This window comes from Schistocerca cancellata, chromosome 2 (genome assembly GCF_023864275.1).
Source record: "Schistocerca cancellata isolate TAMUIC-IGC-003103 chromosome 2, iqSchCanc2.1, whole genome shotgun sequence".
Lineage (NCBI taxonomy): Eukaryota > Metazoa > Arthropoda > Insecta > Orthoptera > Acrididae > Schistocerca > Schistocerca cancellata.
The window spans coordinates 838,578,984-838,651,072 of NC_064627.1; the positions used below are offsets into that span (position 1 = coordinate 838,578,984).

The 72,089-nt window shown below is 44.6% G+C and overlaps 1 non-coding gene across 1 annotated transcript; it reads left to right on the plus strand.

The window, feature by feature from the left end:
- The first annotated feature begins 31,395 nt into the window (after positions 1–31,395).
- Positions 31,396–31,469, plus strand: Trnat-ugu (transfer RNA threonine (anticodon UGU)). The gene has a single exon. It is a non-coding gene; the product is annotated as a tRNA-Thr (tRNA).
- The last annotated feature ends 40,620 nt before the right edge of the window (positions 31,470–72,089 follow it).

Consider the following 72,089-nt stretch of genomic DNA (forward strand, 5'->3'; position numbering starts at 1 on the left):
TCACTGATAGTGGCGACACGTGGGTCCGACATATACTAACGGACCGCGGCCGATTTAAAGGCTACCACCTAGCAAGTCTGGTGTCTGGCGGTGACACCACAGAGTACGCGGCCCCTCCCGCCGGAGGTTCGAGTCCTCCCTCAGGCATGGTTGTGTGTCTGTTGTTCGTAGCATAGGTTAGTTTAAGTTAGTTTAAGTAGTGTGTGAGTCTATGGAGCGATGAGCTCTGCAGTTTGGTCCCTAAGAACTCACACCCATTTGAACATTTTTTGAATATTTTCAGGAAAATCGTTGGCTCAAAGAGACGCCTACCTACCCAGAGCCGTTCCGATTCCACTTTGAAATGTTTTCATTTGAATTTGTAGGAAAACTGATAACATTAATAAGTACGTATTACATCACTGTACTCCTATCTTAAAGATAAACCGAATGGAGCTGGTAAAGTTACATAATTTCGTTTAAAACCGATATAGTGCTTCAATGCCACGATAAATACAAAAGATTAAGAGTTGTGACTATATTATGTACTTTGTATCCTTTTGTGTAGTACTACTTGTAACAAGCTGAGTTTTGATGTCCGAAACATAAAGCGGTCATCGAGCAAAAGGTCTGCTGAATCACAGCGGATCTCGACAGTAGTACCATTTAAATAATTTACATGTTGTGCTTCTCTTTCTTCTGGCGTTACTCAGAATAGGCTACGACGATAATACCATTGAACAAAAATAGTCTTCACGCTGAGTAATTTTGTAGTTTCATTATTATTTGATGATGAGTGCTACAGCTCGATATTCACCTTGTAAATATAACCCAAGGAAGCGACAAGAAAGTGATTAGTAACAATTACTGACAAAGGAACTTGTTATTTTATGTGTTAATGGCTTTAACTGACGCTTCAAACAAAACAAAAAATAGCAAAGTTGAAGCACCAGACGAAAATCAAGATGAAATTGCCATATTAGACAGCGATACAAATACAAATATTATAATAAGAAACTATCTCTAAAATAAGCAAACCATCTTCACACATTTGTGGTAAGTTTACATTCATTATTTTTACATCTGTTATAAGTAAATCGCTGTAAACATTTTGTTACGTGGTTTCTTCTAGCAACATCATAAAGAGATTGGGTATTCATTTCCATTTTGCTGGATTAAGATAATTTTATAGTTTCTTCGTTAGGATGTTAAACTCTGTGCAGATCAACTCCCTTGAAGATTTCGCTATAGGAGTCGGAAGAAAAGCATTGTTGTACATTTCACAGTTCCACAGCAATTATATGACGCCTGATATTCTAGTTAGCTATTGCTCACACTTTCCACAGAACAAAATACAGGTTGGGCACAAAAATCGTCCAGTTCGGATATAGCGAAACAGACTGAGGATGATATTGTAAAACATTCTCAACCACAGCAACGAATCCCTGTAGTATTGCCATTTCGTGCACGGTTCATGTTTTGAAAATGATGTCTTGTAAGCGGCCACCATAGTCACGTTGCGCTCTGACAAACTGCGATGTAAATTGTTATGGCACTTCCAACTATCATAAGTACAGAAACATTCTTGATTTCTGCACGAATGGTGTCTTACAGCTCCGCAATTTTGTATATCACATGCTCTGTGTTTCAGGAACCCCCAAAGAAAGTAATTACAGACCGGTAAGTCGGGAATCAGAGAGGTCACAAAATGTCCCTATTCCTTGAAACGGTGTAGTTACCAAACACTGCTGTCATTGAAATTTGAGCACAATGAGACGTAGTACCATCTTGCTGAAATCATTACTAATTTACAGGAAACTGTTCAAGATCAGGTGCGAGGAATGTGTGAGCCATAGCAGCACATTGCTGAAAATTGTCTGTGGTTTCTCGTCCACGTCTATCTTCAGAAAAGAAACGGCTGATTATGCCCATTGATGAGACAATACACCACATGGTGACTTTCTGGCTGTGTAAAAACCACTGGTGGGCTTTGTGAGGAGTATCTCGCACCAGTAACGGCGGTTTTATTTATTGATGTAACAACGAAGATGAAAATGTGCCTTGTCACTCATCAGCAGCAAATTTAGGAAGTGTTCACTGTCGCTAATTTTTGTCAACAGTTCAACAGACACGCCTTGGTTTATTATAATCACTTTCACTTAACTGTTACACAACTTTTATTTGGCATGGTTTGGAATATGTCAATAGGAAATCAACCGGGCCAAAACATAAATAAATCAAAGTAATAAACTGATGAAAAATATTTATAAGCTAAAAAATATGTAAATAACAATTATAGTGTGTAAGAAAAATGTTAAAAAATGTTTTGTAAAATTTATTCAAGTTCTTTGCATATGGATGGTAACAGTCAAGTATCTGCACCAAGCTCTTTGTTGGCGGGAGAGCCTGCGCATTGATACATAGGGAGCGCGGCAAGAAGTGCGCAGCATTGTCGATAGAACACTCTTAGTTCAACCTTTGTACAGTGAAGTTGAGTGTAGAGAAAGGGCGGTGTGCCTGTTCGCCACCAGCTATATATTACTTGAAGAATACTATAATCATATAATTGGTAATGGTTTATGAATTATTAAAAAACGACGTCATTAAGACAGCAAAGGTATTTAAGTGCTAACTACATATTGTAAGTTCGTTATTACCTTTTTAATCTTTTATGCAAACTAAAGCTTTATAAATTGAGTCATTATAAAGAGTTAAAAATTAACATTCAATCATTTTCGGAACAGATCAGTTTATCTCAGTCAATATCGTATTATTTTTTTATTGAACCCAGTAACCACAAGATTTAACTTTTGTTGAATTTTCTCAATTTTTTTATTTAATAATGACATTGAATTTTGTACCAGTAACTTCAATCACAAAAGCAAATGAATAATAAGTACAACTTTAGCTCACATATTTGCAATTCTAGTAAACGAATGCCAACCCAAATAATTATCAACAATAGATCAGAGTGAGTATATTCAGACATGCGGTCAGATGACTTTATCCAGAGGCATCTCAGTAAAATAAAAGATAAGGAAAATGTATATGTTGTTTCAGGTTCACTGCATAGACAACCAGTACTAAGGGCCACGGCGTAAGCTTATGTGTTCACGTCGGAATAATCTTCTTTTGATCAGTCACATTAATATTGCCACCAATAAAGGCAACAGGCGTACAACATTGTGTACACTAAAGAGTATCAGATCAGACACGTTGTCAAAAGCAATTCCAGACAGGAAAGCCGCAGGGCACAAAAAGTTCAATTCTCTTTCTTTCTTTCATTAGACGGAAAGTAAGTTAAATTATTTTTTCTAGACGGGAACGTTATCGTCTAAACTCATTAGGTTAAATCATTATTTATTTTATTTATCCGACGGGAATGATTCAGGTTGCAACATTAAATCATTATTGAAAATTCTGTGCTTACTAGGACTGGACATTCCAATTATTGCTGCAATTTGTCTCACAGAACACTTTGCACTGGCGGTTACAACATCTCGCACTTCCTCTATTCGTTCCTGTGAGAGACTACTTCTGGACCTTCCTTGTGATTTCATCTTAAGTGCACTTCCTGTTGGTTCATAGTTTTTCACCCCAAACCTGACTGAATGTGCCGATGGTACAGGATCATGCCGTCTAAGGCTGAAATGACGACGGTATTCCCGTCTAGGAGCAACACAGTCACCGTTTTTGTAGAAAGGGTTCTCAACCACAGCCCGTTCAGGCCCGCTACAGCGTTCCATCTCAGCAAATAGCGTACCTACTCGGAACATATGACACACATTCAGTGTTGATAATAATACCATTCCGCTTGTAGAGACTAACTAAAACAGCCTGATTTTTTGCAATACTCTGTATTTTGTCCGCTGTTTATCCGTATTGTGAGGAATTGTAAATACACTGTCCAGTCACATTACTGTGAGCACCTGTCAAAAACCTGAATAGCCACCTTTTGCAGAGTAGATTGCTAGAATACGTACAGAAAGAGATTCAGTAGGGTTCTGGAGGGGACCGACAGGCACGTGGAGGCTTGGCGACTCCAGTGCCGCCGCCAGCCGCGCTAGGTTTCTCTGTTGAGGATCCATGGCGCGTACAGTCCAAAGGGTAGTCCCAAAGATTCTCGATTGGTTTAAGTACGGGAAGATTAGTGGGCAAGGGAGTACAGTAAACTGATACTGGTGCTCTTTGAACCACGCATGCTGTGTGACATATTGTATTGTCCTGCTGGTAAATGCCATCGTTCCAAGAAAAAATAAACTGCTTCTACGGGTGGACATTGTCCCAAAAATAGATCTCTATTTGTGTTGATCCAGTGTGTCTTCCAGAAAATGCCACGAAAACATTCCGAAGATGAAATGCTCCCTCCTCCGGCGTGGATCCTTCGGACGACAGTTGCCGGCTGTTTGCTTTGACGCTTCAGGTGACGCCTGTATATAAGAATGGTAGAAGGATGGATCCTCAAAATTACAGACCAATATCTTTAACATCGGTTCGCTGCAGGATTCTCGAACATATTCTCAGCTCGAATATAATAAATTTCCTTGAGGCAGAGAAGTTGCTGTCCATGCATCAGCACGGCTTTAGAAAGCATCGCTCCTGCGAAACGCAACTCACCCTTTTTTCACATGATATGTGAACCATGGAGGAAGGGTATCAGACGGATGCCATATTCCTTGGCTTCCGGAAAGCGTCTGACTCGGTGCCCCACTGCAGATTCCTAACTAAGGTAGGAGCATATGGGATTGGTTCCCAAATATGTGAGTGGCTCGAAGACTTCTTAAGTAATAGGACCCAGTACGTTGTCCTCGATGGTGAGTGTTCATCGGAGGTGAGGGTATCATCTGGAGTGCCCAGGGAAGTGTGGTAGGTCCGCTGTTGTTTTCTATCTACATGAATGATCTTTTGGGTAGGGTGGATAGCAATGTGCGGCTGTTTGCTGATGATGATGTGGTGTACGGGAAGGTGTCGTTGTTGAGTGTCTGTAGGAGAATACAAGATGACTTGGACAGGATTTGTGATTGGTGTAAGGAATGGCGGCTAACTCTAAATATAGATAAATGTAAATTAATGCACATGAATAGGAAAAAGAATCCCGTAATGTTTGATTACTCCATTAGCAGTGTAGCGCTTGACACAGTCACGTCGATAAATATTTGGGCGTAGCATTGCAAAGCGATACGAAGTGGGACAAGCATGTAATGGCAATTGTGGGGAAGGCAGATAGTCGTCTTCGGTTCATTAGTAGAATTTTGGGAAGATGTGGTTCATCTATAAAGGAGACCGCTTATAAAACACTGATACGACCTATTCTTGAGTACTGCTCGAGCGTTTGGGATCCCTATCAGGTCGGATTGAGGGAGGACATAGAAGCAATTCAGAGGCGGGCTGCTAGATTTGTTACTGGTAGGTTTGATCATCACGCGAGTGTTACGGAAATGCTTCAGGAATTCGGGTGGGAGTCTCTAGAGGAAAGGAGGCGTTCTTTTCGTGAATTGCTACTAAGGAAATTTAGAGGTTCAAATGGTGCAAATGGCTCTGAGCACTATGGGACTTAACAGCTGTGGTCATCAGTCCCCTAGAACTTAGAACTACTTAAACCTAACTAACCTAAGGACATCACACACATCCATGCCCGAGGCAGGATTCGAACCTGCGACCGTAGCAGTCGCGCGGTTCCGGACTGCACGCCTAGAACGGAAATTTAGAGAACCAGCATTTGAGGCTGACTGCAGTACAGTTTTACTGCCGCCAACTTATATTTCGCGGAAAGACCACAAAGATAAGATAAGAGAGATTAGGGCTCGTACAGTGGCATATAGGCAGTCATTTTCCCTCGTTCTGTTTGGGAGTGGAACAGGGAGAGAAGATGATAGTTTTTGTACGAGGTACCCTCCGCCACGCAACGTGTGGTGGATTGCGGAGTATGTATGTAGATGTAGATGTAGATGATGGAGTATAAAACGTGAGTCACCTGTAAAGGTGGACGCCCGATTGCGGTAGTAGCCTACGAATGGCAGTCTCCGTCGCCGAAGAACAGCAGTCAGCATGGGTGCAGGAACCGGGCTCCAGCTGCAGATGCCCATACACAGCAATGTCTGCAGAACTCAGTACAGTGAAAACCAGTCCTAAATTGCAAATTTTACTTTAACAAAAAAATTGCAACTTGGGGCTGGTTTTTCTTTGTACTAATTAACAGAGGTTGCTGATCACAGCTATTCCGGCGTGCTGGAAGTTCGTATGCTGAGCTGTCGAAGAGACGCCGTGGTAGCCCCTAGGTTAAAATGAGCAGTCCATTGCCCAACAGTTGTACGACTGTTCATCCGTACACATCTGTGCAGTCGTCGTTCACCCCTGTCATCTATGGCTCGTGGTGCACCATAGTTGCCTCAACATCGGTTTCATTTCGCCATGCACGACATACAGGGTGAGCACAAAGTCTTGCCCTGATTATAAAAATTTATAACAGAATAGCCGTTTGACATAATGAGCTACACTTGATGCGTTACACAGGTTAGTGTTACTAGCTTTTTTTAAGATCACTTACGTTAGGAAACCTCAACGCGTGCTCTCTTGGTAGCTTGGGGAATGTCGAGGCGGTATTTCAGTTCCCTCCAGGTGTTTCGTAACATGTGTTCTGTCACAGTACCCACAGCAGCTTGTGTCCTAGCCTGCAGTTCGTCGATGTCAGCAACTGGTGTGACGAAGACTCTGTCCTTGATATAGCCCCAGGAAAAAGGTCAAGGGCCTTAATGTCTGGAGAGCGAGATGGCCAGGGTGTTGGACCGTTCCTTCCAATCCACCGATCCGGGCATTACTCCCCTCTCCAGACATTACGCCCCTTGGCCTTTTTTTCTGGGGCTATATCAAGGACAGAGTCTTCGTCACACCAGTTGCTGACATCGACGAACTGCAGGCTAGGACACAAGCTGCTGTGGGTACTGTGACAGAACACATGTTACGAAACACCTGGAGGGAACTAGAATACCGCCTCGACATTCTCCGAGCTACCAAGGGAGCACGCGATGAGGTTTACTAACTAAGAGTTCTTAAAAAAACTAGTGACACTAAACTATGTAACGGCGTCAAATGTAAATTATTATGTCAAACGGTTATTCTGTAATAAATTGTTATAATCAAGGCAAGACTTTGTGCTCAACCTGTACTTTAATCTCGGCGAATAGATTACAGACTTATCCGTTTCAGATAGGCTTCCATCTTTGGTCTGAAAACAAATGATCAGGCCCTTTTTGACGTCAGATAAATTGCTCTGTTTTCGCATCACGACAATGACTGCACTGTTGTGCGAGTCCCCACGACACGCTTTATATACCATCTACTGTGACGATTAGTTTCAAAAACATTTCACCTTCATTAGCCTCATGGTGTAGAACACGGATTGGCAACAGGCGGCTTGAATCCAGCTCGCAGTTGGTTGCAGTCCAGAACGCTGCAGAAACTCGTAATAGAGAGAAGGAAAGATTGTACTCCACCAGACACATTTTCAGATATTTCCGCCGACGCTCGGCTCGCCACTGGTTTCTTCCTCGTATCAACATTAGTATACGACTCTTGTTCTTTATGGACGTACTTTTTGGTATCATCAGTCTTCTGACTGGTTTGATGCGGCCCGCCACGAATTCCTCTCCTGTTCCAACCTTTTCATCTCAGAGTAGCAGATCCAACCTACGTCCTCAATTACTTGCTGCATATATTCCTGTCTCTGTCTTCCTGTACAGTTTTACCCTCTACAGCCCCCTTTAGTACCATGGAAGTCATTCCCTGATGCCGGCCGCGGTGACCGAGCGTTTCTAGGCGCTTCAGTCCGGAACCACGCGACTGCTACAGTCGCAGATTCGAATCCTTCCTTGGGTATGGATATGTGTGATGTCCTTAGGTTGGTTAGGTTTAAGTAGTTCTAAGTTCTAGGGGACTGATTACGTCAAATGTTACGTCCCATAGTACTCAGAACCATGTGTACTATTATTCCCTGATTTCTTAAGAGATGTACTATTATCCTGTCTCTTCTTTTTGTCAGTGTTTCCCACTTATTCCTCTCCTCACCAATTCTGCGGAGAACCTCCTCTTTCCTTACCTTATCGGGGCACCTAATTTTCAACATTATTCTGTAGCACCACATCTCAGAGGCTTCGATTCTCTTTTTTTTCCGGTTTTCCCATAGTCAATGATTCACTACCAAACAATGCTGTGCTCCAAACGCACAGTCTTCCTCAAATTAAAACCTAGTTTCATACTAACTGATTTCTCATGGCCAATAACGCTGTTTTTGCCAGTGCTAGTCTACTTTTTACACCCTCCTTGCTCCGTCCATCATGGATTACTTTGCTGCCTAGGTAGCAGAATTCCTTAACTTCGTCTGCTTCGTAATCCTCAGTTCTAATGTTAAGTTTCTCGCTGCTCTCATTTCTGCAACTTCTCGTTACTCTCGTCGTTATTACGTATTAGAAAAGTGCAACTGCTGAAACTGAAGGTAATTTATAATGAGTTAGCTCCAAACAGTCTCTATTACAGGCGTAGACGTTGGAATGCGGTTGTGGTTTCCACTGAGTTGTTTTGGGTCCCAGCTTGCACAGACTTTAAGAAAGTTAAGCCTGTTAAGGATGATGTCATTTGCAGAACTGTGATTAATGTGAATTTTGTTTGTCATTTCATCAAGAGTCACTCGTCCGTTTCCTAAATCAGGTCACCGATTTGCTCGTTGTTGGCATCAGTACTGGATGTGGCTTGACGACCTACACTTTTCTCGTGTGTCACGCTTGCTCGGCCGCTTTTGAATTGTTCAGTCCCCTAGTAAACACTCTCTCATGCTAAAGCAGTGTCCTGATATTCTGTTGAAAATCTTCCAAGAATTTCAGTTTCTGCTACCTCTTTAGAACACAAAAATGAGGATAGAGAACGCTATTCTTCATTGGTGCAAACAGATGATGGCGCAGCCATGTTTACTTTGGTAGAGCGCAAAGCAAACTTAATGCGGCAGCGCTGAATCCCGCCACAAACGAAGAGAATGGTGCCATCTAGCGGCAGCAAGCAAACTTTGCCGTACTGCTGTATTGCCGTGACAATTGCAACGAATTTGGATATGCTTATTGACTTACCGTCGCAGAACGCTTACACACTTTACCGTTAATGGAAAAAATATTGTGATATATTATGAGTAGCATTTTCTTTAAAGAAATGCATTATATGCCTCTTTTTTCATAATACAACAATTGAGAGTGATATGATATTCGTGACACTAATGTAGTCAAAGAACTATGATTAAATGAAACTATTAAATATGCCTGAGCCTTATAGGCAAACCTTGACCTTTTTGCTGCATGGTGCAACCAGTGACTCCTGAAAATAAGTCCTTCCAAGACCCAGGCAATCATCGTAGGTTGTACCACTCGCTCCTTCCGGCTCCTTGATTTCTCCCATATCATCTGCACCTCTCCAGTCCCCCTCTCCCCCACCCTCACCTACCTTGGCCTCACCATTGACCGTCACCTCACCAGGATCCCTCATCTCCACTCTATCCAATCCAAAGCCCACAACTGCCTCTGACTCCTCTCTGGCCGGACATTGAGGTTGGACCCCTCTACCATCCTCCACACCTACAAATCCTTAATTCGTCCCATTCTCTGTTATGCCAGTCCCACCTGGATATCCCCTCCCCCCTCCAGATCCTTGAGCGCCATGCCCTCTGCCTCACCTTACATATACGCCTCCCATCCCCCATGCAGATCCTCTATGATCTGATTCCTTTCTCCCATCTGCTCCTCTTCATCGAACATATCCACAGCATCTACATCTCCTGTCACCTTGATCCCCCTCATCCCAGTGTTGCCCCTCTCCTCTCCAACCCCCGCCCTCTGCCACATCTTCACTGTTGTGTCCCTGCTACCCTTCAACTCTACACCCTTCATCTCCTTTCCCAAGATGGCTTCCGTTGACTCCCCCACCATTTATCACTCCTGTCAACTCTGATCCTTACCTCCCCCTCCCTTCCTCTGTTCTTCCCCAAGCTCTCTCTCCCCCCTTCCATCCTGTTTTTTCCCCACCTACCTTCTCTCTGCCTCCCTTCTCTCCCCCAAGTCCTTTTTGCTCTCCTCTCGGCTGCCTTTCCCCCTCCTTCTTGCATCCACCCAACCCCTCTTCTATGTCTACTCCCTCCATCAGCTCCCCTTTTTTTTATTTTCCTCTCCTTCCCCCTTTTCCCCCACATAGGTCCGAGTCTTCCCCCCCCCCCCCCCAATCTGCCGCCTTGTCTGCTGTGTAGTGCTGTTATAAGTGAGTGTTAAGTGTTGTGCATTCCCTGATAGTGTTGCGAACAGCCACCATACTGTCGCTAGTTGTGTTTTTATCTCGCGTGAACAGAAACCAGCCTGTCGCCGTGTTTTTTCAATTGTGCATGTCTCCTTCCTGTGTGTCTTCATCTGCATCGTCAACGCCGTGTTTGTATTTTAAGTTCCGCAACTTTCCGCCATTTTACTGTTATTAACAACGTCACCATTTTATCGCCTTTTTTATATTGTTTGTTTTCTCCCCATTGTTTTGTTTAACTTTCTCTCGGCTGTAGAGCAGCGTATTAAGCTGCTGTCAGCCCGCCCCTCCTCAGGGGCAAAGATTGTGACGGTGATTTGACCAAGTCTTCGGTGAATGGTGTATGTAGATCACTCATATTGCGAAAAAAATTTGCATGCTAGAAGAATGCTGTAACTCGTAGGATCAAAGCGTATAGAGTCGATAGTGCAGTTCATATTTGCACCAAAACATTTACAAAAAAGAATTCATCGTTGAGTTATTCTGTAGCTGTCTTAAAGAGTCCGCTGGAAGCAACTGAAATATTATCAAACAAGATTTCGACACGCAGTTCAACAGTTCATTGCCTTGTCTGCTACAGATCACTAATACAGCAATATAACGGAAAAACTGCGTAAAGTAAAAAACTTTTGAAATTTCACAAGTAAAGTAGTGCCTGTATTCAGTAAATAAAATTATTATAAAAGTTGTCTAGATCATTCTTATTGCTCACAGGTTTCACTTTGGGTTATGAAATGAGGTTCTTTAAAATACTGTACCAAGAATTCCGTTTCTCTGTTTTATCAGAATGTGCTTCAGTCATGATATCCCGAACTGGGGTTTTCTTTCCAGCACAGCCATTAAGTCATCCGTATTCATTATTCTTTCGAAAATTTCACTTCCCATCTTATCTCCGTCGTTTGTAACGCTACCTTATTTCATATGCTCGCGTGTGCGTTAAAGACAGTCTAGAACATCGAAAGTATACACTACACGCAAAGTAAACTCAAAATGGTGCTTTATAGAGTCATGCGCAGAGTGAACAGCCATAAAATAATTCTGCACGCTGCTTGTAGAGACTTGAGCACTGTCGTACAAGAACATAGGAAAAAAGAATGTTGTAGCGCGTTGTTACAGATTTCTGCAACACAATGTACACTACTGGCCATTAAAATTGTTACACCACGAAGATGACGTGTTACAGACGCGAAATTTAACCGACAGGAAGAAGATGCTGTGATATGCAAATGATTAGCTTTTCAGAGCATTCACACAAGGTTGGCGCCGGTGGCGACACCTACAACGTGCTGACATGAGGAAAGTTTCCAACCGATTTCTCATACACAAACAGCAGTTGACCAACGTTGCCTGGTGAAACGTTGTTGTGATGCCTCATGTAAGGAGGAGAAATGCGTACCATCACGTTCCAGACTTTTATAAAGTCGGATTGTAGCATATCGCGATTGCAGTTTATCGTATCGCGACATTGCTGCTCGCGTTGGTTGAGATCCAATGACTGTTAGCAGAATATGGAATCGGTGGGTTCAGGAGGGTAATACGGAACGCCGTGCTGGATCCCAACGGCCTCGTATCACTAGCAGTCGAGATGACAGGCATTTTATCCGCATGGCTGTAACGGATCGTGCAGCCACGTCTCGATCCCTGAGTCAACAGATTGGGACCTTTGCGAGACAACAACCATCTGTACAAACAGTTCGACGACGTCTGCAACAGCATGGACTATCAGCTCGGAGACCATGGCCGCGGTTACCCTTGACGTTGCATCACAGACATGAGCGTCTGCGATGGTGTACTCAACGACGAACCTGGGTGCACGAATGGCAAAACGTCATTTTTTCGGATGAATCCAGGTTCTGTTTACAGCATCATGATGGCCGCATCCGTGTTTGGCGACATCGCAGTGAACGCACACTGGAAGCGTCTATTCGTCATCGCCATACTAGCGTACCACGCGTCGCGATGGTATGGGGTGCCATTAGTTACACGTCTCGGTCACCTCTTGTTAGCATTGACGGCACTTTGAACAGTTGACGTTACATTTCAGATGTGTTACGACCCGTGGCTCTACCCTTCATTCGATCCCTGCGAAACCCTACATTTCAGCAGGATGATGCACGACCGCATGTTGCAGGTCCTGTCTGGCCTTTCTGGATACAGAAAATGTTCGACAGCTGCCCTGGCCAGCACATTCTCCAGATCTCTCACCAATTGTAAACGTCTGGTCAATGGTGGTCGAACAACTGGCTCGTCACAATACGCCAGTCACTACTCTTGATGAACTGTGGTATCGTGTTGCAGCTGCAAGGGCAGCTGTACCTGTACACGCCATCCAAACTCTGTTTGACTCAATGCCCAGGCGTATCAAGGCCGTTATTACGGCCAGAGGTGGTAGTTGTGGGTACTGATTTCTCAGGATCTATGCACCCAAATTGCGTGAAAATGTAATCACATGTCATTCTAGTATAATGTATTTGTCCAATTTCTTCTTGGTGTAGCACTTATAATGGCCAGTAGTGTATGTGAGCTGACCGCTGTGACCTTACTTGTTAGAAGAGAAAACGAGCCTGTTGACGGGAAAACCGGAGACAGATGGCGGCCGCGGTGAGCGAACAGGTGCGCTCCAGCATTCCCGGTCCAAATGTCAGCCGGCACGAGACCAGCAGCGCAGAGACAATGCGACACTTGCGTCGCCAATTACAGCAGCAGCAGCACCGTCCAAGGTGACTGAGCAGCCGAGCCGCGATCAAGTGGCGGGGAGCACCGTGCTCCCTGCCATGACCTGTCTTCTAGCCAAAGACGTACTGAACACCACAGAGAGGCAACATCGCAACGACAATGGAGCAAACTGTACAACCTTCTGCCATGTTTTATGCCGCCATAAGAAATGGGCGTGGTATGGGATTGTGGTAGATAATGTGTCAAGTAACTACGAAATAAGAACCAACTTTTAATGCTCAGCATTTACAACCAGACGCGTAATTACCATTGTTTATGAGGGGTGAGCGCTTGATACTCATCGTCATTCAGCGATGATTGTAATACATACATAAAAATGCTGCAGTCCCTGACGCTCTGTCGCATGACATTCAGAATAAGAGACATCGGCTGGAAAATTCGGTTTAGAATTAATCCTCGTATAGTTTAATACTCGTTTACTAGAGGTATTATACATTCAACGCAGACCAATTCAAAAGATTTAAGAAAAAAATATGTTCGAGTTAAACCGAACAGCCAAGGAAACTGATACATCTGCCTAATATCGTGCAGGGGCCCCGCAAGCACGCAGAGGAACCGCGACACAACGTTGGCATGAACTCGACTAATCTCTGACGTAGTGCATGGGGGAATTGACGCCATGAATCCTGCAGGGCTGTCGAGAGTACGAGGGCGTGGAGGTCTCTTCTGAACAGCACGTTGCGAGGCATTCCAGATATGCTCAATAATGTTCATGTCTGTGGAGTCTGGTGGCCAGTGGATGGGTTTAATGTCAGAAGAGTGTTCCTGAAGCCACTCTGTTCCAATTCTGGACGTTTAGGGTGTCAGATTGTCCTGCTGTAATTTTCCAAGTCCGTCGGAATGCACAAAGGACGTGAATGGATGCAGGTGATCAGACGCACCTGTCACCTATCAGAGTCGTATCTAGACGTGTCAGGGGTCCCATATCACTCCAAATGCACACGCGCCACACCATCACAGAGCCCCAACCAGTTTGAACAGTCCCCTGCTGACATGTAGGGTCCATGGATTCGTAAGGTTGTCTCCATACCCACATACGTCCATCCGCTCAGTACAATTTGAAACGAGAGTCGTCCCACCAAGCAACATTGGATAGGAAATTTGTCGTAAGGTCTTTTGAGACCAAACTGCTGAGGTCATTGGTTCCTAAGCTTACGCACTACTTAATCTAACTTACACTAGGGACAACACACACACCCATACACCCATGACCGAGGAAGGACTCGAACCTCCGACGGGGGGAGCCGCACGGACCGTGACAAGGCGCCCTTAGACCGCGCGGCTACCCCGCGCGGCAACCAATATTGTCTCCAGTCATCAACAGTTCAATGTCAGTCCCCAGGAGAGGTGTTAAGCTGTGTGTCCGAAAGGCCATATCAATTTGGAACGAGACTCGTCCGACCAGCCATATTTCCAATCATCAAAAGTCCAATGTCGGTTTTGACGGGGCCAGGCGAGGCCTAATACTTTGTGTTGTGCAGTCATCAAGAATACATGAGTGAGCATTCTGCTCCGAAAGCCCATATCGATGATATTTCGTTGCATGGTTCGCGCGCTGACACTTGTTGAAGACCCAGCACTGAAATCTCCAGCAATTTGCGGAAGGGTTGCACTTCTGCCACGTTGAACGATTCTCTTCAGTCGTCGTTGGTCCCGTTCCTGCAGGATCTTTTTCCGGCCGCAGAGATGCCGGAGATTTGATGTTTTACCGGATTCCTGATATTCACAGTACACTCGTGAAATGATCTACCGAGAACATCCCCACTTCATCGCTACCTCGGAGGTGCTGTGTCCCATCGCTCGTGCGCCGCCCGTAACACCACGTTCGAACTTGGTAAGCTGCCATTGTAGCAGCAGTAACTGATCTAACAACTGCGCCAGACACTTTTTGTCTTATATAGGCGTTGCCGACCGCAGCGCCGTATTCTGCGTGTTTACATATCTCTGTATGTGAATACCCACGACAATTCCAGTTTACTTGGTGCTTCAGTGTATATAAATTTTATGTAGCATAAGATTAAATTTTTATTTGAATTTCAAATAAGTGAACTAAAATGTGTGTTATGTTTATCAAATACAGAAGCTCCGAGTTAAGGATAAGGTACATTACGACCTAAATCACCCAGCCAGTCGAATATACAGGGCGTGGCAGAGTGAATAAGAGAATTCATGAAGCACAGAACTTCAAAACAAATTGCCACGTTTACTGAAACTAACATTGTAACCGAAGGAAGAAAAATATATGCTATTACATATTATATGTGCCCTTAGTTCTTTTTGCATATAACTCTGTACAAGTGGTTACAATAACGTTCTGTGAATTCCTCCAGGTGGCGAACGAAACCTTAAATTACTCAACTCAGCATGTTCAATGGGCTCTCCTCCACAGCTGTAGATACCGATTCCTTATATTCAGCCACAGTGCGAGGCGGTGTAACTAAAATTCTGGCTTGCTGTGTTTGGTGTTAAAGTGTTAAGCGTGAAAGTAAAATAAAACGAAGGGTGTCACCATTTCACAGTCGACAGCAATCGGATGATCAATGCTCATGAAAATAAGTAATTCAGGTTAACTTACTTTATCTTTAAATAAAAATTTTCCCCTACAGCTCTCCTGAGTCTACGGTATGGAATACATTTTTTACCATGCTGACGGATAGTTCAGTGTCAGAACTCATCGTTGTTAAGCGGGGAACTTGGTGAAACAAATTCGTGTTACTGTTAAGTTTCAGTTCAATGGAATGATTTGCATGAGGATAAAAATTTTAATTGGACGTCCTTAAAGGCATTGGATTGTAGGCTTGACTTGCAGATGTTGAAATACGTAAACAATAGAGCGCCGATGGCGGGCAATAGTTGCTTCACCAAACCGACTATTTTCGGCGTATGTAACAAGCTGAAAAATATACAAAAGGTGGCATCATTAGTAATAAGCACGGAAAAAATGAAATCAAATGACCTTATGGCATTGAAGGTCGGCATTCCCCACCTGGGGAAGTTCAGCCGCCGAGTTGCAACTCTTTTCAGGTGACACCACATTCGGCGGCTTGTGTCCCGATGATGATGAAGACAACACAACACCTAGTCCTCGAGCGGAGAAATTGTCAGACCAGCCCGGGAATCAAACCTGCGCGCGTCGCTCGGAAGTCAGAATCGTTTACCTCTGAACTAAGGGGGCGGACAGCAAGCACAAATTTAATACTACTGAATAAGAACAAAAATTCCGTCCAAGATATTATTATTCAGAATTAAATTAGAATTACATAAGATACAGATCCTTTCAAAACGACGGTCAGAGCAAGAAGAAGGAAGAAGACGACGCAGCGTGCTTCATCTTTTACAAAAAAGTGGACAATCAAAAATTACAGAGAGATATTAATGGTAACATAAGAGTAAGCTTTGCATTTCGCAAAAGATTACTTCGCTGACTTTAGTGAAACCTGGCGGCTCGCTCTACATAGCGTACACTTAACTGTCCTAGTATCCCCATAAGAAGAAGCCAAAGGCAGACAAACCGGTATCTGACAAATGTCTACAAATCTGGAAACTATTCGAACAGGAAAATGACGCTGTAAGACATTCATGGCCTGGCGGGCGGTATGAACAGTTGCTCCATCCTGTTGGAACTATATGTCACTGTTCAACCTTGGAAGGAGGAAGATATTTAACATTAGGACACTGTCATTGCTAGTAACACCTACTGCGCACGCGTGAATATTCTAAAGAAAAAAAAATGGACCGATAATATCAAACAAAGCCAAGCCACACCACATATTCATACGTTCGCAGTGCCGGGATTTCTCATGGAGCCGACAAGGATAACCCGGGTTACATAGCGCTCCTAGTACTTGTAATTCTACTTATTTACACCTACGTCTAGATTAAAATGGGCTCATCTGATATTAGTATGTCATTTCTGCATCTGAAGGTTGACTGCTAAAAGTTCCAGGAAGCGCAAGCGCTGGTTCGTGGGGCAACTTTATCTTGTTCGTTTGGTTTCTGTACGATCTGCAATCTGAATGAGTGTAAGTTTAGGATAATGCACCCACCGTATGGAACGTTCTACCATTGGTTAATGCCAAGACATGTCTGGCAGCAGCATGGTGATGACTTCGAATGAGTGCTTGACTCGCCTTCGCCAATCGCTCTGCTTTCTGCTGTGTCCTTTGTCATCTTGGACTCTTATTGTTTGCGCCAGATGCTGTAGTCCTGAATTTTTTCACTCGCCGTACAATGATCTGATGGTCCGGGACTTTATCATGTAGTTTCAACTATCAATGTCAACGACAGAGTCGCTGAACTGTGACGGGAGATATATTGTGTTTCAAGTACGCCTCAGCCGCAAATGCTTGATGCTTTGAGCTCCACAACGCCATAATGAGAAACGTCCATCCTTCCTCAATACAAGGCACATATACTCATTTCGTACAAGGGCAACAGCGACGCCATATTACATGAGTGGAATCCTACTATGCATTCTGCAGAACCCGGTACACTGAAGCAGCTGGATGATAGTAAGTTTATGAAATTAATACTTAAGGAACTACGTAGCTAAAACAACTTTTTCTTGAATTATTTTATAATCTGCTCCAGACTTCGCAAGATAACTACCCATCTACAAAAGGACACACAAAGGACACCTATTATAATTTGAAGTTATGATTTGAAACAAGTAACTATTTGATCACAGAAAATTATAGCCCTTTCTGTCTGTAATCCATATCTTCTAGTGTGAAAGCATATTTCAGTTAACATTTCCACCACGGAAAAAAACATTTATTAGAGTAATGGCTACTGCAGCTGTCAAAAATTGAATCAATTACTTTGTAGTGCATATACAAAAGGAAGTAATTCACGATACCTACCATCCACCAACTGAGTTTTCAGTCACCAAAACATCTTACAATCTTATGCTCCTGACGTTTCGGAAATGTTACAAAGCATGATACAGTCCTTTGTCAGGATTTTCCGTCTTTAAAAATTAATTGGAGTTTCATATGGCATATGGCATAAGATATACGGCAACAACTTGAATGAAACAAGCTTTATTACACATGAAATCAAATACATCAATGTACACAGTATAGTCACAGAACATATGGAAAAAATATACACAAATCTTCAACATCTTTTTCCGAACATGTGCGTGCAATTGTATTTTGAGCACATGGTGGCTGCGATCCCTAAATGAAAATCAGCAACTGTGTAACTTACAAAACCACATACCAATTCTCTGACTTTCGTACAATTGCAGAATGACCACGCGAAGTATAGCGGCTAATAGAACCGAGTGGCGCCTTAGGCACAGCTTAGCCATAGCCTAACCGTGTATTCTCTGTCTGCTGCTAGCTGCCAAGAAAATGGCTTCACTGTGCCATCTTTCCCAGCATCCAGTCTGGAAAGCGTTCCTCGCTAAGATACTGCTCGCATTCTGATTGTACAAACAACCTTCCAAGTGTCAAGAGCTATGGGAATATTAATTCCCGTTAACGGCCTTCAATAGATGGAAAGGATGTAGAGCTCGGCCCCCTTCGTCGTCGAGTTCATGTACTGACACAGTAAGAAGTGAGAGACTACTATTCGGGAGGACAGCACTTCAAATCGCCGAATTGCCATCAATATTTAGGTGCCCAGGCATGAAATCCTCAAAATATCGAGCAAAGCTCCTTTGGCCGGCCGGGGTGGCCGAGCAGTTACAGGCGCTACAGTCTGGAACCGCGCGACCGCTACGGTCGCAGGTTCGAAACCTGCCTCGGGCATGGATGTGTGCGATGTCCTTGGGTTGGTTAGGTTTAAGTAGATCTAAGTTCTAGTTGACTGATGACCTTAGAAGTTAAGTCCCATAGTGCTCAGAGCCATTTGAACCAAAGCTCCTTAAATATCCGTATCCGAGTTCCACAACTTGTCTTTCTGTTAAAAAAAAGCGCTTTATCGACCAAAGAGAAACGACTTGTGACATTACCTTAGGGCAGACACAGACAAGCAAAGTAGTGATGAACTTAGTGCCTAAAAAGTCAATTACCGAAAAGTGGTGTTAGATATGCAGGATAGTTATACTGAAAGTGGAGAACAGTATAAAAGTAAGGTGTACTGAAAGGGGTCTGACACTCCTACTTTATATAAACTTTATGTTCCACATTATAGGAAAGTCAATCTACTAGTGAACAAGGTTGGCGATCCTCAGACAAGAAGAACTATAATGTCAAAATTTTTACAGTAACAAGTGATAATTTTTTTGTCTAGGAATTACTCATGATAGTCGTACGTATTCAATACAAGGAACAGGAAATCGATAACAAATGCAATAAAAACGACAGGCAAACGAATGTGAAAAAGAGATGTCCTGTCACTACCGATTCTCCTTAGCTTACGGTGCTTGAAGCATGTAAAAGTCGGAGATGAGTTGTGTGAAGTAAAGAGCATCATACCAGAAGTTCCATTATTCGCATTGACTACTTTATAGAAGACTATGTAGATGAGGAAAATGCACTTTTCTCACTTCACATTTGGGCATACGAGTCGTCCGCAATTATCAGAACTACAAATACGTAGGAAAGCCGTCATTCTCTTTTTAACTCTCTGCTTCAGTCGGCTCATCCCAGTATTTACATTTGAGGAAACTACAGACTCTTACATTCGGCTAAATTAGGTCTGCTCTGCTTCTGTAGCAAAAAAAAAAAAAAAGACAAGAAAACCAGTGACTGCTATTCATTCAGAAATAAAATTATCAATGGCAAAATGGACAGATTCCCCTTTTAAAGTGTGTTACCATTAGATTAAAAATGTCTTCTGAATAAAAGTACTTCTATCTCAATACGGTACACAACTATAATCACGCAAGGTGCCACCAGCGCTCACTGTCCAGATCAGTTGAAAACAAGTGGCGCATTATAGGAACCTTATTACGCTTAAGACTCACGTCACTTCCGTGTAAACCGAGCATGTGAATAACTTCTGCCTCTGCCACAGGACTTACAAATAGTACTCTGCATCCGCCGATAGTTCTGTCAGCTACCGCAAAGGACGCTGACGCGAGGGACTGATTCCTACATTCACAAATCATATTACAGGTGGACGATGTTCCACCATGCATGGATAAAAGAGACACATCTTCACTTGGCCGCAGCTCCAGTTGTCGCAGGTCATCGCTTGCCAAACGCTCCAGTTGTCGACTGTTCCAGTTGTCGACCAGCTCCAGCTGCTGACCAGCTCCAGTTAATGACTGGCTCCAGTTACCGACCAGCTCCAGGTGCCGACCAGTTGCAGTTGTTGACCACCTCCAGTTGCTAACCGCTCCAGGAACCAACTAGTGCCAGTTGTCAACCAGCTCCAGTTGTCGAACAGTTCCAGTTGCCAGCCAGCTTCAGTTGCTTACCAGTTCCAGCTGTTGATCAGTTCCATTTGCCATCCAGCTCTGTTTGTTGCCGAGTTCCAGTTGTGGACCAGCTCCAGTTGCTGACCAGGTTCCAACTACTACATAGTTACAGTTGCCAAAAAGCTCCAGTCGCCAATAACTTCCACGCTTTGACCAGTTTCAATTGCTGATTAGTCGCAGCTGCTGACCAGCTCCAGATCCTAACCCATTCCAGTTACTGATCAGCTCCAGTTGCCGACCAGCTCTAGTTACTGTCTAATTTCAGTTGCTGAACAGATCCAGTTGCCAAGCAGTTCCAGTTGCTGACTGCTCCTGGAGCCAACTAGTGCCAGTTGTCGGCCAGCTCCAGTTGCCGAACAGTTCCAGTTACCAACCAACTCCAGTTGCCAATAAACTTAAGCTGCCAACCAGTTCCAGTTGCCAACCAGCTCTGGTAACTGAACAGCTCCAGTTGCCATCCAGCTCCACTTGCCAGCCAGCTGGAGGTGACAGTCAGATCCACTTGCTTCATCTGCTGGCCAGTTCCAGCTGCCAAAGAATTCAAGTTGCCAACCAGCTCCAGTTATCAACAGCTCCCGGTGCTGACCAGTTCCTGTTTCAAGCTAGCTCAAGTTACTGACCAGTTCTGGTTGCTGTCCAGTTCCATGTGTCAACTAGTTCCAGTTGCTGACCTGCTCCAGTTGCCAACCAGCCCCAGGTGCTGACCAGGTCCAGTTGGCAACCATCTCCAGTAGCCAATCAGTCCCATTTGCCAAACAGCTGTGGTTGTCAAATAGCTCCAGTTGCCAACCAGTTCCAGTTGCTGACTGTTTCCAGCTGCTGACCACCAGGCAGTGATAAGCAGCATGTGCTGATCAGCTACAGTTGCCAATAACCTCCAACTGCTCATCAACTTCAGTTGCAAATTACTTCCAGATGGAGACAAACTGTGGTTGCCAAATAGCTCCAGTTGCAGGCCACCTCAGGCAACTGACCAGATCTAGTAGCCAACCGTTATAGGTGCCAACCAGTCCCAATTGCTGGTCAGCTACAGTTGCTTATCAGCTCCAGTTGCTAACCAATTCCACTTGCGAACCAGTTCCAGATGCCAGCCAGCTTCAGATGCCTGCCAGCTATAATTTCCCATCAGCTCAAGCTGCTGAACAGTTCCAGTTGCGCCGGCCGGTGTGGCCGAGCGGTTCTAGGCGCCTCAGTCTGGAACCACGCGACCGATACGGTTGCAGGTTCGAATTCTGCCTCAGGCATGGTTGTGTGTGATGTACTTAGGTTAGTTAGATTTAAGTAGTTCTAAGTTCTAGGGGACTCATGACCTCAGATATTAAATCCCATAGTGCTCGCAGTCATTTGAACCATTTTTGAAGTTCCAGTTGCTGAATAGTTATTTACAGCTGCCACAGTTACAGCCCAGCCGCTATCAACAAGTTATCATCGAACAGCTAATGCAGGGTGCTAAGTGTTTCTCGTTATTTTAGTTTGAACTATAAACTATCTGAGAGCAGTCCAGACTGTACAGCTGTTAGATTAGTTAGCCAGTGTTTGATGAGCAGGTTAAATCACTATTCATTACTTTTACTTCAGTGTCATACCAAATCATCAAAGAAAAGATGAGTGTTTGTGTTTTTATTATTCTAATAAATGATTATTGATTATTATTTAATGTGTTGCCAAATTTGTGTTTTAGTGAACTACTGCCTTGTGTTGAGTTTAGTTGCAAGGTTTAAAGTGCGCCACCTATATAGCAACTACCTTTCTGTGGTAGGGGTTTTTATGTTGGACGCCAATTTTATTTGATGCGTACAGACTGTTACTATATACTTCGTTACCCGTAAATACTTTTCCGCGATTCTTCTGACAGTGTCGGTATTTTAGTTACTAACTTACGTTTTTGTAAAAATCGACATAAAAATGTAATAGTACTTAACATTGCTACACATCTTCAGTGTGCTTCACTGACACTTTGCAGAGAGTTCTTAAGAGAAAATCATAGATCTAGTGTTAGTAATCGAGCTCAGGTAACAGCAGAAGGAACAGTTTTGGGCAATTTGCACGGTTCGTGTGATCAGACTTTACTTTTCTGGGCTTACCGCAACTACTTACGGCTAATACCGGCATGGCGCTTTCAAAAGGGGAAGGTCGATTTCCTTTCACATCCTTCCCCATCTTGATCGTGTCCGATCTCTAATGACGTCAGTGTCGACGGGACGTTAAACCTTTACCTTCCTTTCGAGACCATTAGATGAGAACTACTAACAGGGACGAGAAAAGGAGGGAGAGGATTGAAAGTAAACTGGCTGCAGCGAATTCAAATAAACTGTTCTCTCATTTACCTGAACGGTTCAAGGAAAATGTGAAAATTCAAATCTCACTGGTCACATGGAGATCTGACAACCGCTCATCCATAATGCGAGTCACAGACATTGTAGAGTTTCATTATGGTTATTGAGTATAAGATTGAAGTTTTCACTTTTCCTTACTCCAGTTGCCGACCAGCTCCAATTGTTGAATAGTTTCAGTTGCCGAACAATTATCTACAGCAGCTGTAATTACATTCCAGCTAATATCATCGAGTGATCTTGCAGTCTAAAATTGCCATTCGAACAAGTAACTTTTACTTCCGAAGCCATTGCTGTTCTCGACTAAGGTAAGAAAGCGCGTTACTCATTCCGAACTCGAGCACTTATTAATCGCACAATTTTAGCCTTTCAGACAGTTTCCTTACAATACTCACTCCACTGCAGAGCGAAGGATTCTCACTAGAAGAAAAGTAGGAAGAACGATTTTGGCACAAGGCTCAATAATTTTGTGTCGCGTGAGCGAAATGGAAATATCAGTTACATCTGTCCAAAATTATAATCTGCATTGTTTCGCTTGAATGCTTAAACAGAGGTATATCGAAAGTCATCACATTTCAAACAAAATTGTAGAAAGACCGAATTCGATCCAACAAAAAGAGAGATGCAGAACAAAGTTCTAGGTTTTATAATGACGGAGAATCAGGTGCCTAAAACGTAGATCGAATGCACAAGTCAGAATGACATAACTGTACTAATACCTACTTCCAACTGTTTTTTAAAAAAATGCCTGTAGGTTACACTGACCACAGCACTGTTATTACGGTGACATCGTCTTTGTGATTTTAATCGTGTTGGAAAGCGCTCCAAAGCGTGGTAAAGTGAGAAGATGCCACATTCATTTCTTCTGGTTAATGACGACTGACCCACTGGGCAACGAGTAGCAAAGCTATCTGGGAAAGCAGCCATTGCCTACCAGTTCCTGTATTGACTTCTTATTCATAGGTAGCCCTTCTTGCATCTCTGTTCTCTCTAGAAATGGAACCGTGTAACAGGCAGTAAAGCTCGGGAGAAAGTTGGACGGCTGGACGCAGATTCTGTTCCGGCTGCGGCGTTTGCGGTGTAGGTACTGCATACAACATAACGACAAAGCAAGCCGAAGAATATGTCGACAAATAACCAAAGATGTGAAGGAAGCCGACTAACAAGGAAACTCTATATAGCCAGCCTTCAGCTCTGGTTTTGTGAGTGGAATACTCGACAGCGATTTTTTGTATAGGAAATATAAAACAAGGCGAATAAAGAAGAGACAATAAAAAGCCTAGGGTGTCGCTCGAGGAAACCTCTGCCGGGAGTCCTGGGCTTTAGTGAAGTCAGGCAAGGACGGAGGGATTTAGATCATACTGTCATTTGAAATAAGCTCATGCTTTTGGGTATCTGTCATTGAAACGAAGAGGATTTTCATTGTGACAGAATCTTCTCACGATATTTCAATCACCAACTTTCTCCTCAGAATGGGGAACTATTTTGTTGGCACATCCCAACATAGGGAGCAAACACTATTGTAAAAAAATAAAAGGAATCAGAGCTCACACAGAAAGATTTAGGTGTTCGATTTTCCGCTCTGTTCGAGAGTGGAACGGTAGAAAAATAGCACGAAGATGGTTCGTTGAACCCTCTACTAGGCACTTAATTTGAATTCCAGAGTTGTCACTTAACTGCAGATGTACATATTGAGCAAGTATCGAGAGCTGTAGTTTTGTTCTAGTCCACTAGATTCGACATATTAATTTGGCAAGTCTTGTATATGAACCACCAGCACACCAGACAGACATTCTCCCAAATGTGTCGTCCAATTCGTCTTGTATTAAGCAGCTGATACAGTCTACACCGAGGAATCAAAACTGATGACATGTGCATAAAATATAGAAAGAGTTTATTTTTTAAAATATTTATGGTTGTATTATGAAGCAACGAGATTATGACCGTTAACCGACGTTAAGAGGTTAAATATCCACGAACATCCGGATGAATACTGCTCGGCCAGTGTCAGATGGTGAGAGTAATCTCTCGACAATGGCCAAGCAGCGTTCGTCCGAAAGCTTCTGCGATCTTTAGATGCTACTGGATGCTCAAGAAAATTTTATTAGTTTATATTATTCCGCTTGCGTGTAAGCTAAATTAAATTTCCTGTGGCTTTTCGAAACTATATCCAGATAGTACTAGGATTATTCTTGCAGAAAAGTGGACGTCAAACACTTGCCGTCATTCCTTGTACGAAAAAGGATAGCTCCTCGTTAACAAATAACATGAAACATTTCCTGGAATGGGCTACATCCGTTACGATGTTTTGCCTATGATGAAGAATGATGGCGTTAGCTAGAACCACGTTAGGTTCAGTTAACAGTATACGGCAAAATTTATTTGCCACCTCCATACGCTTACGTCACCTATTTTAAAGGCAGCCTTCATAATTCAGGTTGAAAGAAGATGGAGATAAGTTTAATTTTTCATTTCTTTACCTTGTTTCAGTGGATGTTCTAAAACGGTTACAGTTGACAGAGACCTCCGAACTGATGTGGATTTTGTCCATCTTCTCCGAAAATTAGTAGCACAACGCGAATAAGTTCTTATCGTTAGAAAAACGATATGTCATGTCGCTTTGTTTGAGAATAAGTTCTATGAACATAAAAATAGTTGCCCATGCTGTTAGCAACTGGATGCGCCTGTAGCACACGATGCTTAATGACGTCGTCTTTATATTGCTCATTCCTATATCTCTGTGGTGAGTGATTTATTATAAATTGTGTTGTAGAGACTTTCCTTTGTCATCGGTCTTCCGACTGCTAAGATTTGGCCCTCTAAGATTTCCTCTCCTATGCCGATTTCTTCTTCTCACACAGAGCAGTGCCTCACTTAATGTCTTTAATTTCAATTATTATCGCTTTTTCTGTTTTAAGCTTACTGCAATTAATTAAAAAGTAATTTACACCAGACACGTTTCACTTTTATTTAATGAAGCATTTTCTGTTACCATTCTGGAAATATGATTACATAATAATTAATCATAGCTAACACTTGGTTCAAGAATCATGAAAGAAGGTTGTATACATGGAAGAACCCTGGAGATACTAAAAGGTATCAGATAGATTATAGAATGGTAAGACAGAGATTTAGGAAGCAGGTTTTAAATTGTAAGACATTTCCAGGAGCAGATGTGGACTCTGACCACAATCTATTGATTATGAACTGTAGATTAAAACTGAAGAAACTGCAAAAAGGTGAGAATTTAAGGAGATGGGACCTGGATAAACTGAAAGAACCAGAGGTTGTACAGTGTTTCAGGGAGAGCATAAGGGAACAATTGACAGGAATGGGGCAAACAAATACAGTAGAAGAAGAATGGGTAGCTTTGAGGGATGAAGTAGTGAAGGAGGCAGAGGATCAAGTAGGTAAAAAGACGAGGGCTAGTAGAAATCCTTGGGTAACAGAAGAAATATTGAATTTAATTGATGAAAGGAGAAAATATAAAAATGCAGTAAATGAATCAGGCAAAAAGGATACAAACGTCTCAAAAATGAGATCGGCAGGAAGTACAAAATGGCTAAGCAGGGATGGCTAGAGGACAAATGTAAGGATGTAGAGGCTTATCTCACTAGGGGTAAGATAGATACTGCCTACAGGAAAATTAAAGAGTCCTTTGGAGAAAAGAGAACCACTTGTATGAATATCAAGAGCTCAGAAGGAAACCCAGTTCTAAGCAAAGAAGGGAAAGCAGAAAGGTGGAAGGAGTATATAGAGAGTCTATACAAGGGCAATGTACTTGAGGACAATATTATGGAAATGGAAGAGGATGTAGATGAGGATGAAATCGGAGATACAATACTGCATGAAGAGTTTGACAGAGCACTGAAAGGCCTGAGTCGAAACAAGGCCCCGGGAGTACATAACATTCCATTAGAACTACTGACGGCCTTGTGAGAGCCAGTTATGACAAAACTCTACCATCTGGTGAGCAAGATGTATGAGACAGGCGATATACACTCAGACTTCAAGAAGAATATAATACTTCCAATCCCAAGGAAGGCAGGTGTTGACAGATGTGAAAATTACCGAACTATCAGTTTAATAAGTCACAGCTGCAAAATACTAACGCGAATTCTTTACAGACGAATGGAAAAACTGGTAGAAGCCGACCTCGGGGAAGGTCAGTTTGGATTCCGTAGAAATGTTGGAACACGTGAGGCAATACTGACCTTACGCCTTATCTTAGAAGAAAGATTACGGAAAGGCAAACCTACGTTTCTAGCATTTGTAGACTTAGAGAAAGCTTTTGACAATGTTGACTGGAATACTCTCTATCAAATTCTAAGGGTGTCAGGGATAAAATAAAGGGAACGAAAGGAAAGGCTATTTACAATTTGTACAGAAACCAGATGGCAGTTATAAGAGTCGAGGGCATGAAAGGGAAGCAGTGGTGGGGAAGGGAGTGAGACAGGGGAGTAGCCTTTCCCCGACGTTATTCAATCTGTATATTGAGCAAGCAGTAAATGAAACAAAAGAAAAATTCGGAGGAGGTATTAAAATCCATGGAGAAGAAATAAAAACTTTGAGGTTCGCCGATGACATTGTAATTATGTCAGAGACAGCAAAGGACTTGGAAGAGCAGTTGAACGGGTGGTCAATGTCTTGAAAGGAGGATATAAGATGAACATCAACAAAAGCAAAACGAGGATAAAGGAATGTAGTCAATTAATTCAGGTGATGCTGAGGGAATTAGATTAGGAAATGAGACACTTAAAGTAGTAAAAGAGTTTTGCTATTTGGGGAGCAAAATAACTGATGATGGTCGAAGCAGAGAGGATATAAAATGTAGACTGGCAATGGCAAGGAAAACGTTTCTGAAGAAGAGGAATTTGTTAACATCGAGTATAGATTTAAGTGTCAGGAAAACGTTTCTGAAAGTATTTGTATGGAGTGTAGCCATGTATGGAAGTGAAACATGGACGATAAATAGTCTGGACAAGAAGAGAATAGAAGCTTTCGAAATGTGATGCTACAGAAGAACGCTGAAGATTAGATGGATAGATCACGTAACTAATGAGGAGGAATTGAATAGAATAGGGGAGAAGAGGAGTTTGTGGCACAATTTGAAAAGAATAAGGGACCAGTTGGTAGGGCATGTTCTGAGGCGTCAAGGGATCACCAATTTAGTATTGGAGGGCAGCGTGGAGGGTAAAAATCGTAGAGGGAGACCAAGAGATGAATACACTAGGCAGATTCAGAAGGATGTAGGTTGCAGTAGGTACTGGGAGATGAAGAAGCTTGCACTGGATAGAGTGGCATGGTGAGCTATATCAAACCAGTCTCAGGACTGAAGACCACAACAAAAACAACAATGTTTGTACATTTTGGTATTTATAGATTAAAATATTATTTATTTGTAAAGTTGATGTGCAATTTAGTTACAGTTTTTCTGCCTCTCGTTTACATATTCTGTAAACTGCTGCCTATTCCTTCGTTGCTACTGGAGGCTACAATTGAAAGAAACTTGGTTGTAAATTCACGCATGTCAGTTTTTCATCTCTTTGGAAACCACTTCACCTCACTTTTTAGAATGTGTTCACTACTCAGCACAACGTTTGTGTTTCTTTACTTGTTTTCTGTGTGGTTTGTGAGCGTTGCCAATTGTAATTCTTTTTGAAGTCATGTGTGTGTGAGTGTGTGTGTGTGTGTGTGTGTGTGTGTGTGTGTGTGTGTGTGTGTAGGTATGTATGTATGTACGTGTGTGTGCGTGTGGGTGTAAATGAGTAAGTATTCACTAGTGATGATGCCTTATATGATCAGCAAAGATGTGAGTGGAGGGGGGCCGAAAGTAACGGTTCGACTTCGAGTTCTTTCTGGGTGGGGTGGGGGTGGGGATGGGGGGTAGGGATTGGGGGGGGCGGTGGTATAGTGTTTGTAGGGAAAGCAACTGGGAGGATGCAGCAGTGGTAAATGGGATTGACTGTGGTGGTGGTGGTGGTGGTGGTGGTGGTGGGTGGTGGTGGGGGGGATTCTGTGGTAGTAAGTGGGTGACACATGTAGGAGTATAGTGCCTGCTGTATTAACGTACAATGACCACAGCCCTATATATGCCACCAACTTACTACAATCCTCTCCCCACCCCAGTCAGTTCTCATTCACCAACATCATCTTCCCCAATTGCTTTCCTTATAAGCACTATCCTACCCCCCACCCCAAATCTCAACCCATTATTCTCACCCCCCCCCCCTCCCTTCCACTCACACCTTTGCTGAACACATAAGACACCATATTACCACACATACACATGTACACACACAAACAAGTACACACAGGAATAAAAGAAATGCATTCATAGCTTTGTAACACTCACAGTCTTCACAGAAAACAAATGAATACTAAGCAGCGTCCAGATCACAAGTGCAGTTCTAATTATATTAAGAAGTTCTACCAAGTGAGGGCCAGAGTGGCCGAGCTGTTCCAGGCGCTACAGTCTGGAACCGCGAGACCGCTACAGTCGCAGGTTCGAATCCTGCCTCGGGCATGGATGTGTGTGATGTCGTTAGGTTAGTTAGGTTTAAGTAGTTCTAAGTTCTAGGGGACTGATGACCTCAGAAGTTGAGTCCCATAGTGCTCAGAGCCATTTGAACCATTTTTCTATCAAGTCCTGGAAATAACGCCAACGTAGTGTAAAAGAAAATGGTTTCAAAAAAGGCGAAAAAATCCCAAAATTGAATGCACAAACAAGATTTTTCCGACCTCAGCGTCAGCTAACAACAAAGATAAAACTCAGTGCTTTGCAGAATATGCAATCAAGAGACAGAAAAACAGTAAGTAAATTGCACGCCAACTGTAAAGAGAAATACTGTTTTTAATCTACAAAGACCAAAATGTACAACCATGTTATGTGAACGTATTTCCAGAACAATCACAGAAGATGATTTGAAAATAAAAACAAAATGCGTCTAGTGTAAAATGCTCTATAATGTCAGTAAGCGTAAGACGTGAAAAACAATAATAATAGATTATGTAGCTGCTGCGGAAGATGGCCAGATAAATAAAAAAATATATCCTGAAGTATCTGTTGCATGCATTTCTATCTCTGTCTTCCCGTACTTTTTTTCCCCTCTTTGGCCTTTCCAGTTCGATGGAAGTTGTTCTCTGGTGTCTTCACTCACGTCCTACCATCGTTCACCTTCTGCTAATTAGTGTTTTCGAAGCTTTCCTTTCATCACTCAGTCTACGGTGAAATTCTTGTAGCTCGGTTGCTCAGTGGGGAAGTGCCAGATTACAATCCAGAGTTTCGGGATATTGTCCCAAGTCGGTGTTAGGGATTGGTTTTCCTCACTTATTGCTTCTTTTACCTATGCCAAAGATTCGTTAATATTAAAAGCGCCAAGTCGCACCGGGCTCGGGAAGCCCCTCTAATTGGTTTGGCAGTTCAAAGGTCGGAGGAAGGCTAGGCCAAAGCACCTCTCATGAGGATCGTACCTAGCACATCGACTAACAAAATGAAATTTGGGCCACGCGTTGCTATGGCATGTTTTAATCACGAATATTATTTCTGAATCCAAATTGATTTTTTGCATCAGAAGTCTTCTTTTGAACATGTAGAATTAAGTTGCTTGACAAAATATCAATTTATGACTGATCCAGACGGATAACAGGCGTGAGCCTTATATGGTTCACGTGGCTCAACGACAACATTTTAACACAATTATAATCTGTGGCCACATGAGCCACATGTGGCTCACATGATTTAAAACCACAATAGGCATAAAAATCGTTTTTCAAGAAATGATTGAAACATTTAGTTTATCTGATTATATTCGCTACATAGGCTTATAATATTATTTACAATTTCTTTTACTTGGTCTGACAATAATGGTCATGAATAAAGATCTTATAATATGCTGCTTTTTCAATACAGCATTGTGAATGTCACTAAAACACTTGTTGCGCATAAAACTGTCACATTTATTGCATTTTTTGCACATCCTCTTCACTTTCTTAGCCGTATCCTTTCTTCCTTCTGTTTTTCGCAGGCGCTTATAACAGCCCGAACATCTTCTTCGACTACCCTGCTTTGGTCCCTCTCGTGGTTGTGGATCTTTGCCACTCAATAGCAGTAAAGCGCTCCCTGAAAAGAATTATTTGTATGCGACACTTGGATCCTTTGTTTGCCAAGTTGTCAACACTTGAGCATACACAACAGATGTTCCACAAAGGATTTCAAAAATGATCTTTCTGTAACATTTAACCGTAAGCCGAAGTGTCGTTCAGTAGAGCACATCTGATCGGATACATCAATAAACGACTTGGCGGCATTGTAGACCACGACTGCTTTGGGTTTCAAAACTGCCACAGCATGTTTACGTTTTACAGGCACCATACCATCGTTATATTTGGTAGAAATCACCAAAACATCCCATTTATCTATGTATACGAAGACAGTAACTGTTCTCGAAAGAACAGAATACTGTTGATGACCGTGCAGCTTTTCCCTGGAATAAATGATAAATGATGACTAACTGAAACCCACAGCTGCCGACAGGTGTTGTTGATTTACCTCGACGTGGACAGCTGAAAATGTGTGCCCCTACCGGGACTCGAACCCGGGATCTCCTGCTTACAAGGGATAAGTCCCTGCAGTCGCGCTAATCATCTGTGTCCTCGGTGGCTCAGATGGATAGAGCGTCTGCTATGTAAGCAGGAGATCCCGGGTTCGAGTCCCGGTCGGGGCACACGTTTTCAGCTGTCCACATCTAGGTAAATCAACAACACCTGTCGGCAGCTGAGGGTTTCAGTTAGTCATCATTTATCCCATTTATCTTTCCATTTGATCACGGAGGTTTTTGGATTGGTCTGTGAACATACTGTTTGCCCTTTTTTCAGTTTTGCCGACATTACAGTTTGTGGGTTACCTTTTCTGTTAGTCCTAAGAGTATCATCGAGGTGGGTAGAAGTATTCATTAGTTCTGTAGCCAACAGTACAGTACTATACCAAATGTCACAATACAGTGTGCTCCCATTGTTCAACAAAGGGTCTAGTAACTCCATAACTACTTTTTGTGGAACACAAACACCTGTAGTTGCTTCCTTACCAGCTTAGTCTTTGAGATTCCATGTATAGCTAGATGGAAGGCAAAGTTTGAAGACTTTCACCCCATACTTATGCATTTTGTTGCGTACAAATTGTCGAAAAGACAGATCCTCTAAACGGGATAATTGTCTCATTAATATAAATTTCCTCTTGAGGACAAATCGTGTCCTTGAATTTTGGTACTATCAGATCTAAGAGAGGTTGGACTTTGTGGAGTCTATCCCCTTCAAGTCCAGTTTCATTACTAAAAGCATGAAATAGTCTGAAGAGTATTTCAAACCGATTACGCGACGTAATGGAGCTAACCTTGTTAGAGTAATGCATCGACTTGACCCAACAGCAAACTAAATTTGGCATTTTTACCAAGTCCATCCACATTATAACGCCACAGAAACGTTTCAGCTCTGATACGTGAACCAAATATAGCTTTCGTGGTGTCACATCCCGTGTAACTGTGAGACAACACTGGCTCACGTGACAGTCAATATGCTACTAAAGCACGGTGGTGTTCTAACAAACTTTTGAGTTGATGACAGTTTAACATTTATATTTCATCTCGTATGGGCTAACTAACGACCACATGCCAAATTCAGTTTCTTATTTGTCGTTCTTTCCTTTTCTTCCAGTACTCTTGCACCTGCTCACTATGCTTCTTCTCCCTGTTGTCTGGACACTTCTGTCCAGCTGTTTCGTTTTTCACTCATCTACACGGGAATACATCCATGTTCAATACTTTTTTTATACACACCTCTTTCAGTTTTTTCTTTATCTTTTATTTTTAACCGATCCTTTTTTACATCATGGATCAATTTCTTTTTGGCTAATCTAAGCACTTGAATTCGGTATAGATATCCAAAAATTCCCGTCTTCTTTATCTAATTACTTCTGATATGCTTTCTGTGTTCTGATAAATTTTATCATCACTTCGTAATTTCAAACCTCCCATATCTTTTCGTGTACCTTTTTCTCCCCCTTTTATTCTCCTTCTAGTACTTCTAATTTATCTGTATTAGAGTTTAATGCTAGGCATTCGCTTCCATATAGTCGCTCTGGCTTCACTACTTTATCGTAATGCTCTATTTTTGCATCCCTAGACAGTCATTTTTATTGTAAAGGTCTTTCGTTATATCGTATAACTTTCCCATTTTGTGTATCCTTTCCTCAATAGCGGCTTTCTCCAAGTCATTTTTTTTTATTATGTCGTTCAGATACTTAAATTATTTAACCTCCTCTATTTGACCAATATCTCTCTCCAGAAATTTGTTAACAATCTTTTTTTTTCTTTTTTTCTTATAAAAATTATTAAGCCATTCTACTGGCTACTTTTTCTAAAAGACGGATTTGTATTACACCAGAGGTTACATTTTTGGGAAGTATAGCAAAGTCATATGCAAAAGAGAGACAATTTATTCCAATATTTTTTCCCTCTTCCCGATATTATTGAGGAACTTTTTTATATTCAGTCAATTTTTCGCCCCAAACTCTCACTGTTTTTCTAGGACACAATCAAAAATAATCTTGAGTAGGCCATCACCTTGCTATATATCTTGTTTTTATTTCGAAGGGGTAAGATCTCGCTTCCATAAATTTCGCTTTAGGTACTGTGTAAGTATTTCAGGAATTATCTTTCTTAATTTAGACTGTAAACCAAATTCTCTGATTATTTTATCTTTAGTTTTTCTCTCAAGGGAATCAAAGGCATTTCTGAAACAAACTACAATATCTTTTGAATTCCGTAATCTATGGTGAATGATTGACTTCACGTTAAATATTTATTCAGAACATTGTCTGCCTTTCCTAAAACTATATTGATATTCACTTAAATGATTGTCCAGTGTTGTTTCTGCTCTGTTCAGTAGAAATTCGGACAATATTTTGCATGCAACTGGTAGGAAAGAAATTCCTCTATAGTTGTTAACTTCCTGTTTATTGCCTTTCTTTTGTAGTGCATGTAACTTTTTTTGGATTCTTCTGCTATAAGTTCCACCTCCGTATTCACCTAGTGAGATGTGGAAAACAGCATAAAATCACATCCAAGCCGCACGATACCCCGACGCTCGTCATTAATCTGACGGGCCTCCCCCTCGTGCAAGTGTCGCTTAACACGCATGGCTATTACTACGGTTTTTTGCTGCTTCAAGTTTCTTACTGTTAAATTTTGTTTTCACCCAGTTAATGGACTCCACGTGGTACCAGGGACTGATTGTGTGCTTCTATGTCAGCTGTTACTCGTCTTACATATGTCCTCTGTAGGGGAGCGTTAAGTAGGGCCTTTGTGGAGGACTCTTTTTGGTTTTTGCGATTTATTATATTTCTTTCATCGATTGTCTACCAATCAGAATTATTCGGTTAATCAACCAATCCTACGACACTCGAAAAGACGCTGTTTACGGCAGGCGCTCGACGTTCCTTTTCAGCCGTACTTATTCATACAACTGAACAGCATTTCATTCTGGGTGGTATGATTTTGTTTTCTTTTAGATGAGAGAAGCTTCCTAGTATTCTTGCAGTTAATCGTAGCTCCCCATTTGTTTAAAACGGTTTCGTTTTGACAATCACTGTGATTAATTAATCGTGTTGTGAATGAGTACCACAACTTAAGAAATAGCTTCAATTATTTGCACCAGTTTGATATTTAATCAAGTTATAATGAATATCAGTACAATTTTTATCGTTTAAAACTTCCTCGTGTATCAGTGCGTCTTCTGAGAACTGTAACGTATTACACATACGCTTTGTTGTATACGAGAAATAAAGTCGCCACAACTACAAAGAAATATATAAATCTTATGTTACGAAAATGCTTTTCTGTATCTCGCGGAATTCTTTTCGCTATCTACATCTACAAAACAACTTTTCAACTCACACGTAAGTGGCTGATAGAGGGTTTATCGAACCAATCTCACGCCGTTTCTCTACTGTTCCACTCTCTAACAGCGAGAAGTGAAAAACAAACGCTTAAATCTTTCCGTACGAACTCTAATTTTTCTTATTTTATTACAATAATCATTTCTACCTATACTGGTGGGCGTCAACAGAGCATTTTCGTATTCGAGGAGAAAGTTGGAACGAGATTTCGTGAAAATGTCTCGGAGCAGCACCTTTGTTTTAATGACTGCCATCCGACCTATTATCATATACTTGACACTTTCTCCTTTATTTCACAATAATACAATACCAGCTGCTCTTCTTTGAACTACTTCTATGTCTTTCGTCAGTCCTATCTGGTAAGGATCCCATACCGCGTAGCAGTACTCTGGCAGAGGAGAGACAATCGTAATGCAGGCACTCTCTTCAGTGAATTTGTTGCATCTTCTAAGCGTTCATCAAAAATAAGTCTTTGGTTCCCCGAATACAGCGTTATCTAGGAGATCGTTCCAGTTTGAATTGTTCGGAATTTTAATTTCAAGGTATTAAGTTGAATTAGTAGTCTTTAGAATCCTGGGATTTGACGGATTCGTTTTATTTCTCATGTGGATGACCTCACACGTTTTGTTATTTAAGGTCACTTGCAGCTTCTCGCACCATACAAATTTCTTGTCAAAATCATTTTGCAGTTGGTTCTGATCTTTTGACGACATTTGTAGCGTAATCTGCAAACAATCTAAGACGGCTACTCATAGAGTCTCCTAAATCATTTATATGGATCAGGAACAGCCAGAGGGCCGTAGCAGTTTCTTGGGGAACGCCAGATAACACTTCTGTTTCACTCGATGGGTTTCCGTCAATTACAACTAAATGTGACCTGTCTGACAGTAAATCAGCACTAAGGTGATATTTCATAGGCACTCAATTTGATTACGAACCACTTGTACGGAAAGGTCACAAAAGCCTTCTGGAAACTAGAAATATGAAATCAGTTTCAGAAGCCATGTCGACTGCATTCATAACTTTCACAAAAACGATTTTTTAAATCCTTGGTGACTATGCGATAACAGATCCTTTTATTCGAGGTAATACATAATGTTCGAACACAGGGTGTGTCCCAAATTTCTACTGCAAATTGACGTCAGTGATATAGGTCTGTAATTCAGTGGATTACGTCTATTCCATTTCTCGTATATTGATGAGACCGATGGAGCTTTTCAATGTTTTGGTACGGATTTTTGTTCGATCATGCAGCTGTATATAATCGCTGAGTATGAAGCTATTGTATCAGCATACTCTGATACTCTGAAAGAAACCTAACTGGTATATAATCTGGACCGGAAGATCTGGCTTTGTAAAATGATTTAAACTGCTTCGATGCACCGAGGGCCGCCGCAGTGGCCACGCGGTTCTAGGCGCTTCAGTCTGGAACCGCGCGACCGCTACGGTCGCAGGTTCGAATCCCGCCTCGGGCATGGATGTGTGTGATGTCCCTAGGTTCATTAGTTTTAAGCAGTTCTAAGTTCTAGGGGACTGATGACCTCTGCTGTTAAGTCCCATAGTGCTCAGAGCCATTTGAACCATTTTGAACCATACACCGAGGATATCTACTTCTAAGTTACTCATCTAGGCAGGTGTTCTTGATTCGAATTCTGTTACGTTGTGCAAGGTGTAACACTATCACTTCGGATGGCCAGAAACCATAGTTTTGTATTACAAGAAGTTAAATGGAAATTTCCCCCCAAACACGGCTCGATCCAAAGTGCAGGTTGCAGCCGCAAATCCGCTTTCCAATGATCCTTCCGACCAGTAAACTGAATAATGTTATGAAGATGGGTCAAGATAATCATAATCGGAAGTCGCCGAAAATACGCTATCACCTTTGAAGTTTATTGCTGAGAAAATATAGTATGCTATTCCCTCGCCTAATGTTGTTATGACTATTATTACTACCGTCTACAATCCAGACAGTTTAAAATAATTACAACTCATTTTATGTAGTATTGCAAAAGAGATTTTATTCCGTCTATGTCGCACGATGGCTAACAATTCCTCTGTATCCGAAAAGTTACGCCATAAAAGAATACCAGCAGATCTCCGAACTCCTTGCACATTGCATCCTCGCAGGCAGGAAATGAATATTATCTTTGGCGCACAACTTTCGGATGCTCAGCAAAATATAGGAAGATACACTACTTGACCATATCTCTAACTACTACAATGAGATCATCTGCTGGGATAGATTGCTCTCATAGGCCAATCATCGTTGCGACCGTAGCCAGCTTGTCAACTTCCTCATTATCCACAATCATGGCATGGCCCTTTGTTCAACACAAATGAAAGGCTACCTCCATATTGGTGTTGTGCATGTATGATACAGCAGCAGCAATTTGGTATGTTAATAACAACTCCCTTAGTCCTTATCAATTGAAGATAATATTTGCACCTCGGCGAGCGAGACAGTAAGTATTTCGACAGGGGTAGATGCTATGGTCCTGCCGTATCTTAGGTTGGTTGGTTGGTTGGTTTGTTTAAAGATTAAAGGGACCAAACTGCAAAGGACATCGGTCTCTTGTTTCATAAACACACAGAGCACAGTGAAACCATCCATTAGTCATTCGAAGCACTAAAAGAAAAATTCCAGGGGAAGAAAAGCACCAAGGTCAATAATAAAGCAACATGGAAAACGCAGCACAGCAACAAAAACAACATAGAGAAGAAAGGTAGAAAGAATTAAAACTGTACAGCAGAGGATCGTGGCTGGCTGATCACGAAAATAAAAGGATGAGCCAGCCACTCTGCAACACGTTAAAACCTCCAGCCTAAAAGATTAGGGTGGAGTCGAATTACAACACATAACTAATTAAACGATACAGCACAAAAGAGGGTGACGCAATAAAATTATATGGATCTATCAAAGCCGCTTGCGCGAATAAAACTTAAAACCCGATCAGCCATAGAGACATTGTCACCTAAAAGGGATGATAAATCACCCTGGAGATTAAAAGTTCACCTGGGGCCGGCTAAAATAGGACATTCCAACAACATATGGGCCACCGTCATGTTTACACCACAGCGACAATGAGGGGGTCCTCTCGACGCAGCAGATGACCATGCGTCAGCCAAGAGTGACCAATGCGGAACCTACAGAGAACAAAAGAATCCCTGCGAGAGGCCCGCATGGAGGAACCCCACACAGTCGTGGTCTCCTTTACTCGCTGCAGCTTGTTGGGTGCAGACAGAGTGCGCCATTCGTCTCCCCACATCCCAAAGACCTGACGGCGCAACACTGATCAGAGATCAATTGCCGGGAGGCCGATCTCCAACGTCAGTTTGCGGGTAGCTTCTTTGGCTAACTTGTCGGTGAGTTCGTCTCCCGCTATCCCAACGTGTTCCGGAGTCCATATGAACACCACCGAGCGTCCACGCTGTTCAAGAGCGTGAACGGATTCCTGGATGGCAACAACAATGGGATGGTGTGGGTAGCACTGGTCAAGAGCCTGTAGGCTACTGAGAGAGTCACTGCAAATGACGAAGGACTCTCCAGTGCTGGTACGAATATGCCCAAGGGCACGAAAAATGGCTGTGAGCTATGCGGTGTAAACACTGCAGCCTTCTGGCGAGGAGCGCTGGTCTACATAGTCCGCATGAGCATAAGCATACCCCACATGGCCATCAACCATCGAGCCATCGGTATAGATAGCCTCCGAGTCACGGGATGCGTCTAGGAGAGCAAGAAATTGGCGACGCAAGACTGCAGGAGGATCTGAATCTTTTTGCCATCGTGAGAGGTCCAGCTGAAGCAGCGGCCGACGAATACACCAAGGTGGTGTATGTGGGCGGACCTAGAGAGCAGATGGATGAGGCAAAGACTCGAGTTCACCAAGGAGGGACCAAACACGGAACCCAATTGTATGTCCTGATAGCGGCCGCCGGTGTGGGATATGGACTGCCGCATCAGCGAAAAGGAGACGATAGTTTGGGTGACGGGGCGAACAACGGACGTGTGCAGCATAGTTGGCTAAGAGTTGTTGACGCCGGATGCGAAGTGGAGGAACCCTAGCCTCAGAAAGTAGGCTATTAACAGGGCTGGTGCGGAATGGTCCTGTCGCCTGTCGAACCCCACAATGGTGAACGGGGTCCAGCAGTTGCAACGCTGAGGGTGACGCTGAGCCATACGCCTCACACCCATAATCGAGCCGGGACAGCAAGAGGGTTTTGTAGAGCCGCAGCAGCGTATTACGATCTGCACCCCAAGTTGTGTTGCTGAGGCAGCGAAGGGCATTCAGATGCTGCCAGCACTGACGCTTGAGCTGACGAAGATGTGGAAGCCATGTAAGCCGGGCATCAAACAGCAATCTACATCTACATATACATCTACATCCATACTCCGCAAGCCACCTGACGGTGTGTGGCGGAGGGTATACTGAGTACCTCTATCGGTTCTCCCTTCTATTCCAGTCTCGTATTGTTCGTGGAAAGAAGGATTGTCGGTATGCTTCTGAGTGGGCTCTAATCTCTCTGATTTTATCCTCATGGTCTCTTCGCGAGATATACGTAGGAGGGAGCAATATACTGCTTGACTCTTCGGTGAAGGTATGTTCTCGAAACTTTAACAAAAGCCCGTACCGAGCTACTGAGCGTCTCCCCTGCAGAGTCTTCCAATGGAGTTTATCTATCATCTCCGTAATGCTTTCGCTATTACTAAATGATCCTGTAACGAAGCGCGCTGCTCTCCGTTGGATCCTCTCTATCTCTTCTATCAACCCTATCTGGTACGGATCCCACACTGCTGAGCAGTATTCAAGCAGTGGGCGAACAAGCGTACTGTAACCTACTTCCTTTGTTTTCGGATTGCATTTCCTTAGGATTCTTCCAATGAATCTCAGTCTGGCATCTGCTTTACCGACGATCAACTTTATATGATCATTCCATTTTAAATCACTCCTAATGCGTACTCCCAGATAATTTATGGAATTAACTGCTTCCAGTTGCCGACCTGCTATTTTGTAGCTAAATGATAAGGGATCTATCTTTCTATGTATTCGCAGCGCATTACACTTTTCTACATTGAGATTGAATTGCCATTCACTGCACCATGCGTCAATTCGCTGCAGATCCTCCTGCATTTCAGTACAATTTTCCATTGTTACAACCTCTCGATACACCACAGCATCATCTGCAAAAAGCCTCAGTGAACTTCCGATGTCATCCACAAGGTCATTTACGTATATTGTGAACAGCAACGGTCCTATGACATCCCCTGCTGCGCACCTGAACGGTAAGTGTCAACAACCCTGAGCATGGCATCCTGAAGATAGACCTCAGGGTGGGGATGGACAGTTCGATGCCGACAAAAGTGCATAACACAAGTCTTCGCAGGAGAAAAGTGAAACCCATGGGCGAGGGCCCACGCCTGCGCTTTGCATATGGCTCCCTGCAACCTACGTTCTGCAACACTAATGGTGGAGGAACTGAAAAAGATGCAGAAATCGTCAGCATATGACGTGGGTGAGACAGACGACCCTACTGCTGCTGCAAGGCCTTTAATGGCCACAAGGAAAAGGGGCACGCTCAATACACAGCCCTTTGGAACGCCGTTCTCCTGGATATGAAGTGAACTATGGGATGTGCCAAGTAAAACACGGAATGTCCGAACAGATAAAAAATTCTGAATAAAAGTGGGGAGAGAGACCCGGAGACCCCACCCGTGCAACGTGGCGAGAATATGGTGCTGCCACGTCGTGTCATACGCTCTGGAGAGGTCGAAAAAGACGGAGACGAGGTGTTCGCCCCTGGAAAAAGCAGTGCGGATTGCAGACTCAAGGAAGACCAAAATATCGGCGGTGGAACGGTCCTGACAGAAGCCGCTCTAGCACGGAGCCAGAAGACCCCGAGACTCGAGCAGCCAGCACAGCCGTCGACTCACCATACGTTCCAGTAGCTTCCACAGAGTGTTTGTTAAGCTGATGGGCCGATAGCTATCCACATTAAGCGGGTCCTTACCAGGCTTCAGCACCGGAATGATGGTACTTTCCCGCCACTGCGACGGAAAGACACCATCGCCTCATATGCGGTTGAAGATGGCAAGAACGCATCGCTGACAGTCTGGGGACAGGTGTTTGAGCATCTGATTGTGGATGCCATCTGGCCCAGAGGCTGTATCGGGGCACTGTGCCAGGGCTCTTTGGAGTTCCCACGAACTACGTTCTACGCCTCTGGGTGGCGAGAAGCAAAAGAAAATCGTTTGCCTTCCTTCCGGCGTTTTAGCGCACGAAACGCAGTCGAGTAATTCCCTGACGCAGAGGCCCGAACATAATGCTGAGCGAAATTCTCGGCGATTGAATCGGCATCGGTGCATAGCGCCCCGTTGATGGAAAGCCCTGGGACACCTGTCTGCAGCAATTGTCTGGAGGTCGTGCCCTACACCATGCAGGTATAACCAAGGTGAGTGCGCGGCAGTGCACAGTACTTGTGTAGAGCTGTTACAGGATCCGTACTGTGTGTTTCCCATCACGGCACGAAGTATATTCATAGCTTTTTCACATTTACCTTCGACGTCAGTTGTATAGTGGAACCACTGAAGTTTGTTGTCTGTATCAAAGCCTAAGGTATCTGGCACATCCTTTCAAAGTAATCCGGAACGCATCTAGTCGTATGTCTTCAGTCGATTTAAATCTGTGTCATAAGTGTATACTAGCTACCGAGTTACTGAACTAATTGTAATAGCAACTCTCTTCTCCCGAAACCAGCGTCTTAAATGATGTATTGTGTCGCTCAAGTTATCTTTAACAGCCTCCAGGTGAGCATCAGTTGCAGAAATTCACAGGTCATTGAGATACTGGAGTACGCTAATTCTAGCTGACAAGAAGTTGCGTCGGAGGTCACTGGTATACATGTTAAAGAAGTTGGTAGAGACATCTTTTCAACTGGAGAAAACATTCTGCCAGCCAGGTGCTTGTCGTCCGCGGTACTATAGTGCCCTCATCCGAAAACATTATTAACCGCTTTTCGTGAAAGAGGGAAAAAAAGCTGCAGACGAAACTTCGTGATACCTGCAAGTTTATCAGTTTTTGAGCAAGAATAGGCAGCACGACCTTCGTACGAAAGACTCAAGTTCTTATAAAATGCTATTAAATATTCATTGATTAACACAAATGGATGTCCACTGTTGTTGTTGTTGTCTTCAGTCCTGAGACTGGTTTGATGCAGCTCTCCATGATAATCTATCCTGCGCAAGCTTCTTCATCTCCCAGTACCTACTGCAACCTACATCCTTCTGAATCTGCTTAGTATATTCATCTCTTGGTCTCCCCCTGCGATTTTTACCCTCCACGCTGCCTTCCAAGGATGTCCACTATCAGATACGATAACAATAACATATCTAACGCGCCATGTCCATGCTGGAAACGTAGCTGAATATTAGATAGTAGTTCAAAATACTCTACGTACTTTGAGCATGTTATTTTAAATTGTGGCAACCAAATTTCCACGTTTTGAATGAAATAATCCGCATTGGCTGATTGTTAAAAGTCATGACCGGATTCGCGTAAACGACCCCAGCTCAATGTCGGCGTTAAGATCGCATTTGTGCGAAACTATTCATCAAATCACCGACATCCGAAGGAATATCAGCTCGTACATTTCGAACGTAAAGTTTTCATATTTTAGTAGAAGTCGACATTTGCCATACTCTACCCTGATTCTACCTTGAATGCGCAGACAGATCTGCGACAAAAGGGTCTTCTGGCCAATTGTGACTGTCTAAACAGATAGACATTACTCCTACAGCCCACTATTTTATTGTCACACAAGTTTTTAGCTTCCCATGTTAGCCTTTTTGCCGGCCGGAGTGGCCGTGCGGTTCTAGGCGCTACAGTCTGGAGCCGGGCGACCGCTACGGTCTCAGGTTCGAATCCTGCCTCGGGCATGGATGTGTGTGATGTCCTTAGGTTAGTTAGGTTTAATTAGTTCTAAGTTCTAGGCGAATGATACCTCAGAAGTTAAGTCGCATAGTGCTCAGAGCCATTTGAACCATTTGTTAGCCTTTTGCTTTTGCCCGCTAATGTGGCAGTGCGGTTGTATTACCAATCGGGCTTTGTTAATATTTTACATTTTAACTATCCATTTTCAGTATTTTTATAAATTGTATTTGTCAAAGAGGAAATGTAAATTATCACTCAGATTCCATTAAGTTTTTTAATATCTTTGATATTAATTGTCAACTTTCAGTATTTTTATAAATGGAATTAAATTTTTCTAATTTTTTTAAGTAGTTTAGCACGTGTACAGCTACCCTCTACCCTTCACGCCCTCTATAGCGACGGTTTTGTGGTCCTCGTTTCTGACGCCACTTTCATACACCTTCCCCATTCCATAGCTGTCATTACTTTCTTGCCTGCTGCCGCTCGGTCAACTTCCTTCTTGTGGCGCGTTAGGGCTCTTCTCGCTTACTGGGATCAACTTTGAAATTGTCTCAGTGAATTACGAGTCTACAGCTTTGTCTGGTCCGTTTAGTTTTTTATCCAGATTTTATTTTTGTATGTTTTGCTATCCCCTTCAATTTAGAAATGGACTGCTGCTTTTACCGCACTATCTGTTTACAACTTGACGTGAATAATGGGGAGTGGCTCTAAAGCAGTAACATGTCGGGGATGAGTTGTTAAAAAGAATCTTTGTGAGTACTCTTCAAGCAAAGCTCTATAATAAAACATTTCAGCGATCATACCATTGTTTAGGGTTTCTTGTAAACGAAATTTTCCTTATTTGTACAGATCACATGAGGATGCGCCTTCAGTTGACGCGAGACAGGTTGTGACTTCTAATAAAAGTATTCTGCAGCCATTGTTGCCCGCATCTCGTGGTCGTGCGGTAGCGTTCTCGCTTCCCACGCCCGGGTTCCCGGGTTCGATTCCCGGCGGGGTCAGGGATTTTCTCTGCCTCGTGATGGCTGGGTGTTGTGTGCTGTCCTTAGGTTAGTTAGGTTTAAGTAGTTCTAAGTTCTAGGGGACTTATGACCACAGCAGTTGAGTCCCATAGTGTTCAGAGCCATTTGAACTATTTTTTTGCAGCCATTGCGTATCATTACATTCGAAATTTTACGTACCGTTCTAATCGCCTTTCAGTCAAATATTCCAAACTTTTATGTGCAGAGGACAATAAAGATATCGATCCGTACGGTATCGGTCTATTTCCTTGAATTTGAGCCACAAATTGACCCCTCTTACATAGTTGGTTCGCAAGAAATGGAGATTGTCTCTCAGGAAGGTGTCGAGTGAATTTTGATCTGCTTTTTTGAATAAATTTATTTTACTTTTAGTTTTCGTGGGTTTGGATGTTACAGTATTAAGTCTCGCTACAGTGTGACAGCACAAAGAAGTAAGAGTATTACCGGCACATTACAGCGCCTCAGGAATAAAAGGTTTTTAGCATTATCTCGACGTTGAAGTCTTTAAACATGGAACGTACGCTCGGACTAAATAAGGACAGAGGAGGAAACAAGCCTTGTCCCATTGCAAGAACAACCTTTATTTCACCTAAGATACTTCAGTACACCAATGAAAACGTAATTCACTGTGCCTGGTCTGGGATTCGAGAGTATCCTCTAGAATTCTAACCCTGTACCTTTGCAACTGCATCTTTTCGTCTGGAGATCTCCCACGTGAAAATTACACTTGCGTAACCATCCCCGCTAGCATTTTATTGCAGTGAACTAAAGATGTTAAGTTACAGAGGCATCTTATTATTTCTCCTTACCATAAATGACAATTGACAAGCTCTTTCCAAGTCTCTTTTATATCGTAATTTCCTTCACGGCAGAAAATTACAGGTAACCGGGCAGTAGTTTCCAACGTATTCCTGAGTAATGACACCAGTTTCTTCCCTCGAACAGTTGTTTGTTTTCAGAATTGCTTTCGTGGCGATTCTCATCTCGCTCGCCTCACGGACTGGTCATGGCCTTCCAACACTTTTCTGTTAACTCGCTGTTTCTTCAGTCTTATACTTGCAAGACGGCTGTTAAGAATTCAGACTCGAATATCCTGTTATAGCGTTGACTGTCTACAAACCAACAGAAGAAGTGTTCCTATACAAGGATAAACCACAGAATTCCATGTTATTGTTGCCGATAGTGATTTTGTAGGAGTATTCAAAGCTGCACGTAATAACGAGAAGTTCTTGATATGTATTAATGATTTCCGTTTCAAAACACTGGATAAAAGAAAAACCAAGTAAATTTGTCAGAATCTGAAACAGTTCTTTTAATCAAAGTACTTTCTTATTTGTTATTTGCTAGTTATGTATGGAAATAAATAAAGAAAGAAAGAATGTAGTCTGATGCTTTTGTAAAGAATCCACTGAACTCGAAGCACAATTATAATATTATAAGATAGCAAAATTCGCATATTCAGTAGCTGGTCAGGAGGATCATACCTTGATACTAACTTAAAAGATGTTTTGCTATATTTTTTTTATAGGAGATTCGAAAATAAAAGCAAAATAATTCTATCCACGATCTAAGTCTGACGATGGTTATAAAAGCTACAGATATATATTGTGTGTGTTAAGTAATTTCGTTAAAATGAGGAACGTAACCATTCGATCTACAATTTCATTACTTCGTTATACAGACATTCCTTTTCTAAAATACAGGCATCACAAAAATTAGTAAACTACTTAAGTAAGATTGTCCTTTATTTTATTGTAGTAAAAGTATATTAAATGCAACACCAGAACTGTATGGAAATTTTATTTGTATTTTGAGCTTTGAAGTAGCTGTTTGAAATGGTCGAAACGTAACGGTGATTGTGATTCTATCGGATAATAAAAAATACAATAGTAATCGAATGCTTTGCTTTAACAAACTGGTTTCCATACTTCATGAAACACACCGAGCGAGCCGTCGACAGCGGTGCAGGCTCTTCTACTCATCTGCTTGCACGTTTTATTGCCTTACGTGACTGTGTGTGAGCTTATGATGCGTCGTGTCGGCGGTATTCACTCATAACATTTTTTTTTTTTCAAAATGACTTCCGGCATGTCACCGGATTGCTCAGCATGAACTGGACTACCTTCAACGTCTCCCATGAGAAACAGAACACACCTGTGGCACGCAGAGTAGCACAAAAGAGTGTGACCGGTTAAAACCTGTCGAGAAGACGTTACCTGCTGTTTGACCGTGGGAAACTATGCGTACACACGCACAACATAGCACAGATTTGGCACCTATTGAAGAATAGAGAATATAATGAAATTCCTCACTCAGTTTGACAGCTTAAATCAAAGTACGAGACGATGAATGAGAAAGAGAAGTAAAGCACCAGAAAACATATAACACTGACAAGAGGGAATACAAGTTTCAGCCAATGGTAATAACTTGTGGCATAAGCTTCATGCATTTACTATTAAATTGATATCTGCCAGACAGTAATTGATTAACTGGTAGGAGCAACGTGGCAGTGACTCACACTTATCAAACACTATCAAATAGTGTACAAATATTTGTATTATTGAATTAAATACCCATCTGACACGGTGTACTACTAATGAACTTTAGCGGTTACTTTACATTTTATTAAATGCGACAGCACGAGCATGATTAGTTTGTAATAATAATAATAATAATAATAATAATAATAATAATAATAATATAACAATAATGTAGGATTGTATTTATAAATTTAAATGTACGGAATTCAGGTATTATACACTGAGGAGCCAAAGAAAATGATTGACCTGCCTAATATCGTGTAGATCCCCGCGAGCACGTACAACTGCCGCAACACGACGTGGCGTGGACTCGACTAATGTCTGAAGTAGTGCTGGACGTTATGGACGCCACGAATCCTGCAGGGCTGTCCATAAATCCGTAAGAGTACGAGGGAGTGGAGATCTCTTGCAGGGCATCCCAGACAAGCTCACTAATATTCTTGTCTGGCCAGAGGAAGTGTTTAAACTCAGAAGAGTGTTGCTGGGGCCACTCTGTAGCAATTTTGGACGTGTGAGATGCCGTATTGTCCTGCTGGCATTGCCCAAGATAGTCGGAATGGACAATGGATATGAATGGATGCAGGTAATCAGACAGGATGCTTACGTACGTGTCACCTGTCAGAGTCGTGTCTAGACGTATCTAGGGTCCCGTGTCACTGCAATTGCACGCGCCCCACACCAATACAGAGCCTTCAGCTACTTGAACAGTATCCTGCTGACATGCGGGGTCCATGGATCCGTGAGGATGTACCCATACCCGTACACGTCCATCCACTCGATACAATTTGAAACGAGACTCGTTCGACCAGGCAATATGTTTCCAGTCATCAACAGTCCAATGTCAGTGTAGACGGCTCCAGGCGAGATGTTATGCTTTGTGTTGTGCAGTCATGAATGGCACACGGATGGGCTTTTGGCTCTGAGAGCCCATATCGATTATGTTTCTTTGAATTGTTCACGCACTGACAGTTACTGACAGCCCAGCATTTAAATCTGCAGCAATTTGCGGAAGGGTTGCACTTTGTCAGTTGAACGATTCTCTTCAGTCGTCGTTGGTCCCGTTCTTGCAGGATCTTTCCCCGGCCGCAGCGATGTCGGAGATTTGATGTTTTACGGGTACCCTGATATTAGTGGTACACTCGTGAAATGGTCGTACGGGAAAATCCCCACTTCATCGCTACCTCGGACGAGCTTCGTTCCATCGGTCGTGCGCCGACTTTAACACCACGTTCAAACTCACTTAAACCTTGATAACCCGCCATTGTAGCAGTAGTAACCGATCTAAACTGCGCCATACGCTTCTGGTCTTATATAGGCATTGCCGTCCGCAGCACCTTATTCTGCTTATTTACATGTCTCTGTATTTGAATACGTGTGCCAGTTTCTGCGGCGCTTCAGTGCATATACAAGTACACTGCCTTACAAAAAAAAGTGAAGCACTCAGAAGAGGACGAACAAACAAAATGAAACTTCGCGTGCTGAAATTGGCTGAAAGTGTATGTGAGTTATTTCACTCACTACAATATTGGGTCAAATTTACAAGATTGAGTCAAATTTACAAAGAACTTGGCAGTATAAGCTCACTTATCAGTGGGACGTTGCACCCCCCTGTCCTGGATGCAGACACTGATTCGGTTGGGAAGGCTGCCATAAAACCGTCGTGTCCTCTAATGAGGCAAGCTGAGCCGCAGCTGCTGTAACTGGTCTTTGATATCCTGGATACTGGCACTGGAACGGATTTGACGTCCGAGTTGGTAGCACATATGTTCTCTGGGGACAGATCTGGCGATCTTGCTGCCCATGGGAGTACATCAAGCAGTCAGCTTTTAGAAACACGTTTCATGAACTAACAAGGAATGTCTTATTCAGTAATTGGAGCATAATACTGCCGCATGAGAGATAACACGCCGGACGCAGAATATCCGTGACGTACCATTGTGTCGCCAGATCTCCCTTGATCACTATCAACTTTAGCATGAAGTCGTAACCCGTTGGCTCCCCACCAGGACTGAGATCGTTGTGCCTCTCCAAAACATTGGAAGAATAGGACATCTTCCCAGATGACCGCCACACTCCTTGACGACGGCTTGCTGTGTTAAAGGAAAACCTACACATTACACGGTAATCCTCTAGTCCAGCTGCCGGTAGTCTCCAACCAATGGTGCGAGGTGACAGAATGTCGCGAGGAGTCCATTACTTGTTCTCAGATGGCAAGCACAGATGTGAAGCAGTTACTGTGTACTTGGTACACAATATCCTTGCTGTGGTGAAACATGGTCGACCGGAATCTTGATGAAGTGTGTGCCTGGCCTCACGTTGCCATACTGTCTAACATTGGTGCCACTGTCAGATGCGTATGCAACACAAATCTGGGTACTGTACCGTTCGACCAGCTGGTCAAATACCTACCCACAATGAGGCCCATTTCATACTCTGTGAGGAACTGGTTTCGCTTTCTCATAGAAGTAAGTTGCATCTCATTGACCTTCAGAGCCATCATTCAACAACTGAAGCTGTCCACGTCCCTTGTATACCCTACCAGCCTCCTAGCAACACTAAAGACATACTACACAAATGCACTTTAGTAGTCGTTATACCTGTCACAAACAATTGCATCTTTAATCATCCCCCCTGCGGGTTCGGGGGTTAGAATAGGCCCGCGGTATTCCTGCCTGTCGTAAGAGGCGACTAAAAGGAGTCTCACATGTTTCGGCCTTATGTGATGGTCCCCTCTCGGGTTTGACCTCCATCTTTCTAAATTATTCCGAAGAGCAAGCCAATTGGGGAAGGGCGCCTTACATGGTGCACTGTATCCGTCGTGCAATTAGACCTTTAGCCGTCTTTCTCGTCGTTGCAATGGTGTCCCGCTCGTTTTCGATCTCTTGGGCCATTACCACACTGCACTCTGCAGTGTTTCTTTTAACTGCGACGACGACCTTGGCCATTTTGCACCTAAGATCCAGCACGGTAGCCAGTCCGTTGTGGCGGGGCCGCCATGTACCCTCTTGGTTGTAGCCCCCTGACAACACAGGGATCGCTCTACTGATGCCTGCGCCGTTAACTCCCCACGTATGCCAAGGAGTAGATGCCCATCGCCCCGGGGCATCGGGACTCCCGGCAATGGCCATCCTGCCAGGTGGCCTTTGCTGTGGCTGGGTGGCGCCCGTGGGGAGGGCCCTTGGTCGGAGTAGGTGGCATCAGGGTGGATGACCCGCAATGAAGCGTGGTACATCATCTCTCGCTGGTGGGCCACCACCAGCAGTCTCTAAGCGATCGAGGTCTAACCTCAACGGCAGGAAATACGATCCACGATCATTTCCCTCCCTGGCCACTCCATGGGAGGAACGTATGGCAAAAGAAGGCAGTGGAGACTATTCACCCCGGTTCCTTGTGTGTACGCGAGTTGATGGGGAATCGTTTATGTCAACCAAGCCCCAGTTTTTTGTGGAGCATTTAGAGGACAAGTTCGGGGAGGTGGAGGGCTTGTCCAAGATGCGCTCTGGTTCTGTGCTCATCAAAACGGCATCCTCTGCCCAGTCACGGAGGTTGCTCAATTGTGACAAGTTGGGGGATGTTTCAGTTAACATCACGCCGCATAAGAGTCTCAACATGGTCCAGGGTATTATATTCCACAGGGATCTTCTTCTGCAGTCCGACGATGAATTACGCGCCAACCTCGAACGACGAAGTGTTCACTTCGTCCGGCGCGTCCATCGGGGTCCGAGGGATAATCAGGTATCCACCGGTGCCTTCATCTTGGCCTTTGAGGGTGATGTCTTACCCGAAAAGGTTAAGGTGATGGTTTACCGTTGTGATGTGAAGCCATATATCCCTCCTCCGATGCGGTGTTTTAAATGCTGGAAGTTCGGGCACATGTCATCTCGCTGTACTTCCAGCATCACGTGTCGGGATTGTGGACGTCCTTCGCATCCTGATACTCCATGTGCCCCGCCTCCTATCTGTGTTAACTGCGGAGAACACCATTCCCCCTGCTCGCCGGACTGTAGGATCTTCCAGAAAGAAAGGAGGATAATGGAATATAAGACCCTGGACCGCCTGTCCTACACCGAGGCAAGGCGGAAATATGAGCGGCTAAATCCTGTGCCAATGCCAACTAGTTATGCCGCTGCTGCAACACCAGTTCGATCTCAGCTCGGTCAGCATTCACCGGCCCCCTTGGTTGTGGGGGGCACTTCACTCCCTGTTGCTCCTGCTCCATCTACTTCAGGAGCAACACCACCCCAACCACCGGGGACATCTGTTCCCCCTTCACAGCCGGAGAAGCGTGAGCCTTCTTCGGCTCCTCTCGCTCGGAAGGGGTCCCTTGGGGCCCTCCCATCCCAGGCTTTGCCCAGTGCCAAAGCGGACACCCGCAAGTTTGTCAAACAACCACCGGTCGCTGGTCGTAGGGCGTCACGGTCGTCTTCAGTCCCAGAGACTGACCCAGTGAGGCCCTCCCAGCCAGAACCACCTAAGGCTCAGCGCGCAAAGCAGTCGAAGAAAAAGGCTCCCAAGCATCCTGAAATTGCGGTGGCACCTGTCCCACCGCAACCTTCTCCCTCTGCGTCCGAAGATGAGGTGGAGATCCTGGCGTCTGCTGAGGACATGGATCTCGCCAGTCCCTCGGATGCAATAGATAGCTGTTGTCCAGGTGGTGACTCAGTAGCAGCAGGGACCCCGGAGGCATAATCTGCCTCCCCAGTCCCTTCACGCCTTTCCCATCCATGGCTAATACCATCCTCCAGTGGAACTGCAGCGGTTTCTTCCACCATCTAGCTGAGCTCCGCCAACTTCTCAGCCGTCATCCTTTCCTTTGCATTGCTCTGCAGGAAACTTGGTTTCCAGAAATGCGAACCCCCGCCCTCCGTGGCTATCGGGGTTATTTTAAGAACCGAGCAGCTTATGAAAGGGTGTCTGGTGGCGTCTGCATCTATGTCCTTAACTCTCTTCACAGCGAGTTTGTACCTCTACAAACAGCTTTAGAGGCTGTCGCTGTTCGGGTGTGGACGCCACAGGCTATCACCGTCTGCAGTATTTACCTTCCACCTGATGGTGTTGTCGCACAGCATGTCCTGGCTGCTCTGATAGCCGAACTGCCGCCACCTTTTTTGCTGCTGGGCGATTTCAATGCCCACAACCCTCTATGGGGTGGGACTGTCTCCGATGTTCGCGGTCGGGCCGTGGAGCATGTGTTGGCTCAGCTCGACCTTAGCCTCTTGAACACCGGTGCTCCCACGCATTTCAGTGTGGCCCATGGCTCGTTCTCGGCCATCGATCTCTCTATTTGCAGCCCTGGCCTTGTCCCATCCCTCCACTGGAGAGTGCACCCTGACCTGTGTGGTAGTGACCATTTTCCCATCTATTTGTCACTGCCCCAGTGTCATTCTTCTGGGCGCTTGCCCCGCTGGGCTCTCCACAGGGCTGACTGGCCAGCTTTTACTTCCGCTGCAACCATTGAGTCTCCCCCACAGGGTGACATTGACGAGGTGGTTCGTGTTTTAACCACGTCCATCATTTCAGCGGCCGAGGCTTCCATCCCCCGTTCTTCTGGCCTCCCTCGGAGGAAGGCTGTCCCCTGGCGGTCGCCGGAGATTGCTGAGGCTATTCGCGACCGTAGGCGGGCTCTCCAGCGTCATAGGCGGCACCCGTCTCTGGAGACCCTCATCGCCTTTAAGAGGCTCCGTGCCTTCGCCCGCCGTCTTATTGCACGGCGTAAGCAGGAGTGCTGGGAGCGGTATGTTTCCTCCTTGGGCTCCCGTGTTTCCCCATCGCTCGTGTGGTCCCGGATACGGCGGATTTATGGACACCAGACCCCTACGGGTGTCCCTGGGATCTCTTTGGACGGCGCTGTGTGCACGGACGCTGCCGCCATTGCTGAACGCCTTGCTGCGCACTTCGCTACGAGCTCTGCGACTGCAACTTATCCCCCAGCCTTTCGCTCTCTCAAGGAGCGGGCCGAGCAGACGCCATTATCGTTCCACACGCGTCGTTCTGAAACTTACAATGCTCCTTTCAGCGAGAGGGAATTCCTCGCTGCCCTCGCCGATTGCCCTGATACAGCACCCGGACCGGACTGCATCCACGCACAGATGCTGAAGCATCTCTCCAGGGACTGCCAGAGACACATTCTCGCGATATTTAATCGCATTTGGAGCGAAGGCGTGTTCCCGTCGCAATGGCGAGAGGGTGTTATTGTCCCCATCTTGAAGCCCGGTGCGGACCCACTGGCGGTGGACAGCTATCGTCCCATTACCCTCACCAACGTTTTGTGCAAATTGCTCGAACGTATGGTGGGGCGGCGTTTGTGTTGGGTCCTTGAGTCGCGCGGTCTCCTCGCTCCATCCCAGGGTGGCTTCCGTCGGGGCCGGTCTGCAGTGGACAATTTGGTGCGGCTGGAATCTGCTGTCCGTATGGCCTTTGCCCGACGTCAGCATCTCGTTGCTGTGTTTTTCGATCTGCGGAAGGCGTATGACACCACATGGAGGCATCACATCCTCGCCACATTGCATGAGTGGGGTCTTCGTGGTCGGCTCCCGGCTTTTCTTCAAAGCTTTTTATTGCGCCGCTCTTTCCGGGTGCAAGTCGGTGCCACCTCTAGTTCCTCTTACATACAGGAAAATGGGGTCCCGCAGGGCTCGGTGTTGAGCGTCTCCTTATTTTTAGTGGCCATTAATGGTCTGGCTGCAGCAGTGGGGTCGTCGGTGTCTCCTTCTTTGTATGCCGACGACTTCTGCATCTCATTTAGCTCCACGACTACGGGAGTCGCCGAACGCAGGCTGCAAGTCGCCGTTCGCAAGGCAGCATCATGGGCTATGACTCACGGTTTTCAGTTCTCTGCACCCAAGACTCGAGTTATGCACTTCTGCAGGCGTCGGACGGTCCACCCTCATCCTGAACTTTACCTCGACGGCCACCTGCTTGAAGTGGTGGACACTTGCCGCTTCTTGGGACTCGTGTTTGATGCCCGACTCACATGGGTTCCTCATGTTACTCAGCTGAAGCAAAAATGCTGGCGGCACCTCAACGCCCTCCGCTGCCTTAGCCACACGTCTTGGGGTGCAGATCGCTGCACGCTGCTGCGGTTGTACAGGGCCCTTGTGCAGTCCCGGCTTGATTATGGGAGCCTGGCCTATGGGTCTGCGTCCCCCTCAGTGTTGAAGTTGTTAGACCCCATACACCACTGTGGGGTTAGGCTTGCCACTGGTGCTTTTCGCACCAGCCCCGTGGATAGTCTACTGGTGGAGGCCGGGGTTCCCCCGCTGCGGATTCGCCGCCATCGTCTGCTCGTCGACTATGCTGTCCACGTTCATTGCTCGCCAGATCATCCCAATCGTCGCCTGCTTTTCCCTGCTATGGTCCTCCATCTGCCCGAACGGCGACCTAGGTCTGGGCTTTCCGTCGCTGTCCGCGTTCAGTCCCTGCTGTCGGAATTGGGTTCATTCCCTCTTCCGCCTCCCTTCCGGGTCCGTGCACCTACGCCTCCCTGGTGTTTGTCCCGGCCGTCCGTCCGTCTGGACTTGGCACAGGGACCCAAGGACTCGGTTCCGCCTGTGGCCCTCCGTCGCCGTTTTCTTGCTCTCCTCGCCTCATTTTCGGACTGTGAGACTGTCTACACTGATGGTTCCCTGGTTGATGGTCGCACTGCCTACTCTTTTGCTCATGCTGCTCATGTTGAGCAGCGCTCCTTGCCGGCTGGCTGCAGTGTTTTCACTGCAGAGCTGGTGGCCATATTGCGCGCTCTTGAGCATATGCGTTTCTGCTCAGGTAGGTCCGTCGTCATCTGCAGTGACTCCCTGAGCAGCCTTCAGGCCATCGACCGCTGCTATCCCTCCTCTCCTTTGGTGTCCTCCATTCAGGAGACTGTTTCCGCCATTGCCCGTTCTGGCCGTTCGGTGGTCCTGGTTTGGACGCCCGGTCATGTTGGCATCCCAGGGAACGAACGTGTAGACAGGCTGGCCAAAGGGGCGATCGACGCCCCGGCTTTGGAGGTCGGCCTTACGGCTCGCGACCAGCAGATGGTGTTGCGCCGTAAGCTGAATGGGGTGTGGGCTGCTGAGTGGCGTGGCATGACAGCCCCGAATAAACTGCGGGCTGTCAAGGGGACGACCGATGTGTGGCGTTCCTCCCTGCGGGCTTCTCGCAGGGACTCGGTGGTCCTGTGTCGGCTGCGCATCGGCCATACATACCTGACGCACGGCCATCTGTTGCGTCAGGAGGATCCCCCCGTGTGTCGGTGTGGGTCCCGGCTGACGGTCGGCCACATTTTGCTGGAGTGTCCTCGACTGCGCACACTCCGGCAATCTTTTAATCTCCCGGGCACTTTGGCTTTGATTTTATCTGACGATGCCTCCATGGCTGATGACGTTTTAAATTTTATCCGTGGTAGTCCGTTTTATGGTTCGATTTAGGGAGGTCCTGCACCTTTCCCTTTCTGCGTCTTTTGTCCTTGTGTCTGTTGCTGTTCTGGTGTGCCGTGAGATGGTTGACTCTTTCCCTTTTTTGTTGTCGTGGTCAGTCAACCAGTCTCCGGCCATCTTCTTCTCTTCTATTTCTTTCTGTCTGGTGTTCGTCCGTACTCTTCTTTTCTGTAGTGTTCGTTGCCTAATTTGTGTTCTTTAGCACCTGGGGGGGGGGGGGCAGTCTCCTTCCCCTTGGGGTTTTTATCTGCTCTGCGACTTTGTCTCGCTTGTTTTTGGAATGGGGGACTGATGACCTTCGCTGTTTAGTCCCCCTTAAACATCCCAACAACCACCACCACCTTTAATCATTTGCATACCCGCCACAGTTGCGTACGTGTTAGAAGTTGCATTGATATCCGACCATGTTTTCTGGGAGATTCATCTTTTCTTGTCAGGAAATGTTCCAGTGGCGTTCAACAAGTAATGCAACACATTTTCTTTCTGAAAGTAGGTTGGTTTTATTCAGGATTCCCATACAGCATATTACTCCCCTCTCTTTTGACTACAAAACACAACTTTTCAACATAATCTCCGTTCAATGCGACAGCCTTACGCCACCCGATCATCCAAGTACTGCTTCCCGCAGAGTGCGTCCTTCATTGGGCCACATAGATGCAAGTCACAAGGTGCGAGGTACGAACTGTAGGGTGTATGAGGAAGAACAGCCCAATGAGGGTTTGTGAGCTCCTTTCGGTGCGCAGAGTTGTCGGAGGCCTTGCGTTGTCATGGAGAAGGAGGAGTTCGTTTGCATTTTTTTGGTGACGAACACATTGAGTTCGTCTCTTCAATTACTTGAGGGTAGAACAATACACCTCCAAGTAGATCGTTGCACCATCACGGCCGACATCAAACAGAATAACCCCTGCAGAGTCCCAAAAGTCCGTCGCCATGACTTTACCGGCTGAGAGTGCGGCTTTCAATCTTTCTTAGGAGCAGAGGTGTTGTGGCATCACTTCATGGATTGACGTTTTGTTTTCAGTTAGAAGTGATAAACCCATATTTCATTGCCTGCGACTACGATCGACAAAAAAATTGTCGCGATCCGCCTCGCAACGCGCAAGTAGTTCCGTACAGATGGTGCTTCGTTGCCGTTTAAGGTCCCCTGTTAGGCGGAGATGAACCGAGCGGGCACACAGCTCTGAGTACCCCAACTGGTGGACTGGTGTGTCAGCACAACCAACTGAGACGTCCGTGCAATTGCGCAGTGAGGTGTTTCATTGTGATTTATCAGTCACCACGAATGAGACGGTCCGTACGTTCCGACATTGCAGGAGTGAGAGAGGTGTGTGCGGTCGGTCGGCAAGCGGGAGATCGCAAGGGCTTATGCGACCTTGTTGCGATGATGACAGAAGTCTCGTCCAACGACTCACCGTGCTTTTGTTCACTGCCAATCTCCGTAGACTTTCTGGAGCTATGAGTATCTGCGATACCCCGGTTTTCCACCAAAAGAAACACAATAACAGCTCTCTGCTTGGAACGCACCACCATTACCGACGCCATTTTCAAGAATACTTTCTTGCTTTCACCTTTTTTAGGAGTTGCCAGCAAGAAGAAAAAACGGTTAAAGGTTTTAAATCACATGTAAAGTGCGTTGCAAGTCGCTAAATGCTCTTAAATACTGGGTAAATAAAGTCTGGAAATTCACGCATAGTGACTACGTTGCTTTTTCACCACCATCCCTTTGATAGGTAGGTGGCTCTTGCCCGCACAGCAACTGTTACCTGACAGTAAGTTATGTCGGTATCAAATTTAGTTGAAGTAGGTCCAGCGGTTTAGGGACCATAACGAAGTGTTCACAAAAGCAAAAATAGCAATAGTGTGAAGCTAAGTCATAATCGTTCGCGGGGGACTGAAGAGTGTGCGGGTAGGAGGCTTATATCCAGTCACTCGTCGACTAGACTGGTGTGGCAATACAAGACAGCGAAAGGAAGGCTGCAGTTTTAAATTTTGCGATCCAAAAATCATTCACACACGTGGATCGCACTGACATACCTTCGTCTCACAGTTTCACAGCCTCCCGTATGGGGGACGTAGTAATAGGCGTCGCCGCCGTTGAGAAGCAATTTAAAGAGTTGAAGACTAATAAGTCGCCAGTTTCGGTTCAAAAGAGTGGTGATGGTGGTGGTTAGTGTTTAACGTCCCGTCGACAACGAGGTCATTAGAGACGGAGCGCAAGCTCGGGTTAGGGAAGGATTGGGAAGGAAATCGTCCGTGCCCTTTCAAAGGAACCATCCCGGCATTTGCCTGAAACGATTTAGGGAAATCACGGAAAACCTAAATCAGGATGGCTGGAGACGGGATTGAACCGTCGTCCTCCCGAATGCGAGCCCAGTGTGCTAACCACTGCGCCACCTCACTCGGTGTTCAAAAGGGTCAAATGGCTCTGAGCACTATGGGACTTAACTTCTGAGGTCATCAGACTCCTAGAACATAGAACTACTTAAACCTAACTAACCTAAGGACATCACACACATCCATGCCCGAGGCAAGATTCGAACCTGCGGCCGTAGCGGTCACGCGGTTCCAAACTGAAGCGCCTAGAACCGCTCGGTCACCGGGCCGGCTTGCCAGTTTCGGATGTATTCTCTATTCAGTTTAACAAAGAACACTCTTCGGCTTGGCCCCTTACTGAACTTGCATATATAGTGAATCTCTCACCTGTTACAAAGTCCCAAGTTACTGGAACAAACGCAGACGACTTTTGTATATACACACATAAAAAAGTTTTGCATCACCCCGGGTCCCAGAACCCCTGAAGACGGACGTTGACTGCGGAAATGGTATCACAGACACAGTCCCTTTGACTGTCCAGAGATGTCACTAAACCCGCCCAAAGATGTAAACAACCATCCATGAGCAGCGCCTATTAGACGAAGGGGCTCTGACAGCCGATCAGTTCCACTCATTCCACCAGGAAGAAGGTAAATGACTCGTGTTGTCTGTAGCTCAACGATGCCCAGACGGTCAATACCGCAGTTAGATCGTGTCCGCTTCTTACTTTGCGCCAGGAAGGGCTCTCAACAAGGGAAGTGTCCAGGCTTCTCGAAGTGAACCAAAGCGAGGTTGTTTGGACATAGAAGAGATAGAGAGAGACAGGAACTGTCGATGACATGCCTCGCTCAGGCCACCCAAGGGCTACTACTGCAGTGGACGACCGACAGGCTCGGAGGAACTCTGACAGCAACGCCACCATGTTGAATAATGCTTTTCGTGCACAGGACGCCATGTTACAACTATGCGATGTAGGCTGCAAGATGCGCAACTTCACTCCAGACGTCCATGGCGAGGTCCATCTTTACAACCACGACACCATGTAGCGCGTTACAGAAGAGCCCAAAACATTCCGAATGGATCGCTCAGGATTGGCATCACGTTCTCTTCACCGATGAGCGTCGCATATGCCTTCCACCAGACAATCGTCGGAGACGTTTCTGGACGCAACCTGGTCAGGCTGAACGCCTTAGACGCACTGTCCAGCGATTGCAGCAAGGTGGAGGTTCCCTGCTGCTTTGGGGTGGCATTGTGTGGGGCCGACGTACGCCGCTGGTGGTCATGGAAGATGCTGTAACGACTGAACGATATGTGAATATCATCCTCCGCCCGATAGTACAACCATATCGGTTGCACATTAGGGAAGTACTCGTCTTCATGGATGACAATTCGCGCCCCAATCGTGCACATCTTGTGAATGACTTCCCTCAGGATAACGATATCGTTAGACTAGAGTAGCCGGCGTGTTCTCCAGACATGAACCCTATCGAACAGGCCTGGGATAGATTGAAAAGGGCTGTTTATGGACGACGTGACCCACCAACCACTCTGAGGGAGCTACGCCGAATCGCCGTTGAGCAGTGGGAGAATTTTCAGTTCGTATATAATGAATTTCCTTCAGACGCAATAGCTTCTATCCCCAAAAGAGAGCTCTTAACATAGTCTGGATTCACTGATGTGACAAGCCCTTGGTTCTGGGGACCTTAACTTTTACACATGGTCGTACAGACCGTTGCCGACACATTTCATATGGAGATGGCTCTACTGACTGATTGCTAATGTGAAGTTTGTTTCTTGTCCTTCTGAGGAAGACGGGCTTAAATCCGTAGAAACCATGGTAAAGGTTATTTGAAGACAACCATTTATTGCAACTTGTTGGCGGTCTATTAATCCTGCATGGTCTATTACAACAGCATGGGCTAAAAAAGCATCCCTCATGCGAAACTCACCTCAACCATTTCTCACATGATATCCTGTGAATCATGGACGACGGAGTACGGTCATATTCCACATTCCGAAATTTTCAGAAAGGGTTTGACGATGTACCTCACTGCAGACTTAATAAAGCTACGAGCATGGGGAATGGTGAAATAGGTGAGTGGCTGGAGGACGTGTAAGTAATAGAATCCAGTGTGTTTTCCTGGGGGGCAAGCAGAGACAGGGATATTGTACGAAACATCCCATGGGAGTGTGGTAGGACCACCTTTAATTAATTTTTTTGGCTCCTTCTTTCCTAGATCGATTCCATACAATAAATTATGGTAATGAATATTAAATAGATATCAATTAAGTTTACGGATTGGTAAAATACGTTTAATACAGACTCTCTTCGCTTGAGCATGGCATTTTCGTTGAAGGTCCGTTCATGTATTTTTAACCATGTTTCTTCTCTCTGTGTTTTCACTAAAATCGGACTTCATTATCAAATAGCACCCGAAGACGACGGTGGATCGAGCTGGACGACTTTTTGCTTAAAAGTACGGAACCTTTTGCCATGTCAAGTCACTCAATAATCTTATAGTGTCTAAAGATACAAAATAAAACATCCATAGGTTAGTAATAACTGTATATTCTGAAATAAAAACACAATGAAAAGTACGACACTTACGTTATACAGTTACGAGTGCCGTTTGGTTGCAAAAAGTGAATAAAATAATGAAATAATGTAGCATCGACGGCGATGTGCCACATACGTTCGATTTGGACAAGAGCTAGAAAACAAAAGGTGACTCTTAGTCTAATCAAATGACGATCAAAAATCTTCGAATGTTTCCAGGGGCTGCATACAATATTTATACAGCCGTGGATTATATCTATCTAGTGCACGGGAAAATGTCGTTGTTGAGTGACTGTAGGAGGATACAATGCGGTCTACATAAAATTCCGATTGCGTGTGATGGAAAAAGCAGCTTACCTTAATAGTAGAAAAACGCAAGGTAATGCGATTCAGTAAAGTTTAAATAAAGTGTACTACTTTAAAGAGTCACACTGATTAAATGTGTAGGACTAACGTTGCAAAGCGATGTAAGACAGAACGTGCTCATAAGATCGGTAGTAGGATACTCGAATTTTCAATTTCGGTTTATTGGAAGAATTCAACGAAAATCTGGCTCATCTATAAATGAGACCACGTGTAAAACACTAGTGCGATCCATTGTTGAGTACCACTCGAGTGCTTGCGATCCCCATATGACCGAATTGTAGGAAGACGAAGCAATTTAGAGGCAAGTCCCTAGATTTTTTGCCTGTAAGTTCGATCAACAGAGAGATGCTTTCCGAAAAAAACAGGGAATCCCTGGAGGGAAGACGAAGTTATTATCACGAGACAAAGCTGAGAAACTTCTGAGAACCGGCATTTGAGGCTTACTGCAGAACGGTTCTATTGCCACCAATGTAGATTTCGCGTTAGGACGGCGAGGATAAGACAAATTAGGGCGCGTACGGAGGCGTATTAACAGTCGCTTTTCTCAAGCTCCATTTGCGAGTGGTTCTGGAAAGGGAATGCCCAGGAGTGGTACGAGATACAGGCCGCCCGCACCGTTTTGTTACTTGCGGTATATGTATGTAGATGTTTACGATAAACTTTTCCTTAATGTCAGTTCGACATTAAACTGCTGAAGTTCGATGCTGCATCCAGCATTAGCCACTGAAAACATTCTAAAGTGAAGCTCGCATAAATATTTCTTTATTTCAGACAACCGGTTTCGACAGACTTTGCTGTCATCTTTAGGTCTTAAAAATTATTTTTGTTACGAAACGTTTCCATTTTAAGTTGGGCCACACGCCAAGGTGTCATATGGATAAAAAACAGCACGTTATAAATGATTTGTCATAACTAAAATATTTAAAAGCATGTAGCACCTAGTGCAAATGACCAAAATGAATACGTCTCGTAACAAAAAAAAAAAAATTAAGGCATGAAGATGATGGCAACGTCTGTCGAAACCGGTTGTAATTTTCTGTCCAGCATCGAAGATTTCCGACCTGTTTGGATCTGTGAAAGACGATCTGGTATTGCAGAAGACGGGAATTTATAAAATACCTTGTCAGTGTGGCATGTCATATATAGGACAAACATCGCGAACAGTAGAAGAACGTTGCACTGAACATCAACGCTGTACTCGTCTTTTGCAACCTAGCAAGTCTGCAATTGCTGAGCATTGCATTTCCACTGGACACTCAATGGAGTATGACAAGACCACAATTTTGGCCACAGCAACATCCTTTTGGGACTCCGTCATAAAAGAATCAGTGGAAATTCGCATGACAGACAATCTTATGAACCGTGACAATGGCTACCAGCTACATAATGCGTGGGACCCCGCCATCTCTAAGATCTGCTCCAGACGAAGACGTCAGAGTACTCCGACGACCGTGGAAATTGACGACGCCGAAGACAGCTGAGTTCTGCAGTTCCACCAGCGAGGGCGCTGCTGGCGGGCGGCGTGGTTCGTCTGTCCATACGATTTTGACGCATGCGCGGAATACTCGCTACACGCTATAAATTACGGAACGGAGGGCGTCTTCGTCAGTCTTCGATGGCTCACCTGAGGATGGCTGGCAGGTGTCCAGTCGAAATATCGTGGATGGAAGCTAACGACGACCGGCTGCAAGCCCGAAATCTTTTTGAATACCGGTTGTTTTAGATAAAGAAATATTTATACGACCTTGCCTTTTGAATGTTTTTAGCAAGCGAAACAGATCGCTCCTTCTGTCTTCTCAAAATGAAGAAATTCAATCAAAATCAGGCAACTGCCACGTGACCTTTGTCACTATGCAGCTAACGAGGTAACATGTACTTCACATTGACTCACATCTAAAACCGTCTACATGGAACGGTAACCTTCGCTGTTGCCTGTCGGACTGACTAGGCGCGTCATTATGTTAGCCATATAAACCAGGTGATCACATCGTTGCTCTGCATCAACGTTTCTGTGTCGCTTCCGCGTGCGACCTCTGCCCTTTACGGATCGGTGCCGTGGCGGTGCTGGGATACGAACGGCGCCCGCGGCGACCGGCGGGCGCGATTACGGCGCCGAGCTGTGGTTTTGCTCGGCAGCACCAGAGAAAGTCCCTCGGTAATAAGGCGGCAAGCCGCTGCTTTCATTTTCGCCGTGCGGATTCGTGAAACAATTCCCCGTGCGGCCGCGCGGCCTCCTCCCGAGCACTTAACAGCTGCTCTCCTCGCGGCCTCCTGCCAGCTCTCGTGTCGGTGTTAACAGCCACGGCACTTGCCGTGAGAGAGAAGGCAGCCAGACGCAGAGGTGGAACTCCTCTCGCAGAAACCTGCTGATCCAGTCAAGCATTCGCCACGAGGGCTAACGGGTTCTCAGATCGGTTTCTGGGTTGCATCAGTGAAGATATGACAACTTTACATATCAGTCTAAAAATACAGGATACTACATTAAATGACTGCTTCCAGTTACTGTATAAATAATGTGCTTGGCGACGGAAATCTAATATAGCAGCTACAGTGGTTTCCAAAACATTGAAAAACTGTTACTTAGCAATCACTCGTGAACTTGTGTTAAAAATTGACAACAATTTTGAATATATCGTTACCATCACACTATTTAGCATCCCATGGGATACATAATTTGCGAGTTCGTTACGTGAATCACTGAAGTGGTCAATGCTCATTTACACTGATGCGACAAAAGTCATAGGATACCTTGTAATACGAGGTGCGACAATGAAGTAATGAGACTGATTTTCTTTGCAAGGCACAATATCTTTAACCTTGGCCTATAAGCTGCTTCTAGTCCAAGCGGCACATCGATGCAACTGCTCAGTCGTGAGTTGTGCTGTAATAAGTTAACACGTGCTTGTGTCTCTCGTCAAGGAAATCGAAGCGCATAATACTGCGCAACGGTGTGCCATTTATTTTTTCGTTAAATTGGGTGAAAACGCAACGGCAACTTACGGTAAGCTTCAGAGGGCTTTTGGACAGGAGGATATGTCAAGAGCTCAAGTTTTTCGTTGGCATAAAATGTTTAGTGAAGGTAGAACGAATGTTGAAGAAGAAGACGGCAGTCGACGACCATCAACCTCACGGACGGATGTCAACTTGGCCAGGGTCCGTGAACTCGTACGATCTGATCGTAGATTATCCGTGAAAATGATTGCAGAAGAACTGAACATCAATCGAGAAACGGTTCGTCTAATAATAACTGAAGATCTTGGTACGAGAAAGATTGGATTCTGCATCACGATTATGCGCCATCCCATACTGCTCTGTCAGTACAGCAATTTTTAACCTCAAAACAAATTTCAGTACTACCACAGCCACCTTATTGACCAGATATCACTCTGTGCGACTTTTTTCTAATTCCAAGAGTCAAAACGGCGGTCAATGGACACCATTTTCAAACAACACAAGATGTTCAAATAGCTATGACGAGGCTCTTGGAGGATATTACAGAAGATGAGTTCCAGAAATGTTACCATCAATGGCAGAAGCGCTGGAAACAGTGTGTGCAGTCAGAAGAGAACTCCTTTGAAGAAGACAACACTAAACTTGACTAAAACGGTAAGCAACATTTTTTTCACGTTAGTCTCATTACTTTACTGTCGCACCTCGTATGGTGTCGGACCTCTCACTGACCAGCGTAGTGCAGCAGCTCGACATGCCACGTACTCAACGTGCCGTTGGAAGCCCCTGCAGAAATACTGAGCCATGTGCTTCTATAGCCGTCCATGAATGCGAAAGCGTTGTCGGTGCAGGATGTTGTGCATGAATTATATTATTATTATTACTATATATACAGGGTGGTCCATTGATAGTGACCGGGCCAAATACACTCCTGGAAATTGAAATAAGACCACCGTGAATTCATTGTCCCAGGAAGGGGAAACTTTATTGACACATTCCTGGGGTCAGATACATCACATGATCACACTGACAGAACCACAGGCACATAGACACAGGCAACAGAGCATGCACAATGTCGGCACTAGTACAGTGTATATCCACCTTTCGCAGCAATGCAAGATGCTATTCTCCCATGGAGACGATCGTAGAGATGCTGGATGTAGTCCTGTGGAACGGCTTGCCATGCCATTTCCACCTGGCGCCTCAGTTGGACCAGCGTTCGTGCTGGACGTGCAGACCGCGTGAGACGACGCTTCATCCAGTCCCAAACATGCTCAATGGGGGACAGATCCGGAGATCTTGCTGGCCAGGGTAATTGACTTACACCTTCTAGAGCACGTTGGGTGGCACGGGATACATGCGGACGTGCATTGTCCTGTTGGAACAGCAAGTTCCCTTGCCGGTCTAGGAATGGTAGAACGATGGGTTCGATGACGGTTTGGATGTACCGTGCACTATTCAGTGTCCCCTCGACGATCACCAGTGGTGTACGGCCAGTGTAGGAGATCGCTCCCCACACCATGATGCCGGGTGTTGGCCCTGTGTGCCTCAGTCGTATGCAGTCCTGATTGTGGCGCTCACCTGTACGGCGCCAAACACGCATACGACCATCATTGGCACCAAGGCAGAAGCGACTCTCATCGCTGAAGACGACACGTCTCCATTCGTCCCTCCATTCACGCCTGTCGCGACACCACTGGAGTCGGGCTGCACGATGTTGGGGCGTGAGCGGAAGACGGCCTAACGGTGTGCGGGACCGTAGCCCAGCTTCATGGAGACGGTTGCGAATGGTCCTCGCCGGTACCCCAGGAGCAACAGTGTCCCTAATTTGCTGGGAAGTGGCGGTGCGGTCCCCTACGGCACTGCGTAGGATCCTACGGTCTTGGCGTGCATCCGTGCGTCGCTGCGGTCCGGTCCCAGGTCGACGGGCACGTGCACCTTCCGCCGACCACTGGCGACAACATCGATGTACTGTGGAGACCTCACGCCCCACGTGTTGAGCAATTCGGCGGTACGTCCACCCGGCCTCCCGCATGCCCACTATACGCCCTCGCTCAAAGTCCGTCAACTGCACATACGGTTCACGTCCACGCTGTCGCGGCATGCTACCAGTGTTAAAGACTGCGATGGAGCTCCGTATGCCACGGCAAACTAGCTGACACTGACGGCGGCGGTGCACAAATGCTGCGCAGCTAGCGCCATTCGACGGCCAATACCGCGGTTCCTGGTGTGTCCACTGTGCCGTGCGTGTGATCATTGCTTGTACAGCCCTCTCGCAGTGTCCGGAGCAAGTATGGTGGGTCTGACACACCGGTGTCAATGTGTTCTTTTTTCCATTTCCAGGAGTGTATCTCACGAAATAAGCGTCAAACGAAAAAACTACAAAGAACGAAACTTGCCTAGATTGAAGGGGGGAAACCAGATGGCGCTATGGTTGGCCCACTAGATGGCGCTGCCATAGGTCAAACGGATATATCAACTTCGTTTTTTTAAATAGGAACCCCCATTTTTTATTACATACTCGTGTAGTACGTAAAGAAATATGAATGTTTTAGTTGGACCACTTTTTTCACTTTGTGATAGATGGCGCTGTAATAGTCACAAACATATGGCTCACATATTAGACGAACAGTTGGTAACAAGCAGTAATTTTAAATTAAAATACAGAACGTAGGTACGTTTGAACATTTTATTTCGGTTGTTCCAATGTGATACGTGTACCTTTGTGAACTTATCATTTCTGAGAACGCATGCTGTTACAGCGTGATTACCTGTAAACACCACATTAATGCAATGAATGCTCAAAATGATGTCCGTCATCTTCAATCCATTTGGCAATACGTGTAACGACATTCCTCTCAACAGCGCTTAATTCGCCTTCCGTAATGTTCGCACATGCATTGACAATGCGATGACGCATGTTGTCAGGCGTTATCGGTGGATCACGATAGCAAATATTCTTCAACTTTCCCCACAGAATGAAATCCGGGGACGTCAGATCCGGTGAACGTGCGGGCCACGGTATGGTGCGCCGACGACCAATCCACCTGTCATGAAATATGCTATTCAAAACCGCTTCAACCGCATGCGAGCTATGTGCCGGACATCCATCATGTTGGAAGCACACCGTCATTCTGTCATGCAGTGAAACATCTTGTAGTAACATCGGTAGAACATTACGTAGGAAATTAGCATACATTGCACCATTTACATTGCCATCGATAAAAATGGGGCCAATTATCCCTCCCATAACGCCGCACCATACGTTAACCTGGCAAGGTCGCTGATGTTCCACTTGTCGCAGCCATAATGGATTTACCGTTTCCCAATATTGCATATTTTGCCGGTTTACCTTACCGCTGTTGATGATTGACGCTTCGTCGCTAAAAAGAACACGTGCAAAAAATCCCATAATTTCTCTTGTGCCCAGTGGCAGGACTGTACTCAACGTTCAAAGTCGTTACCACGCAATTCCTGGTGCATAGAAATATGGTACGGGTGCTACTGATGTTGATGTAGCATTCTCTACACCGACGTTTTTGAGATTCCCGATTCTCGCACATTTTGTCTGCTACTGATGTGCGGATTAGCCGCGACAGCAGCTAAAACACCTACTTGGGCATCATCATTTTTTGCAGGTCGTGGTTGACGTTTCACATGTGGCTGAACACTTCCTGTTTCCTAAAATAACGTAACTATCCGGCGAACGGTCCGGACACTTGGACGATGTCGTCCGGGATACCGAGCAGCATACATAGCACACGGCCGTTGGGCATTTTGATCACAATAGCCATACATTAACACGATATCGACCTCTTTCGCAATTGGTAAACGGTCCATTTTAACACGGGTAATGTATCACGAAGCAAATACCGTCCGCACTGGCGGAATGTTACGCGATACCACGTACTCATACGTTTGTGACTATTACAGCGCAATCTATCACAAAGCGAAAAAAGAGGTCCAACTAAAACATTCATATTTCTTTACGTACTTCACGAATATGTAATAAATATGGGGGTTCCTATTTAAAAAAAAACGCAGTTGATATCCGTTTGACCTGTGGCAGCACCATCTAGCGGGCCGACCTTAGCGCCATTTGGATTCCCCCCCTCAAGCTAGACGGGTTTCGTTCTTTGTAGGTTTTCGTTTGACGCTTATTTCGTGAGATATTTGGTCCGGTCACTATCAATGGACCACCCTGTATATTCGATTGGATTCATGTCGGGCCATCAGCGTGGCAAAATCATTCGCTCCAACTTCGCAGAATCGTCATCAAACGAACTCCGAACAGTTGTGGGCCGGTGACATGACATCGTTATTTGGGAATAAGAAGTCCGTGAATGACTGCAAACGGGCTCCAAGTAGCCAGTCAGTGATAGGTTCAGTACGACCAGAGGACGCAGTTCAATCCACACAAACACAGCCCGCACAACTATGGAGTCGCTACCAACTCGCAGAGTGCCTGGTTGTCAACTTGCGTCCATGGCTTTGTGGGGTCTGCGCCATACTTGAACCCTACCATCATCTATGCCCAGGAGAGGAGCTACAGGCGATGTACTGTTAGCAAAGGCAATCGCGTCTGTCGTCTGCTGTCTGAGTCCATTAACGCCACGTTTCACGGCATTTCCAAACGGATGCATTTGTCGTACGTCCCAAATAGATTTCTGCGGTTATTTCAAGCAGTGTTGTTTGTCTGTTAGCAGAATGGTAAGCAAACGCTGCTGCTCTCGGTCGTTAAGTGAAGGCTGTCGGCCACAGCGTTGCCCGTGGTGAAACGTAACGCTTGAAATTTGGTACTCTCGGCACACTCTTGTCACTTTGTATGTCGTAATACTGAATTCCCTAACGACTTTCGAAACGGAATGTCCCATGGATCTAGCTCTGCCTACCATTCCGCATTTAAAGTCTGTTAATTCCCGTCGTCCGGCTATAATCAGGTCGGAAACCTTTTCACATGAATCGCCTGAGTAAAAATACCAACTGTGCGAGTGCACTGCTCCTTTATAGCTTATGTGAGCGATACTACCGCCATCTGCATATGTGCATGACTTTTTTCACCTCAGTGTAATGCGGTCGAGGTTGGCAAGAGCGAGCAAATGTATGGAATACTTTACGAGACAACACGCAACTAGAACCTGAAGTCAATTTCGTTAGGAACCTGGGAATAACTGATAGTTTACTAAGAGAATTCTAAAAAGACAGCACGGTCTGAATTACAAATCTATGATGTTGGCATGTCATCGATGCTGACTTCGATTTCATCATTGACGTCTAAACTTTGATTTTATTACTTTAGTTTAAAAGTACCTAACAGAGTCATCAAATATTATGTGTATTAATTAACAAATACAACAATAATTAACGTTAGATGTACCAGATCTATTTATCTACAGTATGTATGTATTTTATTACCTATTGGTAATTACAGTGATTATGCACAAGAACATGAAATCTCACTGCTCTCTCCCCATCTACCGTAACACTTATTTCTGTTTCATCTTTGTGACACGTTTCGTAACAACGCGAGTGTTAAAAATAAACAAAAAGTGACAGCAACTTCTGGCATTGCTTGTCATCTAATACGACGTCTCTACACTGCCGTATTATTCCGTGATCAACCCCCTTTAATGTCGACACAGACTTCGTGAAAGCGAAAGAGAGTTATTATTTGTAATCAATATCTTTCAAAGTAACAAACGAAAAGAATAAAATTATTCGAGTACTGACAGAACACAAGCCTCTGAAGAAACTAAATTGCGGATATGTTGGTTTCGTTTACGTAAGTATCTACACTGTCTGATCAAAGTATACGAACCTCTGTTAGCGGATATTAATATGGTGTGTCCACCCGTCGCGTTTATGACGGCTTCAGCTCTGCCAGCGACTCTTTCAGTGAGATGTCTGACTGTCTGTGGAGGTATGGCAGCCCATTATATCTCAAGAGCCGAATCCAGAGAAGGTGGGGTTGTTGGTCGGTTGAGTCTGGAGCGAAGTCGAAGTTGTGACTCATCTCAAAGGAGCTCCATTGGGACCCTGGGCAGGACAGTGCATTTGAGAAATGTTATTGTCCACAAACCATTGCTTCACAGATGCTGATTTATGATAGGCTGCATTACCATGCTCATACATTGATTGTCTCCGAACTGTTCCTCTACTGCACGCGGTAGAAATGCTGTGTAATGCGTTCTTATTCTTCCGCACTTAGCGTTTCGTTAAGTCAATAAGAAGGCCACGCCCTAATAGCGAAAAACATTCGTACTGTAACATCAGATCCTACGGACTGCTCTGTTGGGGTTACACACATGACGGCAGGTAACGTTTTTTAGGAATTCGTCAAACCCAAACCCTTCCATCGGATTGCCACAAGTATAGGGTGGTTCGTCACTCCAAATGACTCGTTTCCAGTTATCCTTTGTCAGTGGCGTCGCTATTAAGACCACCTCAAGCATCGCTCAACAATGATTGCAGAAATGTGTGGCTTGCTAGGAGCTGTTCGATCAATCCACGCCATTGTTTTTAGCTCCCTACGCACAGTCACTGGACTAGCTGGACTGCTGGAAGCTCTTTCGATCTCACGAGTGATTTCTTCCGGTAATATATTGCCATTTTATACAACCACCCTCCGCAACGTTCGACGATCCCTGCACTGTCAGTACATGAAGTCTGCCTAGTCTTTGTTTACCTATGGTAGTTTCTTCGCGTTTCCACTTCACAGCCACGTTACCAGAACCCGACTTGGTCAGCTTGAGAAGGGTTGAAATTTCCCTAATAGATTTATTACTAAGTCGACGTCCAGAGACGTCACTGAGCTCGCCAGACACCCGTTTTGCTGTTACTGAATCTCTACTAACAACACAATACACTTCGCCTTCGTTTATACTGGTGGGTCGTGCCCCTTGATATTCCTCGTTACATAGTGGTGTCCGTATAAGTTTGATATGATGGTATATGTTTGCATGGATCAAATGTAACCTTATATATCATATAGGGAAATTGTAATTAAACAATGCGAAGTATGGCTTTTAGCAATTAAAAAAAATCCTAATATACGGGCCGTACACTAAACTATAGCACGAAAGCATGAATCGAATGAAGAATGAAAGGCATTAATGCACGCTTAGCTACAAATATAACCACCGTTCGTTCAAAAATATTGCCACACCATTTTGACAAGTTTGACAAGTCACATAAGTGTTTCACTGGTTCAAAAATATTGCCACACCATTTTGACAAGTTTGACAAGTCACATAAGTGTTTCACTGGTTAATCGTTAAGGGGACATGGACGTGAAATCGAAATTTTCTAAAACATTTTTTGTCGCCATCTGAAAGACAATTTTATCCCGTTTCGAAAAATGTTTTTTAATCTACTTTTCAGCTGTTGATTTGGTCTTAGACGCTCTTTGAACAAATGTCTGCAAACCAGCCATGCTCAGGCGACAGGCAAGTAATATCACCATAAACATTTCTGGCCTACCACAGTCATGGGAACAATAAAGCCAATACACAGGGACCCTGCAAATGCAAAATTACTTAGCAAATGTCTACATAGCCGTACACATAACGCTAATGAGACTTTCAACAGCTGCGTGTGGCAACGATTACCAAAAACAGTGTTTGTTGGATGGACAGTACTCAAAATGGGTGTGATGGATACTGTCATCTGTTTCAATGATGGTGTAATTAGCAGGACAAAGGTAATGGACAAATTAGGCATCCGGCCAGTAAATAATATGATAGCTGCTCTGACTGCCATAGATCGTCAACGACTAGTTGAAGCTGAAAGGGCTGTGGAAGCCACCACTGTAGAGTCCAGAGTAAGGAAAAGGTTCCTGAAGAAGTCTACAGAGGTTAAAGAAGCAGCTCGCAGCAAGATTATGCTGCTGGGATCTTCTGTAAGAGGCATACGTTGAATCAAAAACGCTGTGAACATTCTTTTCTCATTTTGTCGAAACTACATTTTCAGAACATTAGGTACATACAACTTCACAATGTTTCTATCCGTGTTCACCAAATTTCTCTCGAGTGAAGAATGGGATAGTATCTTTGTATTATGCCTAATACATCGCAGAAATGACCTATGTTTGTCATTCTGTACATAATTTTAGCGGTACTTTTTAGACAAAATAGTAATGTGGTATAATAAGGGTCTTTCTATTTCCTCAGAAATACTCCAAACTACAAAACGAGAGGCATAATGTGTTCCTATGTATGTTGACAGCAGCCTGCTACAGTTTGAATGCTATTAGACTGATGAAGGACCAGAAAATGGTACCAGAATGGGAACGTGTATTACAAAAACATCTATTAGGCAAAATACTATAAATGTCAAACTATAACATATATGTCAATAAATTCCTTTTACAGCTTGAGTTAATGTCATTCATTGTTGGTAGAAAACCACAACTTGCTCCGCATTATGCCGGCCGGGGTGGCCGAGCGGTTCTAGCCGCTACATTCTGGAACCGCGCGACCGATACGTTCGCAGATTCGAATCCTGCCTCGGGCATGGATGTGTGTGATGTTCTTAGGTTAGTTAGGTTTAAGTAGTTCTAAGTTCTAGGGGACTGATGACCTCAGAAGTTAAGTCCCATAGTGCTCAGAGCCATTTGAACCATTTGCACCTCTGCATTGTAGATCAAGAGTAATGTGCACTGAGAGTGAGGTATAAAAATGCAGCCCGTTGACGTCCAGGTCCCCTTAAGAGAGATGTTCACAAAACGATTCGCTTAACCAAATGTTTGGCAACAGTGATAACAAGTAGCCGATTTTTCTTGCCAGCATTGGAGGTTGCAATTTTTTCTTTAACTCCAATGACTTCGTTATTGATATTGATACATGGATTATTTAACTCCCAACATCGATATTCTGTAAATACCAATGATCATCGAACATCCCTAGTCGATATACATTGTATTCCAAACCCTTGGATTCAGAACTATACAGAAGTACAGGATGAGAAACTGAGTACTTTCATTTAAATAACGATAAAAATGGGTACATAAATTCTTATTGACATAAGCAACTTAATCATAAGCAACAGCTTAATCTTGTACAAACTGTAAAAATTGACGACCACCAGTCTGGATGCACATGTTGCAATGTGATCCACTGACAAAACTAAATTTTTTATTCTGAATTATTTGACCCTCTGGCTCTGAAACATCTGTTTCGATATGGGTGTAAGCGCTGCAGTATCAGTTCTCTCCCGTCTTTATTCTTCGAACAGTGCAATTTAGAGAGTAAATTTACGGGTGATTTATGGTGAGTCTTCTTCGACCTATTTTTTTCCTTTGTTGTGA